The sequence below is a fragment of the Cryptomeria japonica genome, unplaced genomic scaffold (assembly GCF_030272615.1).
Source record: "Cryptomeria japonica unplaced genomic scaffold, Sugi_1.0 HiC_scaffold_12, whole genome shotgun sequence".
In the NCBI taxonomy this organism is placed as follows: domain Eukaryota; kingdom Viridiplantae; phylum Streptophyta; class Pinopsida; order Cupressales; family Cupressaceae; genus Cryptomeria; species Cryptomeria japonica.
In genome coordinates this window covers 2,919,455-2,991,543 of record NW_026728834.1, presented here as the reverse complement: position 1 = coordinate 2,991,543, position 72,089 = coordinate 2,919,455, and the positions used below count along the sequence as shown (strand labels likewise).

The 72,089-nt window shown below is 34.3% G+C and overlaps 1 protein-coding gene across 1 annotated transcript; it reads left to right on the top strand.

Annotated features, from left to right (window-relative positions):
• Positions 1 to 31,425: 31,425 nt before the first annotated feature.
• Positions 31,426 to 56,720, top strand: LOC131860466 (BURP domain-containing protein 5-like). The gene is made up of 2 exons (XM_059214868.1): positions 31,426 to 31,635; positions 55,758 to 56,720. Exons 1-2 carry the CDS (start codon positions 31,426 to 31,428, stop codon positions 56,718 to 56,720), a joined length of 1,173 nt encoding a protein of 390 aa, XP_059070851.1.
• Positions 56,721 to 72,089: the final 15,369 nt, after the last annotated feature.

Sequence of the window (72,089 nt, the reverse complement as noted above, 5' to 3'; positions counted from 1 at the left end):
GTTCACATCATATGACTAGTGATAAAAGTAAATTCTTATCTTTTTAGGAATATAGTGGAGGTCTAGTAAGATTTGGCAATGATAAATTTTGTTTGATCAAAGGAAAAGGCACTATATCTTTGGATGGTAAGCACAATACTGACAATGTTTATTATGTTGAAGTTTTGAAGCATAATCTTTTGAGTGTTGGTCAATTAGTTAAAAAAGGATTTCAGTTACAGTTCAAGAATGGTAAATGCAAAATCATGAACAAAACTAGATTGGTTAAGTAGTATCTTTCATTTGAACAACAATGATAAGACATGCTTGATTGCACATATTGATGAAATTTGGTTATGGCATAAGAGACTTTGTCATGTAAATTTTGATTGCATTGTAAAGATCAGTTCAACTAAGGCAGTAAGGGATTTACCTAAGATTGTGAAACCTCATAATCCGGTATGTAAAGAATGTCAAATGAGAAAGCAAGTTAGAATAACTTTTAAGAGTATTTCTAAGAAATCCAATTATGTTCTTGATTTAATCCATACTAACTTGTGTGGTCCGAAAAGAACAAGAAGTCTATAGGGAGATAGATACTTTATGCTAATTATTGATGATTATTCTAGAATGTGTTGGGTTACTTTTCTCAGGGAGAAATCAAAAGCTTTTGGAAAATTCAAACTATTCAAGGCAATGGTAGAGAATGAAACCGGTAAGAAAATCAAATGTTTGAGATCAGATCAAGGAGGTGAATTTATATCTAAGGAATTTAATACATTTTGTGAAGTGAATGGAATCAAAAGACAACTATCAATGCCCTGGACACCTCAATAGAATGGAATTGTGGAAAGGAAAAACATAACTATTCTAGAAGCAGCTAGATGCATGATATTGGAAGCAAATCTACCTCATGTGTATTGGAGAGAAGCAGTGAATACAACAGTTTACACTTTTAACAGAGTTCACATCAACGGTGAAACCGATAAGATCCCTTATGAACTATGCTTTGGAAATAATCCTACTCTTAAATACTTCAAATTTTTTTGAAGCAAATGCTATAGTAGGAGAGATGAGTATATTGGTAAATTTTAACCTAGAAGTGATGAAGGATTATTTCTTGGTTATTCATCTAAGAGAAAAGCATATAGATGTTTTAACAAAAGATTGCAAAAAATCATTGAGAGTGCAAATGTGAAGATAGATGAACAATTTAGAAGAAATTCAAGGTCTATAGATTCTTAACCGACAGTTGAGCTGATCATAAATGAACCTATACATAGTGCACCAGTATAGAGTGTGGATCTAGTCACACCAGCATCATCAGAGAATTCCACAATGACTGAAGAACAACAACATGTGAATAGACAACTGATTCAAACTGCCCAAAGGTATGCTAGATTAGTTGAGGAAGAGCAACCCAAATCCACAATCCCTTGCTTCTCTACACTTAGCCCAAATTCCTAAAACCAAATCTATCTTTTTAAAAAAAAATTCTTGTCTCCAAAAATGGAGAGTGGGTGATTTCCTATAAAATCTCCCATTCTTGCCTAAAAAAACCTCAGTGAGAGTTCTCACAGGTTTCTAAAACTAAAAAAGGAAAAGTCAAAAAAAAGATCAAAAGGGATCTCTCATCAAAAAGGAAAGTTAACAACTTAGATGATGCTTCTAATTTTTTTTCAATTTTCGCTCAACTTAGGAAACCCACTTTTTAGGGTGTCTAAATGGTCACATGGGAGTTGAAACATGCCTAAAATTACTCCTAACCCTTAGGTATACCTTATGGGCTTTAGGAAACACTCTTAAATTACCCCTAGGTGTCCATTAAACCCCTTTTAAACCCCTCTGAAGTTAATTTTCGGGTCAAACTTAAGTTGACCACCCCAAATATTCTCTTCCCAAGGCAATTATGGAATCACATTAAATTAATTGAAAAAGCTATGGTTAAACAACTCCCTCCAAGAAACAATTAAAAAAAAAAAACCAAAACATAAATCAACGCATGTGTCAAGTGACACAATAAAAATACTTTTACAAAATTATGCATGAAATCTTGTCTCTTGTTGGATTTACACAAATAAATAAATTCAATCTAACACACATGCAACATCCACTTTTACAAATAAAATACTATACAAACGGGGTGTTGTCTCTCCAAATAGACAAACCTTGGTTTTACGTATGTACATAGGTCTAGGTTTGGTTCTCCATAATATTTCCATGGTCACATGGATAATTTTCCCTGCGCATGTCAATTACACATTAGTACTTCCAAATAACTTCATATAACATTTAAACACATGAATAAGAATACACGTCAAACACTCTGCATACCATATACATTTAAACAAAACAATACATCTTACATCCAAATAAATCTACATATGCAGTTATCATAATCCTCGTAATTTTAAATCCATACATAAAACATACATCCTATTTCTATCATCATAGTGAAGTCCTGCAAATCCAATAATGACATATATCACCTCAAAGTAATCCTATTATGGAATCATATACAGTTCTATATCATAATGCATATAAATGAAGCATCAACATACATCAATGTTATCCAAATCCTGGAATCTTATAAGTTCTAAATGCGTAATGCATAAAAATGTACACCTCAAGGTGAAATGATTCTGTAACTTGTTTCAATTACTTTTCTCACCAATCTATCTATCTAACATAGCCCATCCTATTGAATTATAGCATTTATTAGTAGGGTCAAACATGGTCAACTAAGTTAGTCAAAGCTTGGTTAGGGAGGGCCTTACAAAATAATACTAAAACTCATGCACTAAAGGGGGGAAATTAATTTTTGAATTTTGAAATCTAAGTTGAATAATGCAAAGTTCTAGAAAGAAATGATGCAATCTCCTAAGAGATTGAAAATGAAAATTATCCACAACAAATTGAATTTTAAAATTAGTGCCTAATGAATATAACCTCTTAATTTGAAAAGTGAAATTTGAAAGGAGGGAAAATTTAAATTTAAAAATAAGGGTTGTCAAAAACTAACCTCTTAATTTTGAAATTTTGGAATTAATTTTAAAATTAGGGTGTATGTAATTAACCACTTAATTTTAAAATTTAAATTGAAAATTGAAATGTTAAATTTAGATTTGATTTCGACCTTAGGGTGACCTAAAATCAATAAAATTTCACAAATATCTGGATTTGAACAATAAAATATAGTCAAAATAGGCTCCTGAAATTTTGAGAAAAAGTTCGGGACCAGGTAGCCCCCTCTTGATTTGACCAAATTTTTGCCAAATTTTCGGGGAAGCTAGATATTGTGATTTTAATGCGAATTCTAGAAGGATATGGAAATTGGAGTTGTCTAGATATGCGAAATCAAGCCTTGAAGGTCCAAATAGGACATACTTAGGATATGTAATGAGATGATTTGTTGAAGGAAGGAAGCAGAAAAGGGCACGCTTAAGGTTAAGGGCCAACTTTTATGAGCTTTATATTTAATAAAATTGATTAAATGCTTAAATTAAAATTGAAAATTGCACAAGATTAATTTAAATTAAAAAATGAGGGTTTGTTGCATAAACCGCTTAATTTTAAAAATTTAAATTTTGATAATTTGAATGTTGTAAGGTGGGAATGTGAATTTTGAATTTGAAGAAATAACCCAAATCTGAAAATTAATTCAACATCAACACAATCCACAAGTTCAATTTTAAAATTAAAAACTAGGGTTTTTTTATTTAACCACTTAATTTTTGAAATTTTGTTGAAAATTGAACATTTAAATAAAAAATTGAATTGTAAAAATTAGAGTTCTTAGATCTGAAACAATTAATCCAATTTAGACAAATCACAAGATCAAATTTGAATCTAAAAATTAGGGTTTTTTTTTGTGAATTTAACCTTTAAATTTTTTAAAATCGCAAGAAAATTAAACTTGTAATTGAAAATTTGAATTGTAAAATGCATAACACTCAGATTTTAATATGAAAATCAAAAGTAAGGATAATTCACGTCATGTTCACCAAAATGTAAAGTGGAAAATTTTGAGCTTAGCAAATTCACCACATGGAATGGAGAAATTGCTAAGTCAATTTTCACTTGGAGGACATTACATTAAAAAGAGGGGAAAATCCACTAGATTCGATCACTAATTTGAGAAGGACTAAATACTAAGTAGCTTGGTTGAATGTGGAATGTGTTTGATGCTCTTTTGTAAGTTGACTAGTTGAATTAAGATTGAATGCAAGGAATGAAGCCAAATATGAGGAAACAATGAGTTGTAAAGTCAAGATTTTTTTGTGCACCTAAATCTGAGAAGTATGAGATGATTCAAAGCTACTCTGTGAAAACTGTAAAAAGTAGCAAGGATTGTGTGCAGGGACCAGGGTGCCCCCTCTTGGTCCTCCAAGATTTTTGATCGCTGAAAAGGGTTTTTCCATCTCTATGTCTAAAGTTTATCTCAAGAGTTACAACTGTGTACCTATTTTTTTACACACAAAAGAAAAGGGAAATGCGTTGGGAATAGGGGCTTGCCTTTAGGTCAAACCCTAGTTTTGGAATTAACTAGGTGGTTGAAATAATGAAGTTGAAATGACTAAAAGTAGAAATCCTCCTCTTTGAAGGGATGTTGAATTGACTAAACATGAAATGATTATAGCTCCTTGTGAAGTTTTTCTTGTCTCCACATGAAATTAGGACTTCATGAATTATAATGATGATCTCCTCTTCAATGCTTGAAATATTGACTCTATTATTGCTCCAAAGATTGAAGGAAGACTGAAAATGCTTAATTTCTCTTGAATGCTTGAATGCTTGATCTCTTTGATGCTTCAAGACCTCTTGTGGATGCATGATATCTTGTTAGGATTCCCACAAATACTGAGAGGGGAGGGGGGGTGAATCAGTATCTAACCGGTAATAAGATTTTCTTAACTTAAAACATGTAGAGCATATTAATATTGTGTACCAGTAAACAGAAAGTAATGCAATAAATAGAAATAAAAACAACCACATGAAAAACAAACCATAACACAATATTTTAACAAGGAAACCCGGTGTGGGAAAAACCTCGGTGGGATTTGTGACCCACAATATTCACTTATTGGCCAATAAGAGAATATTACTGCTACAAGAGGGACCTGCACATGCAGGAAGGCCAAGTGCCTAGAGCTCATTGCTCAATTACAAAATGGGAAGTCTCGCTGACTTACAAAATGGATTATATAAATCCAGTGTCTTGTACTGCTTCAAAATAGCATCTATAATGTCAGATCTAGTACCGGTTTCTGCTCTGCTTCTTACATAAACCCTTAACCTATAATTCGCATAATAGGTTAGCCTTATTTCGCCTAATTACATTCCTCTATCTATTACCAAACGTTCTACAATGATCTCTTATATATATGAGTCATTTTACAATGTTGCCAAGTTAGCTTAAAATGATTTTACAATAATAAACAAAATATATTACAACAAAAATCCTGTCAGCTTCTGTGGCGGTATGCTTGCTTTTACTGTTGGTGCCGATGGTCTGTGTGTCGGTGTAGATTCTAACTTTGTTGGTGCTGATGGATTGCCTTGCTGATGACATAGTATTGTAAGGTTTCCATCAATGACAAAACCTTTAATCATCTACAATGTCTCATTGGAGTGTACATTTTCCAACAATCTCTCCCTTTGGCATTGATAGCAACACTCATGAGAAAATTCAAAAAAGTGTAGTCCAAAGATATGTTACCAAAAATGTGTGAACCAAAAAAGTGTGAACCCCCCTGAGCAGATGAGTCTTTAGCTGATTATTTTCTCATACCACTACTCCCCCTTTGGCATCAATGACAAAGGTTGTCAAAGTGTCAATAGAGTATGGTTTCTTGTCTCAAACTTGTAACCAGGTGGTTACAATTTGAAAAAGATCCGCCAAAACCAAATTTAGGCTTTCAAGAAACTTTTTACTGTCCTTTATTGTTGCCTTTGTTCTTTGAACTGTACCGGTGAGGTGTTGCATTTTCTCTGCCAGTGTTTTCTGTACTTGAACTAATGCATCAGATATTTCTTTCCTTAAACATGTGAGGTAGTCCAACTTTGGACTTAATCTCCATTTCAGATCCTTAGCCTTACTTTTTAATTTCTCTTTTTCTCTTTCTAGATTTAGTAACTCTTCCTCAAAACCTGTTATCTTTTGCTCAAAAATTGATAATGAATCAGATGAATTAATAAAATTGTCACCTAGCTTATTAGTTTCCTCCTATATCTTAATCATTTTCTTGTCTATATCAACTATCAAAAAGTTTGTCTTACAAATGTCTCTGTACAAAGTTTTGAACTCCTTAAGTTTGCTACACAGTTCCGGTACAAGTGTGTCAAAATGCCTTGTACACTTCTTTATTTGTTCCTCAAGGAATTTTTGTTTTTGTTTTTCTAACCTCTCTTTGAATGCTTCTTCCTTTATTTGCTCAACTGTCACTGAGTTGTCAATAATATATTTAGACAAAGTGTTGAGTTGACTCAAATAATCCTTATTATCTACATTGCATTTTGGAGATATCATCTTCAAAATTAGAATTGTGTCATCTATAGCTTTATATGCCTATGAACTACAATCTGTTATTTTCTTTATAGAATCTAAAAGAACTTCAGTTACATTTGTTGATTTAAATCCTATAGTTGAAGGGTCAACATTCTAAATTCCGCCAGTGAGAGTAATATCCTTGCTTGTAGTGACCTCTAGTAGGTTAGTCTATGTTTCCATTTCTTTAAGAAAAGGTTTTTGTTGTTCTCCTATTGTTGGTGGCACTATTTCCACATGAACCTGTTGCTCTATGTTACCATCTGTTTGTTTTCCTTGTGTGTTATCTATTTCATTATTTACCAGTGGCTCACTAGCCATATCTGTCTTACTGGTTGTGTCCTTGTCCATCATAATGTTGACTTTCTAAGTATCAACATCAATTGTGTATAGTACCTTAGAATTAGGATTTGTATCCTCTTGTGATACATCCATACTCTCATTAGCCGGTTGATTTTCAGTTGTTGTTATCGGTGGAGTAACCAGAGGCGGTGGGGATAAGTTATCTCTTATTTTGATGATTGGAGGTCCACCAACCTTTCCTTTTCCCTTATCCTTGTCTTTCTGATATACCTTGATTGGTTTAGGGTTTCTATACTCTTCTTGTTTTTCCTTCTCAACAAGGAATATATCCCATGCATTTTCAGTTTCTTCTGCAACGTCATTTACTCTTCCAACCATTAGTGCAATATTCCTGTGTGTAGTAGAGAATACTAACCGGTTAGCCTCTGTAATTAGATCATCTATTTATTTCAGAGAGTTAACTGGGTAGACAACAAGTAGTTTCTCAATCTTTATTTTCTTGTCAAGCTCTATAACAGCTTGCCTTCTAGCTTCAAGTCTCTTAAATAGTTCTACTGGTACTTCATCTATAATTTGCACCAAAAATTTCTTGTAGATATCCAAGTGTAGAATTACACTATTTTCAACTTTCTCCTTTTCATAAACTGATAATGTATCATATAGTTTGTTAATTTTCATAAGTTGTCCTTCCTCTATTATTTCATCCAAAAGTTTGTCAATTGGAACAATATTTTGTTGAGTCCTTTTCTTTGGTGTCAACTTTTTCTTCTTAGGAGTAGACTTCTTGACCGAGGGCCTCACTGCCTATTGTTTTTGCTTGGTTCTTCTAGGTGAAGGTTCCTTTTTCCTTACAACTCTTTTAAATGCTACAGGCATATCACTCTCTGAAGAAATAGCTACCGGTGAAAGGTGAGTTTCAGGCTGCGGTGCTTCTAACTCATCTTCAGTGATGTTGGTTTGTTTCAGTACATCTTCTTTTATAGCCTTAGCCTACCTTGAACCTCTCCTCACTATTGCTTCTACTTTCTTCACTCTCTTCTTGGATTGAATTTGTTTTTCAATTGTTTCAGCACTACTAAATACCTCTTCCTTAGGTTCATTGGGTGCTTCCAGAAGGGCTTTAGCATATGTTTCCATTAGGTGATCATCTGTCTCATAACCCATTTCAGTAACCCAAATTGTTCTTGGGGTAACTGCTTCCATCCACATCTCATCCTTCTTGATGACAAAACATATCTTATCCTTGTATTTATTTACAATTTCCTGTGACAGTCTGACTCTGTTTTTCATATGGGCCTTCAATGCTAGAAAATACTCATTGATATTCTTCTCTTTGTGTTCACCCATATTGTTCAATAAGTCAGATAACTATTTCCCTACCAGTATGTCAAATCCAAGGTTCTTATTACCTATACCGGGCACCTGTTTTGTTATATGTAGTATTAAACATACAAGTAAATTACCAAATCTGAATGTGCCTTTCTTATCCTTCTTGATCTTTACCAGATTGTCAATAATTTCATCCTTTAACCATTCACATACATCAATTTTCACATTATCTTTAACCATATCATGAGCACTTTTTATGCATAAGCTAGAAACTGAGTTAAGTTTGTTTGCATGAGTTGTTTTGTAACCTAGAATCATGCTAATGAATCTCACATTTGTGTTAGTTACATCATTCACCCTTAGAGACCTTTTGTCAGATGTTGCACCTATTAGGTTCATTACTAGGTCATTTGAGACCTTTTTTGTCTTGTCTAGTCTGTTACCAATGGAAGGTAACCCTGTTACAACTTTCACAGCTTCCTTGGTAATTTTATGAACCAAATCTAGCCAAAAGAATGCGTCATGTACCCTGCTCAATACTATCCTAATAACTACCTTAGGGAAATCCAGAATGCTGAGGATTTCAGTGAATCCTAGGGTTTCAATAATTTTGTGTTCAGGTTTCACATTACCAGAATCATCACATATGATAGTCTTGTACATGTTCTTGATTTCCTCATCACCTAACTCTTCTATGTGGCAATGGATGTACATTCTAGGATCTTCTGCAAAAACAATTCCTTTGGGGATTTGGGAAAATGCACCAACATTATCATCCTTTTTAGCTATCTTGAGAACTAGCTGAAATATGGGCCTAGGGCATTTGATTACCTCGACTACAGTAGGGTTTACTATGAATTTAGGTATAGAAGAGGATGCCATGATTATAAATACCTTTTTCTATCTTTGGAAAGATTGATTGCTGAAATGCTTTGCCTCTTTGCTCGAAATGCCTTAGCTCTGGAAATTTTGCACTCTTCGAATGTTTGAATGCTCGGTGAAGTGAAATGGAGCCAAAAACACTAATTTATAATGTCAATCTACCAACTACCACATTTAATGCTTGTCAGTTAAGTAATCACTTAACATATCTACTGGTATAGAAGTAATTTCAACTTCTTACCATCAACCAAGGGAATAATAGCATATTTCTCATTTGATTGCTAAACCCTCAAAAGAATTTTCTTCAATTAGATGAAGAGACTCCTGCCGGTGGAGTGCTACTCTGCTTTGCCGGTGGAGTGTTGCTTGGTTCTACCGGTGGAGGAGTATTCCCAACACCATTTAGGTCTGACTTTCTAATCCATTGTTTTGAGAATTCTTGCTTAACTTCTTCAACTTTTTCTTTTCCTTTCAAACTAGAACCTTTGTTGTCTGTCGATGGTGCCTTACTTCTGTAGAATTTTGTAATATGTCCAATCTTGTTAAAAGCATAACAAGTCACATTATTTTTTTGAATAGACTTCCCATAACCTATGTTGGTTTGTGTTCTACATTGATTAGATAAGTGTCCAAATCTTCCACAAACATAACATCTTACATTCATTTCAAAATTTTTAGAGTTATGACCAATTTTGTTGCATTTTGAACATTGATCGGTGGGTGCATTGGTATTCTGATTTGCTCTAGATCTACATTGATTTTGTCTATGACCATACTTGTTATAGTTAAAGTATTTGCCATTGAATTTATAAGCAGTAGGTTGTCTTACCGATTTGCCATGATCCTGTGTGTTTGCAGTACCGAAGCTTTCTCCAACTTCAAAGCCAATTCCACAAGTGTCACCTTTAGGTTTTTGATTCTTCAGCAAGTTACCAAGTTCTTCTGAGCTTTTCTTGAATTTCTCTTTATGTAGATTTGTAGTATCTAGTTCTCTTTCTAAGACTTCTTTTTGCCTAATCAGATCATTTGAGTCATTCTATGTGTGCATCAGATCTATCTTCAACATATCATTTTCATTACTAAGTCTTGCATTTTCATTTGTAGCATCATTTAGTCTTCTAGTCAAGTCTTCTTCATTCTTCTTTCTATCTTCAATTTCTTTACAAAATCTCATAGTCATATCCTACATCTCATTCTTTGTTGTCATGTTTTCTTGTTTCAACTTATTCATCAGATCACTAAGAGTTTCTTTTTCATCATTCTCATTTTGCATCTTTTCACAAAGTTCTCTTCTCTTGTTTCTTTAAATAGTAAGATTTTCTTGAAGTGCTTAAATAATATCCTGAGCTGCTTTTAGGTCATCTTCAAGTTTGATATTTTTCAATTTTTCTCCATCATAGTCTGAGAGAGCTGCTTCAAGTTGCTTCATCAAGTTTTCCATCTCTACCGGTGTCAAGATCTTCCTCAAGCTGTTAGTCTTCTAAAAATAGAGGACCAAGCTCTGATACCAATTGTTAGGATTCCCACAGATACTGAGAGGGGGGCTGAATCAGTATCTAACCAGTAATAAGATTTTCTTAACTTAAAACTGTCATGCTCTGTGTGGTGTACTTGTACCTGCAAACATAATGCACTCAATAAATCATTACAAGCAATGGTTAGTAAATTGAAACAATGAAAGACAAAACCATAGCTAATCGACTTATTGCCTCCTAGTAAATGCGAGTATGAAAAATGCTCTCAAATTTTGCTATGCAAATTCCAGTGACTTGACTACACTTAGATGGAGGATTTGAATGCTGAAAATGCATGATCTAGCAAGAATAGCATGATTAAGCTATATGAGTTCATGATTGATCTAGAAAATGAACTAGAATGAAGATGCAATTAAGCTAAAATGAGCATGATAACATTGCTAAAACTGATAAACTAGAAGCTAGATGCCTATAATAACAGTGCTTAAGCTACGAATGAGATGGGATCCATATTGCTCAAAATGAGGTCTATTTATAGGATTTTCCAAGGCTAGGGGTGAGTTGGCATGAATCAACGGTTGAGATTGATCTAAAGATATCAATGGTTAAATTGGAGGAGGTTGGCAAAGGGAGTTGGATTAAAGGGAACACTTAGTGACAAGTGTCACAAAGGTTCTAGAAGATGTTAGGATGAAAGGGGACATGGGGGTAGGTAGAATGGGTTAGGTTTAGGAATGGTTAGGTTTAGGAGTGGTAGAAGTTAGGAGAATTTGAATTAAAAAAATTCAAATAATATTAAAAAGGCTAATTAATCTCAACAACTCATGGATTTGATTTGTTTTAATTAATTAGGGGATTTAGAAGAAATGATTTTGGATGAGGGAATTAATTAATTAAAGAGGTGAAATGAACCTATTTAATAAATCCTTAGATTTATTAATAAGTAGATGAATGAGAGATTTAATCAAATTGCGTAGTGAATTCAATTAAATTGGTAAGGAGATATTAATTAAATAATTGCTTATTTCATTAATTATCTTCAGACCATTTTTAGGTGTATACATTTTTCCCCTCTTTGAAGCGAGGTGTGATGACATGTTGATTCAAAGAATAATCTCATTTTGATGATGATATTGATTTGATAAGATTCCTCAGCTCTTGATTACTAAATTCTGGTATGATGATGCCCCCTCGGGAGATCAATTGAGATAATTGATCTTTGGATTTTTTGAAAGATTGATATCCCAATAGATTTGATTTGATTTCTACAATTGTGTTTGATGAAAATGCGAGTTCTTCGATTAGCTTGATTGCTTAGATTGGTAAGATTGAAAAATCTTGATTGATTAGATTCAGTCTGGTTTCAGGAAGGATTCATCCTATATAAGATAACAATGATCAAAGCGTCTGGTTTCAGGAAGGATTCATCCTGTATAAGACATGATCAAAATGTCTGGTTTCAGGAAGGATACATCCTTTATAAGACATGAATTAGAATCAGATCGTCTGGTTTCAGGAAGGATACATCCTATATAAGTCGTGATAGAATCAATTAGGTTTGATTGATTGATTTGATTTGATAAGGTTGATAGATAAGGAACTAACAGTTTGTTGATAGCAAGTTGCTGAAATATTTGGATATGTTGATTGTTGATTCTGTTGAGAGAGATAGCATAAGATTTGAGTTGGGTCGATAATATCTGAGAGAAATATGAGTCATTATTCTGATTGCGTATACACTTGTGATGATACTTTGATGATTCTTGCAATAGATTTAACCTTGGATAAAAGGAGCTTGTAAGATCCCATGTAAGAATGAAATGCAAGCTAAAATGAAAATGAAAATGTAACAGAATGCAAACTATGACCGAACCAGTCACTGGATTATTTTGTGTTTTTTTATTCATCATTGAGCTTTTGAAATGTGGGAAGTGAGTGCAAACATCGATGGTATAATTAAACCATGATGACCTGAGCACTTCTTTCCTGGATTTTGATATAGCAAGTTAACACAAGCATCTAGGTATAATTGAATCTGAGATGACCTGAGTGTTGTTTGCGTAAAGCAGGCAGTATTAATCATTTCAATACGCAAATCAAAAATGTCTTCAATGATACTCCGATGATCATGTCTCAAGACAAATTTGCACATATTAATGATTAATTTTCAGACAACAGACAAGAAAAATATCATGTTCCTTCCTTGTTCCTCTAGTCAATGACATCCTAGAGTCACTCAAAAATCATGATAGCGAAAAGCAATATAGAAAAGTTGAACAATCATGTTACAATCATTATTCAAAAAGATATTATCCATTGAAAAGTGTGTGATGTGCTTAGATTGATTTCGTGATAGCATGATAGTTGATAGTTTGATCTTGTGTTCAATGTTGGATGTGTCTTAGTTTTCGCTTGATAAGATTTGTCTAACTGTTTGTTCTACTTGTTTGATTTAGCTCAAAATTAATCAAGAGTTTGCCCCCAACTAGGTGTAGGATTTTGTCCCAAGCCTAGAAACAAAGTTGTTATGATATATTCAGTGATCCAAACCATGGTAAGAAGCCACCTGGGATGTCTACGTATGTATAAAGGCTTTATAATGGTCATGTATAGCACTAATGGAAGAATGAATGCATGAAATAATAGATGGAAGAGCTACTGGACAAATAGCACCTGTTTGCCAAGTTTTCACCATCTGTTTTTATTGCACTTTTTCTAATATTTGATTTTTTTTCAATTTTTAGGATTTTTTTTCTTTTTTAGTGTTTTTGATTTTTTTGATTTTTCACTGTTTTTGATTTTTCTGATTTTTCACTGTTTTTTATTTTTTCTGATTTTTCACTGTTTTTGATTTTTCTGATTTTTCATTGTTTTCGATTTTTTTCTGCTTTTTCACTATTTTTGATTTTTTTCTTATTTTTCACTGTTTTTTATTTTTTTGATTTTTTAGACATAGAACTTCTTCAGGTGCATGCTATTGATAGGTTCTTCAAGCTGATCTTCATCTTGTGTTGATAACTAATATGCTCCTGACCCAAATACTGTTGTGACCACAAATGGACCTAACCAGTTTGGTTCAAATTTTTCTTTCTTTTCTTGATCTTCTTGGTTGCATGGATTTTTCTTTAGCACTAGTTCTCCAACTTGAAAGGTTCTTGGTTTAACCTTATGATTATAGCTCTGACACATTCTTTGCTGATATACCTTTAGATGATCAAAGGCATTATGTCTACATTCATAGATCAGTTCTAACTCTTGTAGTCTAGATACTCTTTGTTCTTCATCTGGGATGAGACCTTCTAGTGATACATGTAGAGAAGGTATCTCTACTTCAATTGGCAATATGGCTTCTGATCCATATACAAGATAGAAAGGTGTGGCACCTGTCGGTGTGCAGATACTAGTGCGGTAGGCCCATAGAGCAGGGTTTAGCTCGGTATGCCAATCTTTCCTAGCATCGTTCACTATCTTTTTAAGAATTTTAAGGATAGTTTTGTTAGATGCTTCTGCGTCCCCATTTCCCTATGGATAATATGGTGTAGAGAATCTATGCTAGATTTTGAACTTCTCACATAGCTCTTGTACATCTTGATTCTTGAATGGTCTCCCATTATCAGTGATAATGGTCATTGGTATTCCATAGCGACAGATGATATAGTTCAAGATAAATGCAGTAATTTGTTTTCCTGTGATATTGATGAGAGGTACCACTTCAATCCATTTTGTGAAATATTCAGTAGCTACCAAGATGAATTTGTGTCTGTTAGATGAAGAAGGATTTATCTTTCCTACTAGATCAAGACCCCATTGGCAGAAAGGCCAAGATGTTGCTAAAGCATGAAGTTCTTATGCTGGTACATGAATCAAATTTTCATGGATCTGAGAGTTTTTGCATGTTCTAGCTATCTGAAAAGATTCGTGTTCCATAGTCGGCCAATAATAGCCCAAGCGTATGAGTTTTTTTGAAAGGGTAAGACCACTTGAATGAGTGCCACAAATGTTGTTATGGACTTCATGTAAGGCCTTCTTAGATTCTTCTTGTTCGAGACATCTTAAGAGAGTACTGTCCAGACCTCGTTTATATAGGGTATCTATGATGAGAGTATAATGGGAAGATTGGTGAATAAAGTTTCTCTTTTGGTTCTTTGATAAGTCAGGAGGTAAGATGTTGTCTTTCAGGTATGTGTAGGTTTGGCCATAGCGGGAGGAATCGTGTCCAATAAGTTGATAGATGGTTTGGGAATCAGGACAATTAAAGGTGGGATGAAACAACTCTTCAACCAGGAATTCATAATGTTGTTGATTTTCCTATGTCTGCAATAGAGAAGCAAGTGTAGCCATGGCGTCTGCTTCTTTGTTATCATTTATTGGAATCTGTTCAAAAGTTATTTCTACAAAGTATTTCTTGATATCATCCACTATCTTTTTGTAAGGCATTAGTTTGTCATCTTTTGTTTGATAGTCATCATTGATTTGATTAATGACACGCTGAGAGTCTCCAGAGACTTGAAGTTGTTTAATATTCCATTCTACAGTAATTTTGATACCTATTACCAATGCTTCATACTCTGCTATATTGTTTGTACATGGAAAGCTTAATTTGTATGCTTTCAGGATTATATGCCCTTGTGGTGTGATGAAAAGAATGCCTGCTCCTGATCCGTGTTGTGTATATGAAGCATCGAAGTATAGTTGCCATGCTTTTGTTATAGTTGTTAAGATATCAGCATTAGGAAATTCAATCTGTAGAGGATGATTATCTTGAAGTGGTGTCTCTGCTAGTTGATCTGCGATGACTTGTCCCTTGATAGATTTTTTGTCAACATATTTGATATCAAACTCGCTTAGAATCATGATCCATTTTGCTAGTCGTCCTGTCAATGTGGCTTTGCTGAGTAAATACTTTAGAGGATCAATTTTAGCTATCAACTTGATGGAGTGAGATATTAGATAGTGTCATAGTTTTTGAGAAGCAAAAACTACTGCCAAGCATGCTTTTTCTATTGATGAATAGTTAACCTCATATCCCACTAGTGTTCTACTGATGTAGTACATGGCTCGTTCTTTTCCTTCATTATCCTCTTGTGTGAGCAAAACTCCCAATGATGCTTCAGTAGTTGATACATAGAGTAATAATGGTTTTCCTGGAATTGGTGACATTAGAATAGGTGGTTGCATGAGATATGCCTTGATCTTGTTGAATGCTTCTTCGCAATGATGGTCCCATTTGAAATTAACATGTTTGTGTAATAGGTAAGTGAATGGTTGACATTTATTTGCTAATTGAGCCACAAATCTTCTGATTGACTGGAGTCTTCCTTGTAGTGATCTTAGTTGACTGATATTCTTGGGAGATGTCATTTCCATGATTGCTTTTACCTTAGCTGGATCTACTTCAATTCCTCTTGCTGAAACAATGTATCCCAATAGCTTTCTTGAAGTAACACCAAAGGCACATTTCTTAGGGTTTAGCTTTAGCTTGTATTGTTCTAACCTGTCAAAGATCTTTTCCAGTATGTCTATATGTTCTTCTCTATTGTATGATTTAGCTAATATCTCATCCACATAGTCTTCCATGAATGTATGCATCATGTCATGAAATATAGTTGTCATGGCTCTTTGATATGTAGCACCTGCGTTCTTTAATCCAAAAGGCATGACGTTCCAGTAGAAAGTACCCCATGGGGCATGTAAAAGTTGTCTTTTCTTGATCTTTGGGTGCTATTTTGATCTGATTGTATCCAGAGAAACCATCCATTAGAGAAAACATGGAGTGTCCAGCAGTTAAATCTACAATGATGTCAATGTTAGGCTAAGGAAAGTCATCCTTTGGACATGCATTATTAAGATCTCTAAAGTCTGTACATATTCTGATGCTTTTATCTAGTTTTGAAATAGGAACAATGTTAGATACCCATTGAGGATATGCTATAGGTCTAATGAATCCTACATCCAATAATTTCTTTAGTTCTGCTTTGACTAGAAGAGCGATATGCGGATGCATTTTCCTTAACTTTTGTTTGACTGGTTTGGCTCTTGGACTAAAATTTAAGTGATGCATAATAAGTTTTGGATCTAACCTTGGCATGTCTACATATGACTAGGCAAAATTTATTTGCCATCGTTTGAAGAGTTCCACATATTGTTACATTTCTTGCTCAGACAAAGAAGTTGTTGGATGAAGAATCTTTGGTTGCTCTTTTGTGCCAATGTTAACTGCGTTTGTTGGTTTGCTCAAAATGGATGATCTTTCTTGATAGTGCTCAAGTAAAGTGTTAAATCTCCCATCTTTTGGTGCCTTGAGGAGGTTTTCACCATTAGATGCGTCCTTTATTTTTACTTTTTCCTGGTCTAATGTTGCCAATAAATGGTTTTTCAGCATTAGACCTGATATTTTTTTCTTTATTTTCACTTTTGCAACTAGGAGATTTGGCACCCACTTGACTGGAAAATGCATTGTTGAAATTCCTGGTGAGAGTTGTTACAGGTTCGATTGCATTAATACTATGTACCGATAAACAGAGATAAAAACAACCACATGGAAAACACACCATAACACAATATTTTAACGAGGAAACCCGGTGTAGGAAAAACCTTGGTGGGATTTGTGACCCACAATATTCACTTACTAGCCAATAAGAGAATATTACTGCTACAAGAGGGGCCTGCACATGCAGGAAGGCCAAGTGCCTAGAGCTCACTACTCAATTACAAAATGGGAAGTCTCACTGACTTACAAAATGGATTATATAAATCCAGTGTCTTGTACTACTTCAAAATAGCATCTATAATGCCCGATCCAGTACCGGTTTCTGCTCTGCTTCTTACATAAACCCTTAACCTATAATTCGCATAATAGGTCTACCTTATTTCACCTAATTACATTCCTCTATCTATTACCAAATGTTCTACAATGATCTCTTATATATATGAGTCATTTTACAATGTTGCCAAGTCAGCTTAGAATGATTTTACAATAATAAAAAAAATATATTACAACAAAAATCTTGTTGGCTTCTATGGCGGTATGCTTGCTTTTACTGCCGGTGTCGGTGGTCTATGTGCCAGTGTAGATTCTAACTTTGCTAGTGCCAGTGGATTGCCTTACCAGTGACATAGGATTGTAAGGTTGCCATCAATGACAAAACCTTCAATCATCTACAGTGTCTCATTGGAGTGTGCATTTGCCAACAAATTGCTCTTGAATGCTTGAATGCTTGATCTCTTTGATGCTTCAAGACCTCTTGTGGATGCATGATATCTATCAAATGAGAGTAGAAATCCTCTTATATACCTTCCTATCGAATTAATTAACTAATTTTCTAGCATGATGAGCTGACATTGAGGAATTTTTCCCACTCAAATTTGAGATGGGTGAGGGGGTCCAAAATGGGTCCCCATTAAGGAGGACTAGGGCGCCATGAATTAGTCCTAGTGAGGACCAGGGCATCACACCCTAGTCCTTCCCTATTTTGGGACAAGATGAAGGTGTCATGTGAAGTGCACTTTGAGTTATATGATGTTTTTGACTTGTATGAGCATAATCAAGTCTCCGATTAGACCAAGGGGAACAACCACTAAGATGAAGACCCAAATGTAATAAAAAATTATAAGGGGTGCAATTTTAGTATTTTTCACTATCTTTCTCGTTGCCTTCAAAATCAAAATACTTTTCCATCTTCATGATTTAATCCAACAACTCATCTGAATCCAACTTGCCATCATAATCCGATGGGGTAAAATGTGGTCTAGTATTCACTCTTGAAAAATCTCTTATAAACCCTTCCTCATTCGGATCATTCACCAATGGATTGTCTCCTTGTTCTCCAGCCACTTCTTCTTCTTCATCGATCATCACTCACATCTTCAAAATGTCAACCTCTTCTCTGGGCCGTTTCAACAACTTCTAATTGGGCTGCAATTCCTCTCAACATTTCCATCATATCAGGGTCTTTGTTTCCATGCGCTCCACCACCTTTAGCATCCCTTTAGGCCATCTTTATGCTAGTCCTTTGAAGTTGTAGATCGGATCCTCAATCCGCCACCCTTTAATAAAAAACCTGTAGGAAAACACAATCTCTGAAATGAAACTTGCTCTGATACTACTTGGTGTAGCCACGATAGGAGATTCCTCAAAGAGATCAATTCAGACTATGCAACAAGAGTTACATAGAAAAAACAACACAATTGTGATAGAGGAAATGCAGAATAGACTTTATTATAACTTGAAAATCAATTATAATCTGTCGGAAACATACGGGCTCACAAGATTTGACACACTGGCTTGATTACATACATTCTCAAATACAATATCTGGGCTCAAGCAAGAATGCGAGCCAACTCCAAACCTCCTAACCTTCAGATTTATCTTCTATGTTCTGACGATTCATTCTTAATGCTCAATGATTTATATGATCAAGAATGATCTGTGTCAGCTCAAGATGGAACAATAACCATAGAACAAGATAAAACGTGTAAAACAACAAGGTCATCCTCCGCTAAAGATATCCTTCCATAAAATTCATAGAATGAAGTGCAGACCCAAAGGAAGGTCGGCCACAAGCCAAGAAACATTGGAAACAATGAATGGAAGATCCACAAGCTACAAAATCCAGCTCCACAAGATCCGATGAGAAATGCCAACACTACAAAATAGGAACAAACTAAAAAGAAAATATTTTGTTTTTGGTTGATGTAAGATTGTAAAGAAACAGGGATGCTCTTACATCAAATTCAGAATGATCTACACTAGTTTCCTTATGTTTTTCATTAGGAGTTATAATAGCCATGAACAATGTTTCTTCCCCTTATTCAATAGATTCATCAGAAAGATTGTTTGTAACATCTACATACAAAATCTTCTTTTTGAAGACATTCTTCTTCTTGAAATTAGTGAACTTTTTCTTTCCTGATTTTCTAGTGTTCTCATCATCACTATCAAGATCCTTATTTGGACATTGAGAAGCATAATGTCCAATCTTACCATAATTGAAATACTTAAAGGGTAATTTCCCTTTATATTTACCAGACCCTCTTCTTAGTTTGTTGACAAAATTCATGTCATGTTCATCTAGATTTTTAGATTCACACATACTATCACTATCCTTTTTGATAGACTTAAAAGAAAGTTCTCTACTAGTAGAACAATTATCATTGATCCTCATTTCATAAGTAGTAAAGACACCATGCAAAGCATCTAATGTGACTTTTCTGATATCCCTTTCCTCTAAGGTAGAGATTTTAGAATAAAATATACGTGTTAATGACCTTAACACATTCTTGACAACAACTGGTTCTTTCAAATCTTCACCAAGACGTCGTATAGAGTTCACAACTTCTTGAATTCTCAAGAAATAATCTGCATTTTTTTCATTTTTAGTCATTTTAATTCTTTCAAACCTAGCTCTAAAGGTTTGTAATTTTTCTTCTTTAACATGTTCATCACTGTCATAGATATATGAGAGTTTATCCCAAACAACTTTAACATTTTTTTAATCCATGAATTTAACAAGAACATCATTAGTTAAGACACAACAAATAGCATCAAATGCTTTAGCATCACACTCATATTCCTTCTCCTCATCAGGAGTAGAAGGTGTTGTAGTGGCATTGTATGCATTTTAAATAACAAACCAAACTTTATAGCCTAGAGAGGTTAAATGCCTTTTCATTCTAAAATTCCAAAAGGAATAATTGAAATCATCAAATAGAGGTTCTCTAACAGAGGATTGACCCTCTTGACTAGCCATAAGTACTCCTACTAGGAAACCCCTAGTTTTCTTTTGAATAGGGGTTTGGCTCTGATACCACTTGTTGGAGTATAGTCAACACTGAGAGGGGGGATGAATTATTGTTAATTAATATTTTCTACCTTTTAAAAAACTTTTTCAATTTTGATAGATATAATCAACATGAAATGACAAGTATATGCATCATCATGAACAAATAATACAACACAAATTGATACAGTGATATGTCCTGAGTGGAAACCCTCCTAGGGAATAAAACAACTCCAATTGCCTCATTGAATTATTTGAAAAATAATCACTTTTACAATGTCTCACTAACTAATTTATGTATCTCACTAATAGAATTTTCAATGCCACATCATCTTATCAAAATTTTCCACATAAATAGTTTGAATTACATATAGAGTTTATGCTCTATTTCGCTTCTTATCATCTTCTAATCTCATATGAGCATTAGAAGCAATTGTACAACATTTCTCAATGTTCAAATACAAGATACCATTGTACATTTACATATACAAACATAATAGTATCATGCAAAGAATAATTTATTCACATACACAACACTAATGTGCATATAGAAGAAATGCATAGTAGTATACTATATAGAACTATTCAAGAGATTAATTTGATGTTCAATAATTTTTCACAAATCTGATTCAATCTAAGTAATTCATCACAATGATATCTCTGTGAAAACAAAAGTCAATGTACAAAACAACAAGATGATAGATCTGGTTAAGACAACTTCATACACTATCTCTTGGAAACCCTTCCACAAAATGCATATATAATATCTTTTGTTGACACACAAAAAATCAGCCATTGTTCAAAAATTGCCTTTCAAATCAAAAGTTGCATCTGTAAAACTATCAACCAACCTAGAATTAGGTTAAACCAAAGTTGTCTCATAAATAGAAGGACCCATATTTTAATGTGCAAAGCAATGACAAGCCCTTGAATAGGGTTAGAACCCCCAAAAAACTTATACAAGTAGGCATAACCCTTATCCCAAAATACTTTGACTAGGGTTTGATAAATATTATAGTTACAGAAAAATAATCATAAGCCCTTTTCAAGAACTGAGATACACTCTAAACAGAAATATGGGTTTAACAAAATAAAATTCTTTACACCCTTTTACAAATGCATGACTCATAACCATTTGTAAACAAAATGATTAACCCATTTCACTGCCTCAAAACCTAAATTCTAACTGACAAGAATGCATATATATAAAGAAAAAATAATTTTCACAAAACTCACTAAACCCACATTTGTTTTGAAAAAAAATGAATATGCATATAACTTAGCCTATTCAAACAAGAACATGCAAACCTCAAAATGACAAGTAGCCTGGTATGATGATGATTGGTTGGAGATGTTTTTGCTCATTAATCTAGCAGCATGACGACGTGATGTAGATGATTGAATGATAAAACTTGACAGCATAAGGATAGAATATGAAGAGATGGTTAAAATGAGAGAAGTGGCCTCCATTTATAAATTTTCAAATTTGAAATGGAGGGTGGAGATCAAAAGATGATGAAGGGCTAGGATTGGTTTGAGGTAGTGGGCATTGATCAAGGATACCTTGAAGGAATAAAAAGGAATATAAAATTCCATGGAGAAGGTGGGGGAAAGGAGTTTGAAATTTCAAAATGAGGATACATAGGGGGATTCAAATAAATTTGAATTTCTTTGAGAGGCTCAATGTTGATGTGAGCCAAGTGGGGAATTTAAAATTGAAGAATAATAATAAGGGGGGGAATTAATTTGAAATTTCAAAATGAGGATGCATAGAGGGATTCAAAGAAATTTGAATTTCTTTGAGAGGCTCAATGTTGATATGACACAAGTGGGGAATTTAAAATTGAAGAATAATAATAAGTGGAATTATGAGAGATTCAAGAAGAATTAATTAGGCTGAGTGGGAATAGGAAAAAGTGATTTGTAAGAATCAGATGACTAGGTTAATTAATGAAAATTAATTAACAGAGTGGGTTTAGAGGAAATAATTATTGGAGGGAATTTAGAAGAATAGGGAAATAATTAATTTATTTGATAAATTAATTATTGGACTATAGTGATAATATTAATTAAATTAATTAAATTTAATTTAATTAATACCAAGAAAGAATAAGGATTGACACAATTAAATAAATTAATCATGTGGGAGAGAATTAAATTAATTAATTAAAATAATTAATTTAAGTGTCTACATTTTGCCCCTCTTTGATATAGCATCATGAAGTGATGTTATATCAAAGAAGAATAAAACATAGTGGATAGAAAAGGATAAGGACTAGTAGCATGATGCCCTAGTCATAGGTGGGTTAGGAAGGATGTCTAGGAGGTAGTGGTATGGTATGCCCCCTTGAGAGGACATGCGGGTTTCAAGAACATAGGTGTGCTCTCGAAATGGATAAGACTTTAGGATGAAAGGTGAAAGGGAATATGATGAGGATGATGAAGGAAATAATAAGAAGAAAAATGGAGGAGAATAATGCTACAGTAGTATGAGAAACCTAGATTTGATATTGCTCTAGGTAACCCACACCACTTATTATAGGAACCAGGATGCCATGAGAAACCCAAGGCGCAGACTGACTCATAGTCAAGTGGAAATTCCTTACAAACAGCTATGCAAGTGTTGAGAAATAATGATACAAAGTTGTGGGTATGTGCAAGGAAACCCTCAAACACAATGATATCCCTTGTACATGACAAGGTAAGTGTTGATGAAAACTAGTACCAGGTTGCCAGTTCATACAAGAGAGATCCAAAATATGTCATGCCATGAAAATATGCCCCAATATGCACCTATCATAGACATACCAAGATATGGAAGATCCAAGAAGTCGTATATTGATGCAGTCATAGGACACAAGATATAAGTCAAAAAATGAAAATCCAAGAAATCAAACAACTCACCCATACATGACCAACTGATACCTCTTGCGAAGAGTAGTATTAGGATGGAAGATTAAACTGTCAGGCAAGGGAATGATTCATCCCAAGGGAAAACAATGGGGTGACTGCGATTGACTAGGGAATTGATCAAATGATCATGAGGACCAACCTACAAACGTAGGACTAACATCCAGACTTGACAAAGCTCACATACATGCACAAGCTCAATATATAGGGTACACAAGCTTAGCTTTATGGGATAAAGTTTAGTTTAGTGGGGAAATCCTTATTCATGATTTTGGCATAGACTCATCATCATAGGAGTGATTATTTTGTGAGGAGTGTGATTGGAAGATTAGATATCGATGATTATGGATATGAAATGGGCTAGCAGTGAGGAAGTTTGACTTGATAGACAATGGATCCAAATTATTAACCTTGGTTCCTGCATGCAAGTTTTCACCAAGGTACTTGCCCATAGCACCACGAAGTGGTTTTCACTATTGGACAAATTGATTTTTCTTTACTTTTTCCTTTTTCTTTTTCTTTTTTTTTTGATTTTTAAGACAATTGGTGACCTTTTGAGGACTAGGCATAGAATTTATTCAGATGCATGATGTTCATCGGCTCATCTGAGGGATTTCCTTTAGGAGTAGCCAACTGATATGCCCCTAATCCATACTTTGTTGTGATCACATATGGTCCAATCCAATTAGGCTCAAACTTTCCTTTCTTCTCTTTTTCTTGGAGGTTTTTGGGATTTTCCATGAGGAAAAGATCACCAAATTCAAATTCCCAGGTTTTGACTTTCTTGTGGTAAATCAAGCATAGGCAATTTTGATATACTCAGAGATGATTTAAGGCCTTGAGGCGCCTTTCATCCAGCAGTTCTAGCTCTTGTAGTTTGGAAACTTTATACTCCTCATTTGGGAGGATATTCTACAGGGACACCCTTAGGGAGGGGATCTCAATCTCAAGAGGGAGGATTGTTCCAGAGCCAAAGACAAGGGAATATGGGGTGGCGCTTGTGGGTGTGCGGATGGAAGTGCGGTAAGCCCACATAGAATGATGTATTTGGAGGTGCCAATCATGACCAACTTCATTGACTGTCTTTTTGAATTAAGGTTTTATTAGAAGCCTCATCTTGATAGTTACCTTGTGGGTAATAGGGAGTGGAGAAGCGGGATTGGATATCAAACTTCTGACAGAGCTCTTTAACATCCTATTTTTTGAAGGGTCTACCATTATCTATAATGATGACCTTGGGGATTCCATATCACAGATTAAGTAGTTCAAAATAAATTTAGAGATTTTTTTACTAGTGGTAAAGGTAAGAGGGATGGCCTCTACCCACTTAGTGAAGTATTATGTGGTGGTAATGATAAATTTATGACCATTAGAGGATGCGGGGTGGGTTTTCCCAATGAGATCAAGCCCCATTGTGAGAAGGGCCATGGTGTAATGAAAGGCTACAGATCTTATGATGGAGTGTGAATTTTGTTGCCATGTTTCTAGCAGGGGATACATTTCTTCACATAATTGTATGCATCTACTCCCATTATAGGCCAATAGTATCCCATTCAAAATATTTTCTTAGCCAAAGTGAGACCACTTGATGTTCCCCATAGATACCTTTGTGCACTTCACGTAGTGCCCATTCAGTGTCTTGTTTGTCTAAACACATTAGGAGGTAACCATCAAAATGCCTTTTGAATAGGTGGTCTCCAAGGATAGTATAGTGGGCACATCAATGGATAAAGGTTTGTTGTTGAGTTTTGGTAAGGTGTGGGGGAAAGGTGTTGTCTCTTAGATAAGTGAAAGTCTCTTAATACTAAGGGATTGAGAATCAACAAGTACACACACTATTTTAGACTCTACAAGGTCATATGCCAGTATGAAGAGTTTCTTGACCAAAAAATCACACTTGTGACTATGTGTCGACATCTGAAGAAGAGAACCAATAGTGGCCATTGCATCTGCAACTCTGTTGTTTGTACATAGAATCTGATCAAACTTGATTAATGTAAAATGCTACTTGAGGTATTCAACCATACTACGGTAAGGAAGAAGCTTGTCATCTTTTGTTTGGTACTCATCATTGACTTATTTAATGACAAGTTAGAAATCACCATAGACATGTAATTCCAATATCTTTCATTGGATAGCTAGGCGTAGTCCAATAATTAGTGCTTCATATTCTGCAATGTTATTGGTGCATGCAAAGGCTATCTTGTATGATTTAGGGATGCAATCTCCTTGAGGTGTGATCAACAGTATTCCTACCCCCGATCCATTTTGGGTACAAGAACCATCAAAGTATAACTACCATGTGGAGGATGTGGTCATGGTCATTATAAACTCATCTAGAAATTCTGTGAGGATAGGATGGTCACCTGGAAGTGGAGCATCGACCAATTGATCTACTATTACTTGTCCTTTGATTGATTTTCTATCCACATATTCAATGTCAAATTCACTTAACAAAATGACCTATTTAGGAGTTCTACCAGTAAGAGCAACCTTTGATAAGAGGTATTTGAGGAGGTTGATCTTAACAATCAATTTTGTTTTTTGCTAAACATGTAGTGCTAAAGATTTTGTGTACTAAAGACAAGTGCTAAGCATGCTCTCTAAATAGGGGTATAATTGAGCTCATACCCTATCAATGTGCGACTGAGGTAGTATATAGCATGTTCTTTTCCCTAATCATCTATTTGTGCCAATAATGCCCCCAATGCCACGAGAGTAGCAAATATGTACAAAAGAAGTGGCTTTCATGGAATAGGAGGCATAAGAATCAGAGGCGATGCAAGATATTCTTTGAGTTTATCAAAAGCCTTTTGACATAGGCATTTCCATTTGAATCTGGTATCCTTGTGTAATAGGTGAGCAAATGGGTTGCATTTGTCGGCAAGCTATGAGATGAAGCATTTGATAGATTGGAGTTTTTTTAAAAGGTTGTGTAGCTATTTAAGGGTCTTTAGGGGAGGCATTTCCTTGATATATTTCACCTTTTTTGGATCAATCTCGATGCCTCTATGGGAAACAATGAATCCTACCGGTTTTCTTGATGTGACAAGACACATTTCTTAGGATTGAGCCATAGTTTGTATTTTTCCAACCTTTCAAAAAATTTCCTTAAGATAGGGATGTGCTCATGTCTTGTCTTGGATTTTCCTAGAAGATCATCCATATAATCCTCCATGATTTTGTGCAAGAGGTTATGGAAAATTCTTGTCATTGTATGTTGATATGTAGCTCCACCATTCTTAAGACCAAAAGACATGACTCATCAATAGAAGGTGCCCCATGGTGTTGTGAATATTGTTTTGTGTTGATCTTCTTCTATGATTTTGATCTAATTGTAGCTAGAAAATCCATCCATAAGTGATAGAATTTCATGTCCCACTATGAGGTCTAAAATAATGTCTATGTTGGGGAGTGGGAAATCATCCTTAGGGAAGGATTTTTTCAAATCTCAAAGATCAGTACAAATGCAGATTCTCCTAGTAGCTTTTCCAATAGGTACAATGTTGGATTTCCACTCAAGATAGTCTATTGGTTTTATGAATCCATCTAATAACTTTTGTGGTTCTGCTTTGATGAGGAGTGCAATGTGTGTATGCATTTTGCATAACTGCTTCTTTATTGGTTTTGTATTTAGACAGACAACAAGATTATGAACTACCAAGTCAGGATCTAGGCCTGGCATGTTAGCATATGACGAAGAAAAATTGATCTTCATTTGTGTAAGAAAATTGATAAAATTCAGTCTCTCTTGATCTTTCTAGGACTTGGCAATGAATACATTCTTTTGAGTGTCTTTAGTACCCACTTTAATAGTGTATGTTTCCTCTATTAGGAAAGTTTACCTATCCTATTAAGGAGGAACAATGGTAGGGAGGTCAAGTCCCTCATCCTCAAGTGCCTGATCCAAGTTTTCACTTTCGGATATGCCCTTTGTTTTTAACTTTTTCTTCATCCAAAGGTGCCTCAGGGAGGTTTTCACCTAGGGAATTATGATTTTTCTTGTTATTATCTTTTTTACAACTAAGGGCATTGACCTGACTACCAAAGTATCCTTTTTCATGTAATTGAATGCCATGAACTCTATTGCAGTCTTCAAAATTGCATATAGTTAGGAGAGTCATGAGAGCATTATCATCGGCATAGATGTCTAAAGTCGATCTGTCTCATTGGTCCCAATCTATGAGCTTGGGGTGAACAAGCTATAGTTTATGTGGAGTGGGGGGATTATGGGGGTGATGGTGTTGAGGTGGGTATCAAATAAAACATCATCTTTGTATGCAAAATGCATTTCATGGAACTCCTCTTCATTAGAGTCTTTGACATCCAAGGAAGGGCATAAAGGGGCACCAATGATAGTGATATTAGGCATTGGAGTATAACCCAAGCCCTTTATGTATTTGTATGAGATGGGATTTATTGGTGCTTTGATTCCTTTCTCTTCTCACCCTAGGTTGTGTCCTTTATAACCCATCTTCTCCAATATGGCTGATGCTTTTGGATGCATGTTCTTGGGTATGTTTGTTGGTTCTTCATCCTCTTCACGATATATCCAAGAGGAAAAATTTGTCTCTAAATTTTCTTCATCAAGTGGGCCCCACTACTTGAAGGTGGTGTCTTTACATTGTATAAGAAGTTTCTGATTTTTTTTTATTTCTTTGGGTCCACCAAACAACTTAGGTGACAAGGGGAGATTACCTATTAATAAAACATCTCCTAGTTTGTATTTTCCACAACCATTGTATAGGATCTTGACGTTGGGATTTTCTTGGGATGATGTGGAGGCAACGTTTGATGCATCAGATGGAGGAGTGGGGGTAGTTTTGTTTAATGGGCAATGATATGGATGCTTCCCTTCTAGGATCTTGTAGTACTGCAAGGGTTGGGGGTCACCTTTGATAGTGATCTCTCTACCATTAAAAGGGAATTTAATGCATTGGTGGTAGGTGGAAGGAACATCTTGAAGAGAATGAATCCATGGGCAGCCAAGGAGGATATTATAGTGGAGATGAAGATCCAAAACTTGGCAAGAGGTCCCAATTATAATAGAGCCCACTTGAAGAGGCAAAGTGATTGTTCCTTTAGAAACCCTTTTTGCATCATCATAAGCTTTTATTGTGATTCTTCTTGATGTATCTTTCAGGTCCTAAGAAATCCCCAATTGCTTTATTAATCTATATGTACAAAGATTGAGTCCAGATCCACCGTCTATCAAGATCCACTTAATCTTGTGTTTTTGGATAAGGGCTTCAATATGAAGTGGTTTTTTATGGTCTTCATCTATAGGAGCATCATTAGAGGTGAACACAAGGTGTTGGTGGGTAGCAAGGTTTCTAATGAGATCTTGGAACTGGGTAGCATTGATGTTGTCAGGGACACATGACTCAGGGAGGGCTTGCTCCAAAATCTCCTTGTGGATAGGGGAAGTCTTGAGAATCTCTAGGATGGAGATCTATGCAGAGGTCTTCCCAAGATGGTCAAGGAGGTCACATGTACAAGTTGAAGACATGGGGGAGGTTTTGGTGGGGGATTGACTCCTTGAACAATTACTCTCATGTGACGAGTAGTTACATTGCAGTCATTCTGAGAAGGGGACGGTGTCGCACCTTGAATGACTATCTTAGTGGGATTAGGTCGACTTGGTAGTTGGGGTGGGGGAGAACCACCTTGGATAGTAATTCTAGGTCTATTTTGGGGTGGGGGAGGTTTAGCTCCTTGGATAGTTATGACATTGACATGGGTATCTGCAGGCTCAATGCGACCTACTAAAGAGTCACAAATTGTTACATGGTTGGTATAATCATAGTTTGCCACATTAGATGATGATCCCTTGCCTTTTTCATGTTTTGGGAACAATTCTTGGTACATCTTTAGTTTGTCATTGTTGTTAATAGGTTTTATTGTTGCTACCTCAATATCACCCTTATCAATAAGATCTTGTATGAATATTTGTAGCTTCATACACTTTCGTGTATCATGCCCATTAATACGATGATATTCACAATACTCATTCTAATTGTACCACCTAGGTTTGAGTTTATTAGGATCAAATAGGTGAGTCATCAAGAAGACTACTGCACCTTCTTGGACAAGATTTTGGAACCCTTTTTGCATCATCATAAGCTTTTATTGTGATTCTTCTTGATGTATCTTTCAGGTCCTAAGAAATCCCCAATTGCTTTATTAATCTATATGTACAAAGATTGAGTCCAGATCCACCATCTATCAAGATCCACTTAATCTTGTGTTTTTGGATAAGGGCTTCAATATGAAGTGGTTTTTTATGGTCTTCATCTATAGGAGCATCATTAGAGGTGAACACAAGGTGTTGTTGGGTAGCAAGGTTTCTAATGAGATCTTGGAACTGGGTAGCATTGATGTTGTCAGGGACACATGACTTAGGGAGGGCTTGCTCCAAAATCTCCTTGTGGATAGGGGAAGTCTTAAGAATCTCTAGGATGGAGATCTATGCAGAGGTCTTCCCAAGATGGTCAAGGAGGTCACATGTACAAGTTGAAGACATGGGGGAGGTTTTGGTGGGGGATTGACTCCTTGAACAATTACTCTCATGTGACGAGTAGTTACATTGCAGTCATTCTGAGAAGGGGATGGTGTCACACCTTGAATGACTATCTTAGTGGGATTAGGTCGACTTGGTAGTTGGGGTGGGGGAGAACCACCTTGGATAGTAATTCTAGGTCTATTTTGGGGTGGGGGAGGTTTAGCTCCTTGGATAGTTATGACATTGACATGGGTATCTGCAGGCTCAATGCGACCTACTAAAGAGTCACAAATTGTTACATGGTTGGTATAATCATAGTTTGCCACATTAGATGATGATCCCTTGCCTTTTTCATGTTTTGGGAACAATTCTTGGTACATCTTTAGTTTGTCATTGTTGTTAATAGGTTTTATTGTTGCTACCTCAATATCACCCTTATCAATAAGATCTTGTATGAATATTTTTAGCTTCATACACTTTCGTGTATCATGCCCATTAATACGATGATATTCACAATACTCATTCTAATTGTACCACCTAGGTTTGAGTTTATTAGGATCAAATAGGTGAGTCATCAAGAAGACTACTGCACCTGCTTGGACAAGATTTTGGAACACAACCTCAAGGGGCTCAGCAAGAGGAGTAAAGTCTCTCGGAATCCTATTGTTAGATTGGGGTGGTCGCCCTTGAATTGAGACATTATTAAAAGATTTTTGGGATTGATTTTGATTGTTTTGATTGTTGAATTGGTGATTGATGGTAGTGGGTTTTGGAGGAGAGGCCACAGTCTGGACCCATTTTGCTTCACTCACACCATCATTGACTATGTTCTTGTTTTTGGACCAAAATTTTGGTTTGTTATTGTGATATGAGGAGAAATTTTGACTTTATTTTTGATAATGTTTTAGGGTACCTTCCTCTAACAAGACATGTTCAAGGGCTAAACCCTTGTCAGTCAACTTCTGGAAAAAAATTATACATTGAGATGTCAACGGTCTAGATAGTTCAGGTACTAGATTTTTTCTGAAATAACTCAATTTGATGTTGTTTTGGCATATCCCACTAGAATTTCCTAATAAGGTGTCACCACCTTTGCAAGAAGTTAGCAAAAGTTTCTCTAGGCCTCGATTTCATGTTACAAAGGTCCATCATAGAAACATTGTTAACAATGTTATAAGCATAGTGGACCACAAACGTTTTTGCTAAGTTTGGGAAGGAGGTGATAGAACCTCAAGGCAAGGATGAGAACCATGAAAGAGCGTCTCCCGTGAGACTCTTAGGAAAGAGCCTAAGAAGATACAAGTCACTATAAGAGACTTCTTGGCATAAGATATTAAACTCACTGACATGGTTTCGAGGGTCCCCTTTGCCCTCGTACTTTGTGAATTTAGGCATTTTAAACCCTGATGGGTATGGTGCAACTGATATGGATGGGTCATAAAGATAGGGACAAAATTCCTGAAATGAGTAAGGTTTCCTCTTGTTATTCCCTTCCTTCATTTTTTGATGATGTTTGTCATGTCCTAGATTTCCTTGATGATATCTTGTTGTGGATTTTGAACATGATGGATTGTGCTCGCATCTAGTATTGGATGGGTTATGGAAGATGTTCTACCACCACTAATATATTGATATGATAAAGAATAGCGGACATGAGATGTGATGACTGATGTCACGAGGACTTAAGTGATAATCAGTTTTGACCCATTAATTGTTGTGATGGGGGGAAGTGAGGCCTGGATAAAATTAGCGACATTGTTGAGAGAAATGGAGGATTGTGAAATGGAGAAATATGGTTGGGTAGAAGAAGAGGGCATAGAAGCATGTTGGAGAATTTATGTTATCGGATTGGATATTGACATGGAAGCCAAGAAGGAAGAAGATGGGATGGAGACTATGAGCACGGATGCCACGAGTGCTATTGATTGGGTTTGAATGGTAGATGGGGGTGCAATTGATTGGGGTTGAAGGATAGGTGTGACGATGTGGGTAGGAGCAAGACCTCCTTGTGTTTGTTGATCAAGAATGGATTTAACAAGATTGGGGGGAAGTCGAGTTCTATTTTCAATAAGAGTCTTTATAAGACCACTAGGATTCTATCGGATGTATTTCTCCATCATTTCTTGATTGTACTTTCAAAATGTTTGTACTTTTGGGGAGAGTTCATCTTGGTCAACCATGTCAGGGCCCCCTTCTTCTTATTGATCTTGGATGTCAGGCTACGCATTTTGGGTAGATCCTTATGTAGAGTCTTGATATAGGGCATTAATGTTCAGCATGTCATATTGTTGTTTGGCCATCTTTTTCTTTCAGGATTGAGTTGTGACCATACAAGAATAACCTTAGAAATATTGATTGGAAGAAAAATATTTGATGAAAGGACTTAGAAAACATCTTGGATTTTGGATTTGGTTTGGATTTGATGAAATTGGATTGATTGATTAATGGGGTCCTTAGATTAGGACACAAGTTTGATTAGGATTTCACCTTAGTCCTTGGATGAGGATTTTAGGTGGGGGATGTTGATGAAACCACAAGCAAGGTAACAACCAAGTTGGGTAATATTTGGCCCTTAGGATAATGATCGAAGCCTTTCTTCTACTAAGGATTGACTAATGATCCCAAGAAAAATAAAGACATAAGATAAGAGTCTTGATCGACCCAAAGGAGGTGGCAAAGATACTTGGGGAGAATTCTTTCCCAAGCATAAAGACTGGATGATTGATTGATTAAGGATGAGGTCTAAATAAAACTTCACAAGGCATAAAACCTTAGTGTGAGGTTAATTTGACGAATGATTGAGAATTGATTTGATTGAGGATTGATTGATTAAAGATGATTGATTGAAGATTGGTTGATGTGCTAAGTCCTTAGAAAATGTTGATGATGAAAGATCAAAGAGAAGTGATAGTGATGATTAGAATAAACTTGATAACTAGACTATTCTTGGTATAAACATGACTCAATAAGTGATTGGTTTGAATGGTAAGTTTTATGAGGGTATGCAAACACCCTGATTCTGGTGATTGTTGGTGTTGAAAGATAAGCTAGATCCTTAGTGTAAATCTCATACTCTTAGTTCATGACTAGCATCAAACTCATTTCTATGACCATGTATGTAATCATGATATTGGTGTAGAAAGGTCCTATGTTTAAGAAAGAGTTTGCGATTTGTATACCAAAAATTTCGGTGTCTAATGAGTTGTGCTTGTGTGAGCTTCTTTTTCTTGATTGGGTGGTGGATTGACTTCTTAGGATGTTTTTACAACTTCATCTTATTAAATATAAAGTGAGCGGAGTTTTGACGTAGTTGGAAGACTTGGATTTTGTTATGACTTGGACTTGATGAAGGTTGGTTCAATGTTTTTATATGACTAGGGTATGATTTGGGTATGAATTGAATAGGACATGGAAATGATTAGGGACTAAGAAATGACTCAGATTATGATGATTAGGATGTTGACTTGGATAGACTAATTATACTCTTGGCAAGAAGACATAGCAAACACATTAGCCATTGATTCAAACAAATACATCAAGAACATCATGTTACCCTAGGAAGTTGGCTGAGGAGGAAAACCTTTTCTTGTTGACTCAGGTACACACCCAATAGCTAATCAGAATATGACCACTAAGTCTCACGCAATGGATTCTCAATATTGTATTAGCCAACTCCAAACACTAATGGGAGCACAAAATGGCAAGTCTCTTGGGGGAGTTACTATCCCCCTTGCAAAAAGATTATCCACCTTTTAAAGGTGAACTGGGTGGCTTCTAATCCTGAGGCTATTAGTAAGGATTTTTTGTTTGAAGACTACTCCTTGTAGTCACCCAAGTGTGATTAAGGCCTATAGCCTTACAAAGTACTGAGAAAAATGTAGTCATGTAAGCATGATCGAGGCCAAAAGGCCGTACAGAATGCACGATATGAGAGTGAACTCTAAAATAGCTCTATCCTCCAGAATTTTCATCCCAAGAGGCTTATTTATTATAGTGAATTGGAATGCTTGGGTTTTAGTCATACTCACTTGGGTCATTCAACTCTCACCAATGCCTATGTGAATGTGTCAAACAAATTAGGAAGGTATGCACACAACAAACTTAAAAAGATTCTGGGGTCTATATTTCTGATTTTCTATATAGACAAGAGTATACTCTCCTACCTCTACACTTTCCCCAAACACAATCAAGCACTTGATCTTTTACCCCTAATTGAAAGTAAGTGCCTAGAAAAATGATTAAGAAAATACAACATTTGGTCAAATTTTCTTAGGCAACCTACAAAACAAACATGTTAGTAGCCTCAAAGTTGGATCAATGAAATCTTTGACGAGTGGAATCTTGGGCCGATGTCCTGTAGAAGATAGTTTAGTAGTCTCAGGTAATGCACTTTTTTTTTGGCTTTTGAAATGTTTTGATTTTTATGATTTTTTGATTTTTTGAATTTTTTTTTTTTTTCAATTTTATGTCTTTTTTAGGTTTTATGATTTCTTTTTGGATTTTTTGACTTAATATGAAAAAACACAATGAAATGATACAAAATAAAAAATGAAAACAAGATCACTTATTTCAAGTGTACTCAACTTCGACACTAGGATGCGAGAGGAGAGCATACATAAGTGGGTCTTGGGTTTAAACTACACTTGCTCTTTTTAATTCGAAATCCAAATGTGTAGAGTTCATTTTAATCCCATTTTGAAAATGTGATTAAAACACACCAAACTGATTATCTAAAAAAAACCATACTTTCAAAAGTGAACTCCTTATGACTTTTTGATAAATTTCAAAAAAAAAAATTCTCAAAAATTCTCAAAGGAAAGGTCAAATTTGGACGTGTTCAACTAATTTTTGAAGACAAATCTTGAAAAAATGGTTTAAACCATAGATTAGATCTCTGAATCATCTTTCCAACACTTTTAGAAAATAAAAAATCCGAGTTAATATGCAAAGGTTATGCCTTTTTTCATTTTTTACCCTATATTTTTGCTTGTTCCTAGAGCCTCATAATCAACTAAAAATTAGTTATTGTTAATGTTTTAATGCTGAAGTTTTTATGGCCAAACTCCATGTTGGCTGGGAGATTTTAATTGTTTTATTTTTTGGTTACCCATATACGCAAACAATTAAATCTCAAGTCTTATATGTCCTATGAAAAAATTATTTCTAGGTTATGCTGTACTAGGCCCATTTATTCTATAGTTAAAATTTCATAAGAAACAGAGCACTCAGTAAAAAGTTATGGAGGTTTTCCTATGGAAACCCAAAAGAACAATTGCCATTGAACTTGAACCTTGAACCTTTTCAAAAAGTTCAAAGTTCGGGTTCAAGTTCAAAGTTCAAATTCAACTGAAGCGGGTTTCATAATTTTTGTTCATTGAACTTGAACTTTGAACCTTTTTGGTTCAAGCCCATAGGTTCAAGCGCACAAGTAAAAAAGGTTCAAAGTTCAAATTTTGGGTTCATTGTAATTTTTGGTCTTTGAACTTGAACTTTGAACCTTCTTTTCTTCAAGGTTCAAAGGTTCAAGTGCGCAGGTTCAAGCGTGCAGGTTCAAGGTTCAAGGTTCAATTTTGGAGGTTCAAATTCAGAGTTCAAATTCATCAGATGCAGGTTCAGAGTGATTTCAGCGAGTTCAATAATCCAATAACATTGGCATGTCTAATGTTTATAATTTTCAATGTAATCTATAACCATGAATTTTCTGAGAGAGAAAAAATCAATCTCAGTGCGGGGGGCATAACTGTCAACTCAACTGCTGGATCGCGCTGTATTTTTAATATGTTTTAGAAAACCTAGTTTTCTAAATTCTCACTGGCGCGATCGGACAAATATTATCACGTTAAAAAGTTATTTATCTCTAAGTATGGGTCTATAAAAATTCTGAGATAAAAGATTTGAAGATTTTTTTAAAAAAAAGTTATTTGGAAGTGGATAAAAGATTAAAGAAAAGATTAATTAATAATATTTCTAGGAATTAGTTATTGATAACTGAAAGTCTCTTAAAAACAAGAGAGACTATATATATGGGGGAAAAAGAAAAGAAAGGGGCTAGAAAAACTATGATTTTTCGAGCAACAGACAATATCCATTTTGTTTTTCTATGAATTGCTTTAAACTGGAATCGATGATTATCAATAAAATGTTATGGTGTGCAGTCTTTGAATTTGTGTGTTTAAAGATTAGCAATATTTCTTGAGAAATCTACTATGGGCATGATATCATTTTATGATCAATTATTTCTATGTTTTTTTTTGAATTCATGGTTACTATTAATTGTTAGCAGATTTATTGTGTATTGAGTTATGTTGATCCCCCTTGTCCTGTGAGGCATGAGAGAGTATTGATTAGACATCAATACTGCTGTGCATTTTCTATGCTCTAAATTTATAAAGTGAACGTGTGTTTGAATTAGAGTTAGTGAGCTCCTATTTAATCTTCAGAATATTATATTTGTTTCAGTTTGAAGGCATTGTTTTGTGTTGATGGATGAATGCTAAAGCCTTTCCATGCTTTCTGGTAAAAAGTGTCAACATTTAATTTTGTATTAAATTCATTGCAAATCATACGAAGAGCTTCCCTCTAATGCAGAGGTTGGATTTTAATTAATTCATCCAATTGTTGGTAATTTGTTTCCTTTCATAAAGGGGCATACAAGAGTTATAATTTTGTTCAAAGAAAACAAATAAATTTCAGGAAAGGGACAAATCTATTTACCAATAGATTTTTGGCAACTCTGTTGGGGACTCAGAATCAAAGATTAGTGCATTTGGTTTCCCTAGATTTTTAGATTTATCTCTGTGTGTAGGATTGGCGACTCTATTAAATCATCATGCAAAATCAAAAGGCTGCAAGATTGGGGAAAAGACCAAGTCCCACCAGCTTGTAAATTCTTGAGATGGATGATAAAGTGTTGCATGACTTTTGGGATCACTACAAAGAAATAATTTCTCATGTTGTAAAAACCAAACTAAGTATAACAGACGATCATGTATCTTCTCTTTTATGGAGAAGTCTTTTTGTTAGATTTCACAAGCTCAAAGAGCTAAAAGAAAAGACAAGGTTGTTGCAAGAATATAATAAAAGGTATCCCAATTGAAAGAAGAATTAAAATTTTATGATGATGAGGCTCCATTCATCTCAGTTTCATCTCTCTCCTACAACTACCTTGTCATGAATGAGCAAGAAGTTCAGCAAGAAACGGTTCAGTCTCATGCAAGTCAAACAATGGTAAGTGAGAATAATCAAGACAACATTAGAGAACCTACGAGATTGAATGAAAAAGGTTTTTTGAGGTCTTTCTATTACCTAGAAATAGAAACTTTTAGTTTTAATAGTATGGAAAGTTATCTTGTTCCAAAAAATACAAAGGATGAAAATTTTCAGATTTACATGCAACCAGAGTATGAAGCTTTCAATCTTATACATGAAGTTAATGAAAATGATTCTTTATGTTTAAAAGCTTGTGATGAGTCCTTCATAGAATCATTTCATTTTAACAGTAAAGCAATACAATGTCTTCCTAATGAAGATTGCTATATTTATGATTGAAAGATAAAAATTGACAGTATAAGGATAGAATATAAAGAGATGGTTAAAATGAGAGAAGTGGCCTCCATTTATAGATTTTCAAATTTTAAATGGAGGGTGGAGATCAAAAGATGATGAAGGGCTAGGATTGGTTTGAAGTAGTTGGCATCAATCAAGGATACCTTGAAGGAATAAAAAAGAATATAAAATTCCTTGGGGAAAAGGGGGGAAAGAAATTTGAAATTGCAAAATGAGGATGCATAGGGGGATTCAAATAAATTTGAATTTCTTTGAGAGGCTCAATGTTGATGTGAAATGAGTGGGGAATTTAAAATTGAAGAATAATAATAAGGGGGGAAAAGAATTTGAAATTTAAAAATGAGGATGCATAGAGGGATTCAAATAAATTTGAATTTCTTTGAGAGGCTCAATGTTGATGTGACATGAGCAGGGAATTTAAAATAGAAGAATAATAATATGTGGGATTATGAAAGATTCTAGAAGAATTAATTAGGCTAAGTGGGATTAGGAAAAAGTGATTTGTAGGAATCACATGACTAGATTAATTAATTAAAATTAATTAACTGAGTGGGTTTAGAGGAAATAATTATTGGAGGGACTTTAGAAGAATAGGGAAATAATTAATTTATTTGATAAATTAATTATTGGACTATAGTGACAATATTAATTAAATTAAATTTATTCAATACTGAGAAATAATAAGGTTTAACAAAATTAAATAAATTAATCATGTGAGAGAGAATTAAATTAATTAATGCAAATAATTAATTTAAGTGTCTACACAAATCAAACTCCCCTTAATCACTTTCATAACTCAAGCAACAGAAAATAACAATTTTGCTCAAACAGTTTGAATTCAAACAATAACATTACTAAATGCTGGAAAGAGATTAACAAACACAAAATATGGGTTTTGGAATGAAAACACCTAAAGACGTCTTCAAACTTCCTATCATTTCCATGTTTTTCCTAGTCAAACTATCATGCATTGCCCATGAAAAACTGTCATGCACACTTATTGCAACTTCCTTGGTTGAGAACAAAAACTTGAATTCCATGTGTGTGCCCTACTTCGATCTTAAAGGCTTTCAAAACAAAAATAAAGATTTTACAAAGCTAAGCTTTGAAACCATATAATATGCCTCTACAAAATGCCGATGATATGTCATGTCCTACTCACCAAGTATTTCAGTGGGAAATAATAAAACAAACCAATATGTCTGGTATGTCCTTATCAGTGCGGTGAATAAACATTATAACATGTTTCAGGTAGTCACTTAGGTGGCTTAACCACTTAGCCATCACCTAGTGACTTAGTCACAACCATATATGCACAAGTTTTCAATGGCAAGCATAAAATGTCAATGCTTCAAATGTCAAGGAAATATCAACCATTTGACACTAATGCCAAAAATTCCTTAGGGGTTAACACATGCTCCAAGAGTTTAACACTAATCTATCTATATTGTCAACCAAAAATTTCTCTAACAAAACCACTCTAATAGACCGCCATGAACTTATAGAACAAATCCTTAAGTTTGGTATGATAAGCACAATATAAATTGAGAAAGAAATTATAGAAAAGATTTGAAAATCTTATCATATATCTATGAGAGTACTTGAAAATTTCTTAAAATATAGCTTCATTTAACTTTCATTGTTTCATAGTATGTAAAATAAAAGAAATAAACTTTGGATTGAATTTATCCATATTATAGTTTTCTTTATTGGCCAAGCTCACCCCGAGAAATTAAGAAATGAAGAGGTAAGGAAAACAAAAGAAAATAAAAAAATTATCAAATGGGTACCAAATAAGTTTAATACTTGGATGGTTTGGACACTAGAGTGATACTTGTCGCAATAATATCATGCCATATATATATGATAGCTGAATTAAGTCCATAAATATGAATATTAATAGAATTTGAGGGTGTCAATTTCTTGATTTCATTCTGTTAATTTTTTTTATATTTTTTATTATTTGCTATTATCTATCTTAATTCAATTATTTGAAATTATGACTAGATTGATGTAAATCAATGTTTAATTTGGGAGTGTTTTATTCTTTAAATAAATATTATACCCTACAAGAATTATTTAAATTATTTAAATTATTCGAGTTTTATCGAAAAAAAGTCATACATTTTAATCTTATATTTTGGAGCATTACATTTTGTAACATTTTAATCTAATATTTTGGGACATTAGACCTTTGAACTCAATGATGATAGTAGATTTACATTAACATTATCTAAAGTGAACCTATAGTACAAATTCACAAAGATCCCCATAGGATCTAGTATTATTATCAAGTTTTCTTAATTTTTCAAGACATCGCGTGATAAAAAGTGGAGATCTTATACTATCAAGAAGTAATCCCACAAGATTTAGTATCATGAATGAGTTTTTATGGAATGCTTTATACCATGCAAGATTTTGCTAAATATGTAACCATCCATGATTTAAGAGCTCCAATGAAAATATACAAGAGATCAAATGTGAGAGAATAAGAGTATCTATCACAAGACGCAAGTATACAATGATAATGAATTATAATGAAATAAAATTTCATTAAGAGCCAATGAGTTATATAGACCAAAATGAAACATAAGATTATCTAGTATTATGACATGTGTCGTAATCAGATTGTGACTTCAGACTTTAAGTGATAAGTATCTTATGTGTATCCTAAGTAAACTTACACAATTACTGTCAATAGAACCTAGGCGATGAGTTGATTACATAACACTCCATTCACACCAACATATTTAAAACTATTACTATTATTTTAGACTTAACTCCTAATATAATTTATATAAGATATTTCATTTAATTTGTATATTATCTAGTATATAATTTATAAATAAATATTCATACATCTAAATTCATTGATTTTAATATTTGATTAGAAGACTCAATAAGATTCCCTCATTAATTTAATTTCATATCTTAAATGTAGAATTTGAACTACAAATAGATACCTTTTCAAAAATATTAGGTATATTGAGAATCAGTTGTAGTTATTTCAAAAAATAGTGTTTCAGTTACATTAAGAGCCAATGTGTTATATAGACCAAAATGAAACATAATATTATCTAATATTATGACATGTGTCGTAATCAGATTATGACTTGAGACTTTAAGTGATAAGTATCTTGTGGGTATCCTAAGTAAACTTACACAATTAGTGTCAATAGAACCTAGGTGATGAGTTGATTAGATAACACTCCATTCACACCAACATATTAAAAAATAATGCTATTATTTTAGACTGAGCTTCTAATATAATTTATATAAGATATTTCATTTAATTTGTATATTATCTAGTATATAATTTATAAATAAATATCCATGCATCTAATTTCATTGATTTTAATATTTGATTAGAAGACTCAATAAGATTTCCTCATTAATTTAGTTTCATATCCTAAATGTAGAATTTGAATTACAAATAGATAGCTTTTCAAAAATATTAGTTATATTAAGAATCAGTTGTAGTTATTTCCAAAAACAGTGTTTCAGGGTCATTTAGTAAATAATTTATTAAATTAGTCGTCCTTCTCATCTCATTTGATTGAATTCATTAAAGTAATAATGTGTGTCTCTAGTATTATATTGTAGTTCTATATCAAGTTGGTCGATCCATATTGATTGTAAATATGATATTATAATGAGTAAACAATACAACTAGTCTTCCTCTGAGCCAAACTCTTCCTTGAAGATTGGTCACAAATTTAAGAGAGTCAAAGCATCCCTTGTGTCCACTTTTAATTCTGAATCACTTCCCTCCTACAATTCTATCCCGAATAAGTCCATTTTTGCACCCATTAGGAGTGATAGACCCCCTTCTCAAATGATCTAAATACAAATTTGTCTTTTCTTATCTTGGATAGAAAGAACCCAGATGATGTCTTGGCCATTACCCATGATTCAATTGTGGATAATTTTAGGATGTTTAAATGGGCTTTCCATGAGATCAAGGGCATCAATATCAAACTTCGGGCAGTCAATAGGAAACAAGAAAATCAAGGTGTAAAATAGTGGATGGTGGACTAGAGAAAATCAATTGTGGACTATGTGCAGAAAACGATGAGCACTGTAAGTGATATAAAGAGAGATTATGATAGAAAAATATCTTTTCTCAAAGATAAACTCAAGAAAGAATATGAAGGCAGACTGAGTCAGATGGAGAATAAATTTTAGAAAGTCAATGGGAACCTTATCTCTCTGGTTACATGTAGACACAAGGTGGTGAAGAGTTTTGTTGAAAGTGTAAATACCATGGTAGGGAAACTAGAAACTATCCATCAAGAAGCAGCTACCTTGGATGTGGATTCCATAGATAAAAAATAGGAGGAAATGGTTGGGCCATCCAAAAGAACCAAAGCCAACTTGAAGAAGAAATTTGCAAACCAAAAAATTTAGGAACTCAAGAAAATTGCTCTAAACATGACTCAACTGGAAACAAAGGTTGCGAAGGCCCTAAAAATTTTGTATTAGTTTCTTCCTCTTTGCTGTCTTTTTGCTAGGTTTTCACTTTTTGTTGACTTTGGGTTTCTATTTTAAAATGGGTATATCTTTATCCAGCTACTTGTTGTAGATCTTTGTTAAAGCGTTTTGAGTCCCTTCAAAACCTGTTTGTTCTGTAAGAAGAAATAATACAACTAGTCTTTTCTTTTTCATTTTAGCCATATGAATTATGGGAATTACAAAGAAAGTTTATCGAATTTTGCATTCAATATAAAACATTTTTTTTAAAATGCATGTATTAATATTAAATAATTTTATTTAAAAAATAAATAAATGATATATTTTAAAAATATATAAAATAACAGAAAACTATACAAAATAATCTTATGGAAGAAAATTATATTTTAAACATATAAAATTACACATCTTTTTAAAAGAATCAAGCTACTAAACTACACATATCTTTTTTAAAAATTAATAATTAAATAAATCTTAAATAAAATTAATAGAACACAAATATATCTTACTAATATACATTACTACATATCTAAAAAATATCAAAATGTTACACAGTAAAAATATGATGGAGAGATAGAAAATAATGTAATTTGAGATATTGACATTCACATGCATGTATGCTATGCATGCATCCATAGAAATATCTTTATAAAGTACATTAGTATGTGTGTTTTAAAAATATCAAATTCCCATGATTAAAATAAAATGAAGATAGAAAGAAAATAATGTGATAGTAGATATTGACCAAAAATATCAAAATATCCCACAATAAAAATAAGATAAAGACAAAAATAAAATAATGTAATTTGAAATATTAACATGCATGTGTTATGCCTACATCCATAGAAATATTTTAATAAACAATTATATGTCACTTATATCTTCCATTAGTCTCTACAAGGCAATGTTTTGTGGCTCAGAGCCACTTGAGATCCATATAACTATTCAACTACGCTTGCTATATATATTACTCTCATTGAACTTGAACTCTAACCCTAACCCTCATTGAACTTGAACCCTAACCCTAAGCCTAAAAGAATCCTAACCTAACCTAACCTCAATCCTAACTCTTATTGAACTTAAGAACTCATACCTTAATCTTAATTAAAAACTCAACCTAATCTCAAACTTGACCTTGCCCTATCCCTAACCCTAGTTCTAATATTGACCATAACCATAATTATAACTTGATATATAATCTTTATTCTAACATTAACCGCAATTCTAATGTTAACCCTAATTATAGCTATAACCCCAATTAAAACCCAACCCTAAACCTAATTTAATCTAAAATTGAATATTTCTCTTAATTAATTTGTAACCCTAATATAACCATTACCCTAACTTAATTCAATGTGGACACTAACTATAATGTAACCTTGACCCTAACCTTAAATCTACCTGAACACATTGCATTATCTACATTGAGTTGCAACAAAAAATTAAAGGATTTTTTTGTGAATTGAATACCCATATGGAGCTTTTAAATGGAAAATGACATAAATACACCAGGATAAATGTAAAATCTAGAGTTTAGAAAATTTGGTGTCCAAAAATAACTTGGAATGACTAAATGAAGAAATTGATAACTAGTCTTGGGAGAAAACTAAAGAAATGGCTGAAATATTCCAGAGATGGATGGTTATTACAAAGGGAATAAAAAAAATATGAATAAAGAGACTAAAAAACCCAGGTGGAAGTCTACATAAGTGACTAAACTAATACAAAACTAGGAGGTAATTATGAGTAACACCAAAGAGATGATTGATCTAGGAGGATTCCCATAATTGATCCAAATTGACAAAAATTGCTTATATTAATGCATGCATTATCCTATAGCATAGGTCTTTAGCTCATGAAAGTTATATCGAATAGTATGCTAGAGATGGAAATTTCAAGGATGTATATGAAACACTAATCCATGGTACACAAGTATAAGAATTCTAGATTACATGTTCATGACAAACTACTATATCATCTTGGTAAATTGTGTGGTCCAAGGGATGAAAGAGTACATGTAACTAGAGAAGCACATACTTCTCTTATTTCTGGTAATTTTGGTAAAAAAATAATAGGTTTGCCCATGCCACTTCTAGTACCTTCTCATTTATGGGAAAGCGTATTTATAGATCTTGTCAAGAGTATACCTATGTTTAAATAAGGGAATTTTAATAGATCGGTTGCACATTTGAAGCAAAAATAGAGACGTAGCACTCAAGGGGTGAACTTCATTAACAACTTGCAATGTATGGTCTATATTTTTTTATTGTTCTCTTTTTTCTTTTTCTTTTTTTTTTTTTTCAGCTTTAGTCTTTTAATTACTTACTGAATTTTATTAATTTAACAAAGTAGTTGACACATTGAATAATGGTATTTAAATTGTTTGGATTCAAATTAGGGTAAGAAGTAGTTATTTCCCACTAATTTGAGATCAATGATTGACTACTATAGGGTCTCTGTAAAGAGCACAACCCTCACCATACATTTTTTACAATAAGAAGTTTATTGGATTCCTTGCTAACCCCTCTACACAAGTTATGTGGAAAGAGGAGAAAACAAGAAAAAGTTGTATGAACTCATCTAATGAGAAGTGAGGGAAAAATAAGAAAAGGTTATATGGACTAATACTTCTAATTGGAAAGAGAAGAAAAGAAAAAAAATCATATGAATTCCTTGCTAACCTCTCTATACACATTGCAACCACAAACCCCATCAAAAAGAATATATCACATAATTTTGCTACTGTACTATAATTGTTTTTAAACATTATCCAGATTAAATTCAAACGATCAATAAAAATAAGATAAAATAATATGAAAATTACTATAAAACTATGATTATTTAAATAGAGTGTTGCCACAACCAGCCATTTACTATAAAACTGTTTGATGATTATTTAAATATCACATAAGAAATCTATATTCCCAATGACTATGGACACGTACGCCCTGACATTATATCGTCCTTTTCTGACTCTCACGTTTACTTCTGTATCTCTAAATCACTACAACATGTTGTCGGTGGGACTGACTGTCTTTCACAAGATGGTCATGGGGATTAGAAATAAGTCCGAGTATTAAATATTTTAATTTTTAATTAATTTTTGTCTTCATATAAATGTAATAACCTTTCAATATTGGATTGTCTTTTCGACTTCCGATGAGGACAAAAATGTGGTGGTTGTTCAGCTTCTTTGAAAGCTTCTAAATAAGCCTAATTCGAATCCAATTGCAAGGAGTTGGAGAGTTATAGAGTTATAGAGTTATAGGCATACGCTCCTTCACAAGATTGCTTAAATTGTAGAGGCTCGGGCATACAACTCTCTTTTACAGAGTTTGCCCAAATTGGATAGATTCTAGGCATACAACTCTCTTTTATAGAGTTTGCCCAAATGGGATGGATTCAAGGGCACACAACTCTCTTTCACAGAGTTTGCCAAAAATTGTATGATTCTTATATATTTTCAATGAAATGAAATTTTATATGATTTGTTGTGTTTACAATACCACAAATTCTGCTTTGGGTATTGTCCTTTGAATTGACAAAATAATTCAAATCACGGAAAAAACAGAAAAAAGAATTCACGTAATTTATGATTAATCTGATAACTTTACTTTGATAGCGTTGCTTTTCAGTTTTGCAAGTGTGAGACAATAATGTTACTGAATTCTAGCCCGTGATTATCAATAAGGTGGCTCCCGCTTCATCAGCTGATATGGACGTTGATATTTTTAAAGTTGCCTAAAGTTGGTCGACACTATAAACCAATGTAGCATACGATCTGATCTGATATCTTCCAGATATGCCACCTCATGTCTATTTATAATTTCAAAAAATATACAACTAATAACTATTCAAAATAACATTATGGAAAAAATAAAATATTTTCTATCTTAAAGTTATAAATTATTTTTTCCATCTTAAAGTTATAAAATTATATATATCTTTTCAAAAGAGTCGTGCTGCTAAAACTATAAATATATTTTTTTTAATAAATAAAGCTCAAATAAAAGTAAGAGTGCATAGAAATATCTTAGTAAAACTAGATAATATCAAAATGTCCCACAATACAAATAGGATGAAATGATTTGAGATATGGGCATGCATATGCATGTATGGTATGCCTGCATCCACAATGGCGGCTTCCCTCGTCTTAAGCTCAGTATTTATATGGACAAAGTCCTCTCTCACTTGGTATCACAGCTGACTGAGATCCAGGCCACTGCTCAAGTGCGCTCGCTATATATAAATAAAGAATTTGCAGCATCAATCAAAATTTTTGCATAGGCATCAATGATTAATGCATCTACCTCATAGCCCGTTTCCTCTATCCAAATCTTTCAGGGCTTGATTGCCTCCATGAGAGTCACATCCTTCTTCATGATGAAACAAATGTCGGTAGATTATTTCTCTACTATTTTCTTAGGTATTCCTATTCTAGACCTCATAGATTTCTAAAAAGCCTTGAAGTAACCCCATACCTTATCAACTCTAAGACTTCCCAATGCAACAATTGATTGCTTTATTTTTCTTCCTATCAAGATGTCAAAAACCCATTACTTCCTTCCAGAAATGGGAGTATCATTCAAAAAGTATAACTTTAAGTAGACTAACAAATTTCCATACTAGAACGTGCCCTTCTTCTCACCTTTAATCTTCCCTAAATTGATCAATAACTCCTCAAGCATCCAGTCACAAAGATCTAACTTGATATTTTCTCTCATCAGCTTATAAGCAGCCAAAATGCATGAACTGGAAACTGAATTCAGTCGATTAGACTGAGTTACCTTGTAGTCTACAACCATATTGCCAAATTTGATGTCAATGTCAGTGATGGTGCTCACCTTCATCGATCTCTTGCTTGATGTGGCACCGATGATCTTCCTTACGAATTGATTTGATACTTTCTTATCCGGATGTTTCCCTATTGATGGCAAACTCGTAATTGCTCGGATGGCTTCCTTAGTAATTTTCTAGGGTCTGTCCAGCCATATAAATTCCCCATGTACTCTAATTATTACATATCTGACAATCTTATCCTCGAACTCTGGCATATCCAGAATATCTGTGAACCCTAGATCTTTGATGTGTTTATATGCTAGTTTGATTTTACCAAATTCTCCCATGAGTTCATTCATATACATCCCCTTGATCTTAGAAGTTCCTAAGTCTTCTATATGACAATGAATGTAGGCCCTAACATCTTCCACATATAGCACTCCTTCCATGACGTGAGAAAATGCTCCAACTGAATCTTCCTTGTTAGCCACATGTGGAAAGAATTTGAAAATTGGCCTGAGGAGGTCCTTAAATTCTCCTATAGTTGGATTTGCAATGAAAACAAGAGCAGAAGATGATCCCAATTCCATGATTCAAGAAAAATACCTTTTGTTCACTCTCAGTGAAAACCTCCAACAAATCCTTCCAGATGTCGATGTGATCGCTCAAGAATAAATCTAATCACCTCTGAATAGCTTCTGATTGCACTAAGTTGCTCTGAATTGCTCTAAAATTGCTTTGAATGCTAGGTGGTTGATAATAAAGTGTAATCGGCATTTTATACATCAAGAAAACCCTAATCTTCCATTAACATAAATGACTACTGGTGAAAGATACCGGATCTCACTCTAAACATATCAATGTTGGATAATCCTCTCCAATATCTAGAACATCTTCCATGAAATTTGCATACCCCTAAAGCATTTGCCTTAGTTACTGGATGAGCTCACTGTCGGTGCAGCAATAGCTTCTTCTATCAAATAGGTAACTGAGACAATCCCATCTGATGATTGCTCTTCTATCTTTCTAACCCATCTTTGAGTGTGATCTTGCCGGATTTCACTAACCTTCTCTTTTCCTTTATCATTTGATCCTACATTTCTAACCGATGGATTTTTGCTTCTATAAAACTTAGCAATATGTCCAATTTCATTGCATGCATAGCATGTAACCTTGTTCTTTTGAATTACCTTGCTAAAACCGGTGAAATTTGAACTGCACTTATTAGCCATATGTCCAAATTTTCCACAAGCATAGAATTTTACATTCATTCTGGAATCTTTTATCTTATGACCAATTTTATTTCATTTAGAACATTTATAGGGAGCAGAATCAGGGTTCTAATTTGCTCTGTTTCTACATTGCCTAGCCATGTGACCAAATCTATTGCAAACAAAAAATCTACCAGTGAATTTATAAGTATTGAACTTCCTTATCAGTGCCTTATGGTTTTGATCTTCATTAGTAGTACCATAATTCTATCCTTGCTCAAATCCAAGTCCAGTGGAATCTCCAATCCGCCTCTATCTCTTCGATAACTCATCAAGCTATGCTGAGCTGATCTTGAATTTTTCTTTCTACTCAGTTGTAGTAGTTAAATAATCTCTTAGTATTGACATTTGTCTTTCAATTTCTTGCTCATTGCTATGGGATTGTACCAAATCAGACCTCAACATCTCATTTTGATGAGTCAACCTACCACACTCTTCAAATTTGTTCTTTAGGGATACAACAAGATCTTCTTCATTTTTCTTTCTATCCTCAGTCTCCTTAGACATCCTTATAGTCATAGCTTGCATTTAATTCTTCATAACCATGTTCTCCTGACTCAATTTCTGACATTGTTCCTTAAGTGCATTTTCATCATCTTGATTTTGCAAAAGTTCCTTTCTCCTAGCTTGAACAGATGATAGTCTCTCTTGTAGGACAAGAATAAATTCTTTAGCATAATTAAACTCATCTTGTTGCTTTAAGTTCTTCAATCTTTCAGCATCATAATCTTCAAGTGCCATCTTAAGCTACTTCTCCAAATCCATATCCAATGGTTCTGGTTTCAGGATCTTTATCAAGTTGTCAAACTTCCTTTGACGCACAAGGCTCTGATACCAATTGTTGGAAACCAATAACATTGAGAGGGTTGGGTGAATTAGTGTTATACCAGAATATAAGATTTTAGCCTTAACAAAACATTCATTCACCAATTGGTATATCGATATAAACAAAATTGAAAAAAGCAATGCAACCATTAAGAGAAATACATAAATGAGAAACATAACACACATTATTATACATGGGAAACCTCAAAGAGGAAAAACCATGGTGGGGTTTGTGACCCACAATATCAGTTCATTGGCCATATGAAGAGATATTAAAATATATGATGGGCCTGCACTTGCAAGAAGGCTTACAACCTAGACCACACTGCTCATCACAATAGGAGCCTCACTGACTACATAACAATCCAGACAACAATCTAGAGAAATATGAACTGCTTAATATAGCATCTCCTATGCAAGAATACAATTATGTTTTAAGATCAGTCTATTCCAGTTAAAACCCTAAACCTCAGTACCAGAATAACCCTTACAATGAGTTCCTCGCATACACAGTCTCTATGATATATTTCACATTACATTATATCCATGTATCACTTCCACATATCTATCCTTATTCAAAATGATCTAATCAATCTCCCCTATATACCCTATACAAATTTATGCCTTATGTCGGCTTACAAGGATATATACAATATCATATTAACATGTTGGCCATATAACATAAATGAATAAGCATTAAAACAAGTTGCTGATGCCGGATCCAAGATGTGTCGGCCTCTAATACCGATGACCTTTACCATACCATGTCGATCTGCATTGCTGGTGACCAAAGAAATCTTTTATCCTGTCGGTGTCGGTGCTAGTGCCGGTGTAGAGTCTATAAAGTGCTTGCCGGTACACCATATGAAGTCGGAACCCAAAATAATGTTTCCATCAATGACAACATAGTGAAACCTAACCAATAGTGTCAATTTCCAACAACCCTAACCTTAAATCTACCTAAACACATTGCATTATCTACATTGAGTTGCAACAAAAAACAGAGGGATTTTTTTGTGCCTTGAATACCTATATGGAGCTTTTTAAATGGAAAATGACATAAATACACTAGGATAAATTAAAAATCTAGAGTTTAGGAAATTTGGTGTCCAAAAATAGCTTGGAATGACTAAATGAAGAAATTGATAACTGGTCTTGGCAGAAAAATAAATAAATGGCTGAAATATTCCAGAGATGGATGGTTATTACAAAGGGAATAAAAAAGTATCAATAAAGAGACTAAAAAACCCTACTGGAAGTCTACATATGTGACTTAACTAATACGAAACTAGGAGGTAATTATGAGTAACACCAAAGAGATGATTGATCTAGGAGGATTCCCTTAATTGATCCAAATTGATGATTTATAACATCAACAAAAAGTCCTTATATTAATCCATGTATTATCCTATAGCATAGTTCTTTAGCTCATGAAAGTTATATCGAATAGTATGCTAGAGATGGAAATTTCAAGGATGTATATGAAACACCAATCCATGGTACACAAGTATAAGAATTCTAGATTACACATTCATGACAAACTGCTATATGATCTTGGTAAATTGTGTGGTCCAAGGGATGAAAGAGTACATGTAACTAGAGAAGCACATACTTCTCTTATTTCTGGTCATTTTGGTGCACGTAAAGCAGTAGCTTAGTTGCAACATTATTGTTATTTTCCTCAAATGAATGAAACTATGTAAAAATATGTAAATGGGTGTGTCATTTGTGCTACAAGTGAACTCGGTAACAAAATAATAGGTTTACCCATGCCACTTCCAATACCTTCTCATTTATGGGAAAGTGTATTTATAGATTTTGTCAAGAGTATACCTATGTTTAAACAAGGGAATTTTAATAGATCGGTTGCACATTTGAAGCAAAAATAGAGACATAGCACTCAAGGGGTGAACTTCAATTAACAACTTGCAATGTATGGTCTATATTTTTTTATTGTTATCTTTTTTCTTTTTTCTTTTCTTTCTTTTTTTCAGTTTTAGTCTTTTAATTACTTATTGAATTTTATTAATTTAACAAAGTAGTTGACACATTGAATAATGGTATTTAAATTGTTTGGATTCAAATTAGGGTAATGAAGTAGTTATTTCCCACTAATTTTGGACCAATGATTGACTACTATAGGGTCTCAGTAAAGAGCACAACCCTCACCATACAATTTTTACAATAAGAATTTTATTGGATTCCTTGCTAACCCCTCTACACAAGTAATGTGGAAAGAGGAGAAAACAAGAAAAAGTTATATGAACTAATACTTCTAATTGGAAAGAGAAAATAAAAAAAATCATATGAATTCCTTGCTAACGTCACTATACACATTGCAACCACAAACCCCATCAAAAATAATATCTCACATAATTTTGCTGTTGTACTATAATTGTTTTTAAACATTATCCAGATTAAATTCAAAAGATCAATAAAAACAAGAGCTGTGATATACAGCTAGAGTCCCTGCCTTATGCTAAATCTGGTGAGGGAAAGGTAGAGATTGTGGGCACTAGGAGAAAATGAAATATGGGAAATGAAGAAATATCAGTACTATGCTGTAAAATCATAGTCGAATTGAGATTGCTCAAACTGTCTCATGATTTAGAGCTTAACATCTTGATTATTCAACTCTGTATTTTTTGTGCTTAGGTGGATTAAGATTGATGGGTTAAACTGAAGGCATCAAAATAAGAAAAACCGTATGAATATGAGAAGAAAAGATTTTTAATTCTCTTGAAATAGCGTGTAGGTGAACATGGACTGAAATTTATCTTTATAGTCTTTGAGGCATAAATAAATAAATAAGCATAGCACAAAATGCTATTGACTTTAGTTGCAGTGATGTGTCACAGAAAGCTACAGACATGTATTAGTGGACAACAAAAGAAATCATATCCAAATATAAGTTGTCATGAGAACCGTCAAAGGTTAAGAACAATTTTCTAGTATAAAGTTACTTTGAGCATGTAAAAAATGTATAAAAATAAATAATACTACATATGAAAAGGTAACAACTTTTCTCACTTTACTGCTTGCAGGAATCTTTCTTTAAAAAAATACATATATAATATGATTTTAAAAACAATTTACAACTGATATTTGGTACAAAACTGATAACTGGTTGTGGTGTTCTAAGAACTAATTTCAAAACTAGTATAAAGTGGTAGTTTGGAAAGTGTAGTGTGTAATACCATGCGGGTTCTGAATGCAACTGAATAGTGCAAAAGATTTGGATTTACAAAAACTAAGCATAATATCAAAAGTTTGTTGTGAAAGACAATTAACTAGTTATTTACAAAACAAAAATAATCTAATTTGGGATACATGGTCTAACAACTATGTAATATCTTATCTTTTATTTGGAAAAGAACATTGAAATTATGCTAATGCTCTTGATTGAATGAAATCATTCAATTGGTGAAAATCCTAGCAAAAGGTAAAAGATAAATAAGAAAATGTTTCTTATCTAAACCAATTAACTTGGCAAAGAAAGCAACATGACATGAAATGAACTAGAGTACACTACAAGATGAGCTATCTGAAGCCTAAGTTGTCTTCAAGCATCTTTAAATGTTGAAGAGTTTCACATTAATATTAAACTATCTTTGAGAGAGCAAACCATTGTGTATTGTTATTGTTTTCAAACAACTTTAAATGTTGAAGAGCTTCACATTAATATTGAACTATCTTTGAGGGAGAAAACTATTGTGTACTGTTATTGATACCTCAGAAGTGTCACATCACCTATCAAATTAGCATGGAAAGCTACATCTCTCTAACTTATCAACACTGGTAGAAGCAAAGATATGACCTTAAGGTAATTTCAAAAGACATAGAGAAATTTACTATTATTCAGATATCACTTTAAAAACTGTATCTATTTCTTTATTAAAATTAAAAGAATTACACTACACTTGTTCAACAATCTCTCTCTCTTACAGAATACAAGAACTCTAGGATTTACAAATGAATAAACTCCATCTCAGTGAATTATTACCTAGGCTAGATGAAAAAAAAACAAAGCCTAATATTTTGGTCATATATGTTTGAAGAACAAATCAAAAGAAACAACTTTAAGAAATAGTTACTTACCTTGAGCAGTAAGCATGTGAAATTTGTAAGACTGTGTTGTGCAAAGGATACCCTGCCAGACAAAAACACATTTATATTGTCAATTCATATCACAATATTATCCTTTACAAAGAAGAAAAGCTGAGTTTGGGAATCCATTTTTCTCTATTGGGTGTTTCTTACCTAACCCACTTGTCTAATAATAAAGAAAAAAAAAAAACACAACTTCAAGGAAAGTGAACCCCAGTTTCCCTATATTCTGCTAAAATTTATATGCCCCCGAATCCATTCAAAAAGCGTTGCATAATAAAACTATTAAAATACTGAATATCCCTATCAAACTCCATGAATGGTAAAGCTAGATGTATGCTCACTCAAGTTTTAGCCAACTGGAAAAAGGAAAAAGGAAAAAGAGGAAGGTTCAGGAATCCACTTTACTCCATTGTGATTTTTTTATCATACCCACTTGCAAAATAATTACACAACTTCAATCTCAATGAGCCCTAGTGTCCTTGTATTCTGCTTAAATTTATAAATTTATAATCCTATGATTCCGTTCAACAAGGATAGCTATTATCACTATCAAATTCACACGGGTTTCATTTAAAGAATACTTCATTCAATATTCGATACAAGACCTCAAATTCAATTAGAAATGCAAAATGTCAGTACAAAATGAATTTGAAAAATAAACACGGAATGCATAGGATAGGCCTAGTGCACCAGTAGGCAATGTAAGAAGGCTACAGGCCATGCTGATACTGTAATACTATTATGCAAACGGAAAAAATGGAGCATGCCCAGGTTTTGTAACTGCCATGAAATGCAATGGTTGTAATATACACACAAATTTTGTCTTGAGTTATTTGTTGCAACTGCACAAACAACCTTGAAGGTGAAACCCCTACCAGTTGCAGGGAAATAAGAATGGAATTGGTATTATGCAGATTTCTATCTACATTTGCAAAAAAGAGTCCCGAGCTTTAACCTATAAGTGCACACCAATGGAAGGGTCAAATTGAATAGGATTATAGAATTTTCCCTACAAATATTTGATAGGCGAATGGCTGACTTGGTGGGAGGATGGTTTGCCCCTCGAAATTGTTTGTTGGGATCAAAGAGTAGTTAATGGGTAACGAGACCAGCCTGTAGTGGTGTGCAGACTAAAAAAATTCCTCTTAATCGCGGCTTTCAAAATTCATAAAGATCCCTAATGCAAGTGGACAACAAAAATGTCCAATCTGATATTGATTTGCTGGATAAAAAAATTCATATGCATTATAGAAACACCTCAAATTCCTGCCATTGTTGTGGCGAATTTTGTGGACAACGGAATATAAAAAAAAAAACATTTCCGCTCTTCTGCTTCGTTTCAAGCGAGAAATCTATGATTTTGTAAGGAGAATTTTTCTCAACACAAGAACGACATTGAGGACAAAGTGTCTGTGCAGAAGGATATCAGTAGCCTTAGCCTATGCATTGGCCATAGAGCCAAAAGTCTTGAAAATGAAAATGAAGCTAAATGAAAATTCTTCAAATTAAGTCACAGTAAACAAAGCTCCTGCAAAAAAGTCTGGATACTGTTCTCTAAAACCCCTGTCAGTGAACAAATAAATGAATGAAAGTCTCAGGCAATAATCAGCGATTTTGGAAAATACCCACATTAGTAATAACAATGAAGTTGAGCAATAAAAAAAATAGGGGTTTTAATTAAAAAACAAATAATGAAAATTTTTACTAACAAAAACAGAGAAACAATGGTAGCGTTCTGCAACTAAGAATTGCTGACAAATCATACCTGTATTTATGCAGTCTTCTTAGGAAACTTTTCGCAAACAAAATGGTCTGCTTCCTTAAATCTTTTCAACTTCTGATGAGGACAAAAATGTGGTGGTTGTTCAGCTTCTTTGAAAGCTTATAAATAAGCCCAATTCGAATCCAATTGCAAGGAGTTGGAGAGTTATAGAGTTACAGAGTTATAGGCATACGCTCCTTCACAAGATTGCCTAAATTGTACAGGCTCGGGCATACAACTCTCTTTTACAGAGTTTGCCCAAATTGGATAGATTCTAGGCATACAACTCTCTTTTATAGAGTTTGCCCAAATGGGATGGATTCAAGGGCACACAACTCTCTTTCACAGAATTTGCCAAAAATTGTATGGTTCTTATATATTTTCAATGAAATGAAATTTTATATGATTTGTTATGTGTTTACAATACCACAAATTCTGCTTTGGGTATTGTCCTTTGAATTGACAAAATAATTCAGATCACCGAAAAAACAGAAAAAAGAATTCACGTAATTTGTGATTAATCTGATAACTTTACTTTGATAGCGTTGCTTTTCAATTTTGCAAAGTGAGAGAAAATAATGTTACTGAATTCTAGCCCGTGATTATCAATAAGGTGGCTCCCGCTTCATCAGCTGATATGGACGTTGATATTTTTAAAGTTGCCTAAAGTTGGTCGACACTGTAAACCAATGTAGCATACGATCTGATCTGATATCTTCCACATATGCCACCTCATGTCTATTTATAATTTGAAAAAATATACAACTAATAACTATTCAAAATAACATTATGGAAAAAATAAAATATTTTCTATCTTAAAGTTATAAAAATATATATATCTTTTCAAAAGAGTCGTGCTGCTAAAACTATAAATATTTTTTTTTTAATAAATAAAGCTCAAATAAAAGTAAGAGTGCATAGAAATATCTTAGTAAAACTAGATAATATCAAAATGTCCCACAATACAAATAGGATGAAATGATTTGAGATATGGGCATGCATATGCATGTATGGTATGCCTGCATCCACAATGGCGGCTTCCCTCGTCTTAAGCTCAGTATTTATATGGACAAAGTCCTCTCTCACTTGGTATGTCTGAATCATTGAACTTGGTGTCTTTCACAAGATGGGAATTCTAACTAGTTTCATTCTTCTTATTGTATGCTTTCTCAAGAAAGTTCATATAGTTTGTAATTAATTTGACTCGAATCTAAACAATTTTTCTTTGCTAGCTTGCTTATGAGTTTTTTGTTGTTTGGAATTGACAGTCAGTAGCAGCTATCCGAGCGGCGCATTTGCAGGGTGAAAGGGTCTCTTGGACTCCGAGTATGGCGTACTGGCACGAGAAGCTGCCCACAACACCCATGCCAGAAGCTCTGAAGGAACTCATCTCAGCCAACGATGAGAAAGTGGAGGTGAACGTGGGCAAGGGAGGAGTGAAGGTGAACGTGGGGATGCCTCCGAGAAAAGTTGGGACGCAAAAACAGGCAAAAGGAGTTGGGAGGTGCGTCGCGGGCATCAATTACGCTGCAATTACGCAAATGCCAAGGGACATATCGCTGTGCATGCTTCTGCTGGAGAAAGATTTGGTAGGCGGAACCAAAGTGCCTCTCACCTTTCTGCACGAAAGCATTCCCAATTCTCATCAGAAGTATTTTCTTCCACGCGCCGTTGCAGACGAAATCCCTTTCTCCTCCGACAAGCTTTCCGTAGCGTTGAAGGAGCTCAACATAGCGCCAGATTCCATCACGGCCCTGGCTATGAAGGAGACTTTACAAGATTGTGAAAGTCCTGCTATGAAGGGCGAAACCAAATTCTGCCCAACATCGTTGGAGGCCATGATTGATTTCACCACGTCGAAGCTGGGAAGCAATCGCTTGACTGTGCTGGCGACGAATTTTTCAAAGACGTCAAAATCTGTAAGGCAGGAGTATACCATTACGGGAGTGAAATACGAGAGCAAAGAAGACAAGGCAGTGTATTACTGCCACAGTTCACAATATCCATATGCGGTGTATCTCTGCCACGATCTGCAAGGTACGAGGACCGCAAGAGTTTGGGTGAAGGGCGAAGATGGCAGCACGGTGGAGGCGGCAGCCATCTGTCACACGAAAACCAGTTCCTGGAATCCTGACAACATGGTATTCCAGGTGTTGAACGTGAAGCCTGGTGCCGCTTCTATCTGTCATCTCGCTCGCCAAGGGGACGTTTTGTGGCTCACCGCTGACTGAGATCCAGGCCACTGCTCAAGTGCGCTCGCTATATATAAATAAAGAATTTGCAGCCTAAGGAGCAGCAGAACATGCTTTTCAAGTTTGTTGAGTGGAGCAATAGCTCTCTTTCTGTCATTTAGCACTATCGTTTGTAGTGAGAAGCAGTAGCTTTCTGTCAATTAGCACTGTCTCACATGTACACATATTGCATTTATAGACAATAAAACGTTATTATTAATGTCTGTTAGCATCTATAGTTGCAGCAAGTAAGATGTTAATTCAACGTTTCTATGTAAAATCATTCCTTTCTTTTTAATACACCTCATATATGAATCAATATCTAAAAGATAAAATAAATACACACATTCATTCAAACCAAGGAAGGAAAATGAGTTTCCAAAAGATTTTATAATGTGATGTTATTTTAATAATATGATTTTATTTTAATTACTTAATAATTATTTTGAAATATATTTTAAAGATATAAAACAATCACTCCATTTTATCTATTATTTTTCATATAGCTTATCCATTTTTTATGTTTTTGATTAGAGTAAAATGGGTTTTGAAAGGACTTGAAACTCTTGACACTAAGAGACAACCAACCCTAAAGAGCCAAAAGATAACCAACAACTAGCTCCAACTAAACAAAAGACAAAAAAAGGGTATGGCGCCCAACCCAATAGCCTATAGAATTTCAGCATTCTTGTTAATAATATTTTCATTGATATTTAGCACATCCTAGAAAACCTGGGCTTGAACAGTCTTACCTTTGTCCCAACTTTGAGTTCTAGATCAAGGGCCAAGAATAGGTCTATCTGCATCATGTTGAACAACTGCATCATTCTTCCTGGAAATAGAGGTGTCTAATGCCCACCAAAATACCCTAGAGAAAATAACTAAACTAACAGATTTTTTTTTTAAAACATCTACCAATACAACATATTCATCCCATTATTCATTAAGCAAACATCCAAACATACACATCTAATTCATAATCATAAACAAATGAATGTAGTATGCTAGTGGAATAACAATACATCTCACTAACAATCATTCCCTAGGGTATCTCAACACCATTACTTAACTATCGTTAACACATAAACAAATCCATATACCATGATACCATTAACCTCCAATTTATTCATACTATCCATATACACTCAGAAGATAACCAAATCACATTACTTAATTGTTTAATTCCTTTCCAATCTAGAATTACATACATAAATAATATCCATTTACAACATTCATAATCTATTACAACATATCATGATCTCAACCGACAACAAGTCCTATCATGTGTGACCACAGGATATTAGTTACACAATCTCCTAACCAACAATTATCCATGCATATCCAATCTTCAATTCTAAAAAGTAAACATTTCTCCTTTCTAATAGAAGATTGCACACAAGTCTAAAGAATGATTTTCATTTCAATCACATAAGATACACATATTCCCAATCCAATAACTTCATTCTTCATTCATGAACCTTAATCCCTAATAGCATAGATATTCATTAACCAGGATACAATATAGGGCAAACAAGGATTACTACACTATATTTTATTACAAGGGTAATGGTCACATCCTACCACATCCTAATCTAGTTCCAGCAGGTAAGATGTTAATTCAATGTTTCTATGTAAAATCATTCCTTTCTTTTTAATACACCTCATATATGAATCAATATCTAAAAGATAAAACAAATACACACATTCATTCAAACCAAGGAAGGAAAATGAGTTTCCAAAAGATCTTATAATGTGATGTTATTTTAATAATATGATTTTATTTTAATTACTTAATAATTATTTTGAAATATATTTTTAAGATATAAAACAATCACTCCAATTTATCTATTATTTTTCATATAGCTTATCCATTTTTTATGTTTTTGATTAGAGTAAAACAGGTTTTGAAAGGACTTGAAACTCTTGACAATAAGAGACAACCAACCTTAAAGAGCCAAAAGATAACCAACAACTAGCTTCAACTAAACAAAAGACAAAAAAAGGGTATGGCGACCCAACCCAATAGCCTATAGAATTTCAACATTCTTGTTAATAATATTTTCATTGATATTTAGCACATCCTAGAAAACCTGGGCTTGAACAGTCTTACCTTTGTCCCAACTTTGAGTTGTAGATGAAGGGCCAAGAATAGGTCTATTTGCATCATGTTGAACAACTACATCATTCTTCCTGGAAATAGAGGGGTCTAATGCCCACCAAAATACCCTAGAGAAAATAACTAAACTAACAGATTTTTTTTTTTTAAACATCTACCAATACAACATATTCATCACATTATTCATTAAGCAAACATCCAAACATACACATCTAATTCATAATCATAAACAAATGAACGTAGTACGCTAGTGGAATAACAATACATCTCACTAACAATCATTCCCTAGGGTATCTCAACACCATTACTTAACTATCATTAACACATAAACAAATCCATATACCATGATACCATTAACCTCCAATTTATTCATACTATCCATATACACTCAGAAGATAACCAAATCGCATTACTTAATTGTTTAATTCCTTTCCAATCTAGAATTACATACATAAATAATATCCATTTACAACATTCATAATCTATTACAACATATCATGATCTCAACTGACAACAAGTCCTGTCATTTATGACCACAAGATATTAGTTACACAATCTCCTGACCATCAATTATCCATACATATCCAATCTTCAATTCTAAAAAGTAAACATTTCTCGTTTTTGATAAAAGATTGCACATAAGTCTAAAGAATGATTTTCAATTCAATCACATAAGATACACATATTCCCAATCCAATAACTTCATTCTCCATTCATGAACTTTAATCCCTAATAGCATAGATATTGATTAACCAGGATACAATATAGGGCCAACAAGGATTACTACACTATATTTTATTACAAGGGTAATGGTCACATCCTACCACATCCTAATCTAGTTCCAGCAAGTAAGATGTTAATTCAACGTTTCTATGTAAAACCATTCCTTTCTTTTTAATACACCTCATATATGAATCAATATCTAAAAGATAAAATAAATACACACATTCATTCAAACCAAGGAAGGAAAATGAGTTTCCAAAAGATTTTATAATGTGATGTTATTTTAATAATATGATTTTATTTTAATTACTTAATAATTATTTTGAAATATATTTTTAAGATATAAAACAATCACTCCATTTTATCTATTATTTTTCATATAGCTTATCCATTTTTTATGTTTTTGATTAGAGTAAAATAGGTTTTGAAAGGACTTGAAACTCTTGACAATAAGAGACAACTAGCCGTAAAGAGCCAAAAGATAACCAACAACTAGCTCCAACTAAATAAAAGACAAAAAAAGAGTACGGCGACCCAACCCAATAGCCTATAGAATTTCAGCATTCTTCTTAATAATATTTTCATTGATATTTAGCACATCCTAGAAAACCCGGGCTTGAACAGTCTTACCTTTGTCCCAACTTTGAGTTCTAGACTAAGGGCCAAGAATAGGTCTATTTGTATCATGTTGAACAACTGCATCATTCTTCCTAGAAATAGAGGGGTCTAATGCCCACCAAAATACCCTAGATAAAATAACTAAACTAACAGAATTTTTTTTTTAAAGTATCTACCAATACAACATATTCATCCCATTATTCACTAAGCAAACATCCAAACATACACATCTAATTCATAATCATAAACAAATGAACATAGTACGCCGACGGAATAACAATACATCTCACTAGCAATCATTCTCTAGGGTATCTCAACACCATTACTTAACTATCATTAACACATAAACACATCCATATACCTTGATACCGTTAACGTCCAATTCATTCATACTATCGATACACACTCACAAGATAACCAAATCACATTTCCAATCTAGAACTACATACATAAAGAATATCCATTTATGACATTCATAATCTATTACAACATATCATGATCTCAACTGACAACAAGTCCTATCATGTGCAATCACTGGATATTAGTTACACAATCTCCTAATCATCAATTATCCATACATATCCAATCTTCAATTCTAAAAAGTAAACTTTTCTCATTTCTGATAGAAGATTGAACACAAGTCGAAAGAATGATTTTCAATTCAATCACATAAGATACACATATTCCCAATCCAATAACTTCATTATTCATTCATGAACCTTAATCCCTAATAGCATAGATATTGATTAACTAGGATACAATATAGGGGCAACAAGGATTACTACACTATATTTTATTACAAGGGTAATGGTCACATCCTACCACATCCTAATCTAGTTCCAACCACATTAGACATACATACAACACTAAATTCACATAAATAGATCCATTCACATCATTTCCATCAATGAATCAATATCCAAGATACAAAAAACACAATAATGTGTTCTCTTACTAGAGTAATAACTATATCCCAATATATCTGCTATCATTACATATATATCATAGGGTCATAGTTCTCATCTACATATGCAATTATCTTAGGAGATCCACAACACATATGCTATATGAATCATGTGCATCCATCTGTTACAATATCCATCCATAAGCTGTAGAGATAAGAATTCCACATCCATGCACAAGAGTATCCAACACGAACATCCCAATGGAAGAAGGCATCAAAATACCTGACCATGTGGAACCATAAGGAACCACCCCTCATGCTAGGAGATGACATAGGGTTCCAGCTCACACTCAAGAACTAGGTTGACACCTAACATCCAAGGAAATCAACATGACACCCACAAAATAATAACCAAGAGCTTGATAATCAACTCACATCTCAAGGCTAATCATAAATCAATAAACTCCCAGAGGTGTAATTGGTGTAGGAGAACCTACCTATGAAGGCATGAGCCAGGAAAAAGATGATTTTCTATTAGTTAGAAGAAATGTAATAAGACCCTATGGGTCCCTTTTGTAATTCAATTTCCTAGGAGTGTGACAAGTTTGTCCATGTTTGGGTCAAATTGTCATCTAGCATTTGGTAGAGCAAATTGAGTTAATAAGGGTCACAATGGTCTAAATTGGGGGATCAAGTGACCACAAGTCTATTTGAGTCCTTTTTGATGTTTTAGAATCAAATTTAATCATTTTGGTGGACTATGACACTCTACAGTCTAAGTTGGTCGAATTATGCAAAAGTTGTCATATTGTCAATTTTTTGTCTTGACAATTTTGCACTTTTTGTAAGTTGTGATTCTACAATGGTGAGTTCGGTTTGAAAAAAATTTGGAGTAGGTTGTTGTCATTTGGAAAACACATTTAAAGGCCCCAGAAATATAAGAATGTATGTTGGTTCTATTGGTTGATTTTGGAAAGAAATTGAAGCATCAAGAACTATTGGAAACTCGGAAAAACTGTCTAATTTCTATTGATTGCATACTGAAGGTGGATTGGTAAGAGTTCTCATAGCATAAATCCTATAATTAGATTGTTTTACCTTTTTTTTTCTATCAGTGTGAAGTCTTGAAGTGATCGCTTCCCCATTTTACAAGCAAATCTCTACCAGGTAGCCTAAACCCTTAAATCCCTAGGGTTTGACTGCAATAATGGGTTTTGGCCTATCAATCCTTAATTGAACACTTTGTCATTATAGGAGATGATAGGCCACTATATCATACGTCAGTAGCCAAATCCATTAAGAGGATACAATAGGTCGAAGAGGATGGAGAACTAACCCTAGGTCTAACATCTCTATGTGATAAATTGGTTTGATGAGTGCAGTGCGTGAAAATTGAGTCGTAGAGCATTGGAAAAGGGTTTAAATGTGGTAGAAGAGTACTTTGGAGGTTTACATCACATTTCATGGTCAGTTATGGTCACTCATTAGGAGAAGAAAACTAGTTTGTGAAAGGCATTCAGTCAAATAAGTCTGAAAGCCCTATTAGGTATGTTAGTGCACCACCGGTTGGAATATTTGCAAGTTAATCCGGTACTGAAAACTGAGATATTGTTTAGAATAGTTCAAAAGGAGGCCTAATAGCAATTGGATCAAGTTTGTGGGCAAGTGAGTCAAATTGGATATTCCTGTGGAACTAAACCATGAAATCCTATTTCATTTGTGTTCAGGTGTTGTGAGAACACCCTTCCAAGGATTGGTGTTTTGAATTGGTTAAGTGGTCCATTCAAACCCTTAAGCCTAGTAGTAGCCCACTCATTGTATGCAAAGGTGTGTGTAGTCACATGAAAAATTGAGAAGTGCTAGTTGTCTGTAAGTGGACATAGTAGAGCCTTGGGGTTGTCCAAGGTGTTTTTTGGTGTCATTGAACTATTTCTTGAATTGATGTTCTGTAAGGATATTTGGAAACAGGGATTACCAGTTGAGTCTATGAGCCTTAGAGTTTGGCAGGTTCAAGGTTTACCTCCTTTTGGTCTGTTGCCTCCTCATCACATTGGTATCAGAGAAGGATTTTTGAAGATCACTTGGGTGGTGTGGTCTTAGTGTATGTCAGAGGAAGAGATTGAAATAGGGGTTGACTAAATGCCTCCTAAGAGTATGTCATAAGATGCGGTGAAGATGATTGAAGAGATGCTTCAGTCCAAGCTTGAAGAATTGAAAAAGACTAAGGATAAGGAAGACAAAAGTGACACTGATGAAGAAGGGGATAAAGAAGATGGGGAATCCTCTAAGCGGGTAGAGGATATACCTGCAGATCAGAGGGTATTTGTAGATGCCTTGAGGTTAGTCAATAGGGACACCATTGATGGGTTGCCTATATATAGTGGAAGTACGGAAGTAGAAGAGGTGATGGGATGGATTGAGGCATTGACCTATCATTTTGAGTACAAAGAAATCCCTAAAGATAAGAGAGTTAAGTTGGTAAAAATGAGGTTGAAGGAGTTTTCCCTTACATGGTCGAACTATGTACAAGGGGATAGAGTTAAGGAGGGAAAGAGTATGATAACCTCCTAGGAAAGGATGAAAGATAAAGTCAAGGCACAATTCATGCCCATTTTCTATGAAGTGCAGATGTATAGGAAATTGCAAAACCTCAAACAGGGAGACCTTGATGTGAATGCATATACAGAAGAGTTTCATAAACTTGGTCTCAGATCAAAGAGACGAGAAGAAAAGTCAGAGAAAGTGGCCAGGTACTTGAACAACCTAAGGATAAACATCCAAGATGAGATCATCCTACACTAGTTAGAGATATGTCCAAACATCCCACAAGCATAGCATCTCTTGTTTTGAAAATTATTCATTAATGCACTACACATATTTAACCTGTGACCAAAATTATTGCATATGAAACAGTGACCGGAAAAGGTAGGACCATTGTTCATATTATTCATTTCATTATTCATCCTACTTCTACATTGATTTGCCATATGACCAAATTTATTGCAAATAAAAAATCTACCATTGAATTTATGATCATTAGGCTATCTTACCAAAGGGTTCTTTCTCTTCTTCTGATTTGGCTTTGCATTGCTTTGTCCAGATTGGGAGGATTCTCCTTTCTAAAATCCAATTCCTCTCATTTCCTTTCCATGTCTTTGACTTTCCAGCATCTCATCAAGCCTTGCGAAGCTAGCATTGAATTTTTCTTTGTATTCATTTGCAGTAGAAAGTTCATCTCTTAGGGCAATAATTTGTCACTCAAGTTCTTGACCATTATTCTTTGATTGTGTCAACCCAAGCTCCAATTGATCATTCTCATAGGTAATCCTAAATCATTCGTCTTCTCTATCCTTCAATGATTGAGTCAAATTCTCTTCATTCTTCTTTCGGTCTTCAATATCCTTAGTTAGCTTCATCACAATGGATTGTATTTTATTCTTCAAAAAAATAGTCTCTCTCTCAAGCTTGTCACCTTTGTCCTCATTCTCCATGCATTGATCTTCTTTCTCCTATAGCTTGTTCATCAACAATTTCCTCTTGTCTCTTGAAGTGTTGACCTTATCTTTCAAATCATTAATGGAGTCTTCAGCTGCATTCAGGTTTGTCTTTAAGGAACTTATCTCATTTCTTGTTGTGTCAAGATCCTCAAGTGCCACACTAAGTTGTCTCTGAAAATTGAAATCCATTGACTCAATCTCTTGGACCTTCCTCAAGAAGTTAGGCTCTAATACCAATTGTTGGAATCAAGGAACACTGAGAGGGGGAGGGGTGAATTAGTGTTCTATCAGTTATTAAATTTTTGACTTAACCTTAAACCACTAGAAGCATAAGCATGAAATTGAAATGCAAAAACATAAAAAAATCAACCACAAAATCATAACACTAGGATTTTTATGTGGAAACCCAAATGGGAAAAACCATGGTGGGATTTGAACCCACAATATTATTCTACTATGGCCAATAGGAAAACAATATTACATGAAGGGGAATGCACAAGCATTCAAGCACATTGCCTAGAGCTTACAACTTAATTACAATAAGGGCTACAACCCCAGAAAGATCACTGCTTTACATATCAATTACAATGATGAATTAAAATGAAAGAACTCCAAAATAGAACCTAACAATGCCTGGATGAGTTCTGATTAAGTGCAAAACTCTAATTGTATCACCTATGCTACTCTACTCTATTTACTATCTCAGTCAGCTACCAGATCAAGAATGCGCATGTGTAACTATGCCAAAAGGGATTCTTGATCACTACTCACTCATATTACCTCATACCATACATCAAAAAAGATCTTCTCTATTGGTCTTATATATCCACAATCACAAAATAGATAATTATCAAGTCGACCCATAGTGTAAAGTGTAGAATTGAATTGGCTTGATTGGATAACCAAAAACAAAAGTGGATCATAAAAAAGATGATAAAATGATGTCTCTATGTTATCCCTATCATCCCATGCACGATTCATAACAACGCAATCACTAGAAAGCTTCCACACCAAAACTGCTTTGCTCAACTTGAAATATGGGTTAATTGGTTATCGATTCACATCCACTTCCGGTAATCAAGGTTTGTGATTACTAGATATGATTCTCATGAAGAGTTTCCATCAATGACAACCCAAAAACTATTATCCATGCAACAAAATTCATAGGATGAGTGTCAATTGCCAATAGTAAAACAAGAGGCCTTAGACATAATTCAGCCAATTAAATGCTTAAAGGAAAATAAGAAATTACGCAAGATTAATTTAATTTTAAAAATTATGATTTGTTGCATAAACCACTTAATTTTAAAAATTTAAATTTGAAAATTTGAATTTTGCAAGGAGGGAAAATGAATTTTTGAAATTGAAGCAAAGACCAAATTCAAGATCTACACAATCCACAAGGTCAATTTTAAAATTAAAAATTAGGGTTTTGTGATTTAACCACTTAATATTAAAATTTTGAAAATTGAAAGTGTAAATGAAAACTTTGAATTACAAAATTGAAGAGTTCTCAGATCTGAAACAATCAATCCAATTTAGACAAATGACAAGCTCAATTTTGAATCTTAAAATTAGGATTTTTGTGAATTCCACCTCTAAATTTTTAAAAATTGTAAGGAAATTAAACTTGTAAATGAAAATTTGAATTTTGAATTGCATACACTCAGATCTGAAAAATAAAATCAGAATTAAGGGTGTAAGGAGTTGGGCTCACCAAAATGTAAAGCAAAAAATTGGAGAGCTTAGCTAATTCTCCACATGGGAAATGCGGATTCAGTAAGCTCAATTTTCACTTGGGGAAACTTTACATTCAAAAGAGGGGTTGAATTTACTAGATCCAATCCTAAATGACATGCGAGGACTGAATACTATGTATATTGGTTGAAATTAGAATGCAATTGATCCTCTTTTATAACTTGATTAATTGAATTAAGATTAAGTGCTAGAAATAAAGACAAAGTATGAGAAAACAATGAGATACATATTCGGGATTTAGTCGTGCACATGGATCAAAGAAGTTTGAGATGATTCGGAGCTGCTCCATGAAATCAGTAAAAATTTGTAGAGACCGTGTGTTTGGACAGGGGCACCCTCCAATCAGTCCTCCAAATGTTTCGCATGTCGAAAAGGGTTTTTCATATTTGTGAATAAAGGTTAATTCCATAAGTACAGTTGTAGATCTATTTCCTGCACACATAAAGAAAGGGAAATATGTTGGGAATAGGGGTTTGCCTTCAGGTCAAACCCCAATTTTGGAATTAACCAAGTGGTTGAAATAATGTAAATGAAATGACTGAAAGTAGAAATCCTGCTCTTTGAGGGGATGTTGAATTGACTGAAAATGAAATGCTTATACTTCCTTGTGAATTTTTTGTTGCCTCCACATGGAATTATGATTTCATGTAATAGGATGATGATCTCCTCTTCAATGCTTGCATTCTTGACTCTATTATTGCTTCATATCTTGAAGGAAGATTGAAAATGTTCAATTGCTCTTGAATGCTCAAATTCTTGATAATGATTGCCGATGGATTTCATGTTATGTCAAATGAGAGGGGAAATCCCTCATATATACTTTCCAGTAGGATTAATTGACTGATTTTTTCACTTGAGCCAACATAGGGGGGATTTTCTCGCTATAAGTTTGAGTTAGGTCAAGGGGAGGGGATCAAGATAGGTCCCCATTAAGGGGAACCAGGGTGCCACGCCCTAGTCCCGCCCTATTTTGAGGCAGGATCAAGGTATCTTTTGAGTGCATTGTTTAGTTACAAGGTGTTTCTGATGTGAATGAGCATATTTAGGTCTTCGATGAGGCTGAGGGGTGCAAATACTAAGGCGAAGACCCAAATACAATCAAAAATTGAAAGGGGTGCAATTTTAGGATGTTACACTTGCCTGTCGGATTAATTGACTAATTTTATAACATGAGCCGACATGGAGGAGTTTTTTCCACTTAAATTTGAGATGGGTTAGGGGGTCCAAAATGGGTCCCCATTAAGGAGGACCAAGGTGCCACACCTTAGTCATGCCCTATTTTGGGGCGGGATCAAGGTGGCATGTGAAGTGCACTTTGAGTTAGATGACGTTTTTGAATTGTATGAGCATAATTAGGTATTTATTTAGGTCAAGGGGCACAAAACACTAAGGAAAAGACCCAAATGCGATCGAAAATTGCAAGGGGTGCAATTTTAGGATGCTACATTTAGCCCCCACTTTAGTGAGAGTATCAGCTTATGCAAATAATCATGGTAAAGTACAAGGATTTCAGATTGAAAGACTTTCACCATGTCAAAGAGGAAAGATACACCAAGCCCCTAGTTGATTTCAAGATCTTACAACTTCAATGATAAGGTAGAAGGGAAGATCATGAGAGGAAAATAAAGAACCATGACTAGAAATACTAAGGTTCTCTTACTATGAGTCATGAACAAGAGAAATACCAAAAATTACAAAGCAAAGACAAAGTTCGCTAAGTAACACTAAGCATGAAAAAGAGAGAGTCATGAGGAAAGTGTATGCCCCCACGTTAAAGAAATTGCACATGCCTTGCTAGAAGAAATGGCTTTAAGGTAGAATTCACCCAAAAGACAAGCATGTTATCACAATAATTTAGCTTCCAAGAGAGAGAAAATCAATAGATAATGAATGAAGAACACAAAGCACGAGGTGGTTTCACCTAATTTTGGATTCAGCATGCTTTTTATGATAGCTCATGTACATCATATATATGTGTGTACATAGAATTGTCATCATCCCCCAAAGAAAGGAAACCACCATGGAAGAAGGGAACACATGTGTCTTTTGAGACAACATGGGAGAGACCAAAAGATATCTCAATTCTTTGCATCATCCTCAAGTAGAAAACACTAGGGACAACAAATAGAAGAATAGGGAAACAAATAGAAGAAGGACCACAAAAAAGAAAGAGAGGAGAGAGAAAGAGAGTCCATGGTGCTAATGAAGCTAATCAAGCATGCCATTAGATGCAAAGGGTTTGATGATAATGAACAATCTCCTTGGCTTCTTCTATGGGTTAGTACTTAGCACCATCCAATGGTCCAATACCTTCAACCTTCCAAAGGTTCTTAAGATTTCACTTGACCCCTTCCAAGGATCAATCCACTTAGGACAACTTGGTTTCACAAGGAGACTCCTACTCCTATGTGCTCAACCCCCTAAACTAAGACACCTCACAACTCCAAACCCTTGCCGAAAGGACCTTTTGTTCAAATGGTGAAATATATCATGCATGGGTGTTTGAACATGTTTGACATGGTCTTTGCATTTATTTGGACCTCTTTGGTCTATTCTTACAAGACCCTTCTGTCTTTTGTTCTTAGTGACCTAGGAAATAGTGCTACAAGCAATTAGGCCTTTATTTAGGATTTTTCCTCTCTACCTACCAATATCTCCAAACAACCCCTTGAAAAAAATTAATATTTAGACACCCATTTGGATCCCCTCAAGGATTTCAAACTTTTTCATCTATGTTTTGAATGTAAGTATTCAAACCCTACTTTACCTATTTTGACCTTGTTAGTTGGTATAGAGGTTTTGGGCTTCAAAGTCTTCACAAGTCATATGGGAATAAAGATTAGACTTTATTAAAAGGTCTACACATGTATAAGGGTCCCCTCCATGCAATTTTTGACCATTTTTTGGTCCATTGTACCAAGGATTCAATCAATCATTCACTGCATAGACTTGCCACATGGGAAATGTCAAGTCTAGGGAATCACTCCAAAAATGTAAGATGAGGTCTCCTACTTCCAAAATCAAGAAAATAATTTAGTATACATGGTGAACCAACATTCCCCAGGGTTTCAGACCATCCCCATAGAGGAATGTTGAATGGTGGCACCTTTTGCATCCAAACCTTGATTTTTGGGTTTTTCGAGAGGCAGCGAGAAAGAAATTTCAATAACTTTGCAACCACTAAGTTTCAAGTCCTCAAACATACATAAAATTAAATATGATTCACTTTTACAACCTATTGAAGACATTATCCCTTCTATATGTCCATACAAATCTGTACCAAAGTCAAGAACACAAGAAAATGTAGTAAAAATGGCAGTTGCTGAGTTGTTGGAAGAATAAATTTCATTCAAAGTCTCTATCTGACCTTTGGGAATCATTCCTCAGGCTTAAATAATTCCAAGGAACTCCTCTAACCACCTCCCAATGTACAAGTTCAACCAATTAGCCATTGGGTAACCACAGCTCAAATTTTGACAAAGTTGCCTATGACAACATGGCAACTTTGGAAAAATTATTACATTACAAACTTCCCTTCACACCAAAGGTTAAAAAGTGGACACACAACACCTCTAGGACCCCTAAATAACAAAAACATAAATATAATTCCCATACAAGGATTTTGACCAAGTACACACACCTTGGAGCCTTAGGGCTTATTACATAGCATTGGACCTACCACATCCATTTAGGACCTACTCAAGAAACCTTCAAGGAAACACTAATTGTTGCATTCAAACATATGTTGAAAGATACTAACACACCTTTGAGTTCCCCTACACCATACTCCCTAGGACAAGAAAACTCAAGTCCCTTGAGTTGCTAATTGGGTGACTGAGGTTCCATACTTTCTGATGTTACTTTCAGACATCCAAGTAGCTTCAAACTTAGGGAGGCCCTTCCACTTGACCAAGTAGTCCTTGTAGACCCCTCTTCTAGATTTTTTGATTACCTTGGAATCAAGGATACTCTCCAACTCCAATGATTTTCTAGGTGGAAAATTCTTCACCCAATCTACATCCTCTTCCACAAGAGATGAACCAGGTGTTACATTAGGTAGAAAAGCCTTGAAGGCTATCAAATCACATATATTGAAAATAGGAGAGATCCCCAAATCTGCCAGAAGTTCAACCTCATAATCATTATTACCAAATTTATGAACCACCCGGAGAGGTCCTATCTTCTTCATGAGTATCTTATATGGTTGGCCCTTGGGTAGGCTTTTTTTCCCTAGGTAGGCCATCACAAAATGTCCTACCTTAAACTAAACATCCCTTCTCTTAACATTTTCCCTGAGTTTGTATTTTTTTGCACTTTGGTGAAGTGAAGTCTTTACTTGATCATGGATCTCCTTCATAGTGATGGAAAAGTCCTTTCCCTGGGAACTCCTTCTTTCCATACCTCCAAGGTCTCTAAGTTTAAGTATCCCTCTAGGATGTAATCCATATACAACCTCAAATGGGCTTCTCTTTTTACTTCTATTAACTAAATCATTATATGCATATTCAACTTGTCCAATCACCAAATCCCAACTTTGTCCATGCTTCTTGGTAAGACATCTAAGAAGACTGCCAAGAGATCTATTAACCACCTCACTTTGGTCATCAGTCTGAGGATTTTATGCTAAATAAAATGATAGATTGGTACCCAATTTCTTCCAGAGAGTCCTCCAAAAATGACCCACAAACTTGGAGTCTCTATCAGTGACAATATTGAGAGGTAGACCATGTATCCTTACAACTTCTCTAAAGAAGAGACCTACAATATGAGATGCATAATTTGTGCATTTACATGGCACAAAATGAGCTATCTTGATGAACCTATCAGCAACTACAAAGACACTATCAAACCCTCTAGGAGTTTTGAGCAAACCAAGTACAAAATCCATTCTAAGGCTTTCCCAAGGCCTAGTAGGAACCAGTAAAGGTTGATACAATCGAAAATTAGTAGAAAATCCTTTTTCCCTTTGACAAATGGGACAATTCTCCACAAATATTCTTACCTCTACTTTCATCTTAGGCCAAAATTAAAACCTTGATACCTACTCCAAAGTTTTATCCAAACCAAAATGACCGGCAAGGTTGCCATTGTGCTTTTCCCTAATGGCATTCTCCCTCATGGAGCATTGAGGAATACATAGTTGATTCCCCTTAAAGAGAAATCCATCCTGCAACATGAAATCAGGGAACTCAACATGAAAGGAATAAAAAAACTTAGTACATACATCATAAGCATCCTTAAAATATTTATCCTCTTTATACATGGTTTTAAGAGAATCAACACCAACACTTTGCCATTGGATTTCTTGGATAGTGAGGACTCTTCTACTCATGAAATCTACAACCTTATTAGACACACCCTTCTTATGCTTGATATTAAAGGTTTTAGGTTGGATTTGTTTAACCCACTTGATATGCCTTTGATTCAACTTCTCCTGCCCATTAAGAAAACTCAATGCATGGTTATTAGTATAAACAATGAACTCTTTTGGAAGAAGGTAATGGTGCCATGTTTTGAGTGCTTTCACAATAGCATAGAGCTCCAAATCATAGGTTGAATACCTTTTCTTATCCTCATTCAACTTCTCTTATAAAGAATGTCACTGGATGCCCTTCTTGATTAAGAACTACAGCTATTGCCTACTTGCTTGCATCACATTCAATTGTAAAAAGTTGATCAAAATTAGGGAGCCTCAAGGTATGAAGTTTTGCAACCTTCCTCTTCAAAATATCAAAGCTTTGGGATGCCCTCCC

Bases quoted from the DNA above. Each gene is read 5' to 3' on its own strand.
- LOC131860466 (XM_059214868.1), top strand. From the start codon at position 31,426: ATGGGGGGAAGTGAGGCCTGGATAAAATTAGCGACATTGTTGAGAGAA. The intron at 31,636-55,757 runs GTTTGAATGGTA...TGGAATTGACAG, and splicing joins CCACGAGTGCTATTGATTGG to TCAGTAGCAGCTATCCGAGC.